General features: G+C 33.6%; 5 protein-coding genes and 1 long non-coding RNA gene across 20 annotated transcripts; 3 read left to right on the top strand and 3 right to left on the bottom strand.

Moving 5' to 3' along the window:
• Positions 1-332: 332 nt before the first annotated feature.
• LOC110637996 (low temperature-induced protein lt101.2) lies at positions 333-808 on the bottom strand. Its single transcript, XM_021788383.2, has 2 exons — positions 631-808; positions 333-518 (listed from the first exon to the last, which is right to left on the bottom strand). Exons 1-2 carry the CDS (start codon positions 715-717, stop codon positions 435-437), a joined length of 171 nt encoding a protein of 56 aa, XP_021644075.2. The 5' UTR covers positions 718-808; the 3' UTR covers positions 333-434.
• Positions 809-4,199: 3,391 nt separating this feature from the next.
• LOC110664922 (uncharacterized) lies at positions 4,200-9,543 on the bottom strand. Of its 7 annotated transcripts, none has more exons than XR_009143042.1 (5): positions 9,354-9,531; positions 8,364-8,632; positions 5,964-6,087; positions 4,520-4,704; positions 4,200-4,386 (listed from the first exon to the last, which is right to left on the bottom strand). XR_009143042.1 is itself a non-coding variant. In XM_021824817.2 (3 exons), exons 2-3 carry the CDS (start codon positions 8,580-8,582, stop codon positions 5,974-5,976), a joined length of 333 nt encoding a protein of 110 aa, XP_021680509.1. In that variant the 5' UTR covers positions 8,583-8,632; positions 9,299-9,543; the 3' UTR covers positions 5,662-5,973. The 7 variants fall into 7 exon arrangements, 4 of the variants coding, with proteins under 4 accessions (XP_021680509.1, XP_021680511.1, XP_021680510.1 ...); XR_009143044.1 differs by having other exon boundaries at positions 4,520-4,685; XR_009143043.1 differs by having other exon boundaries at positions 4,520-4,682.
• A 1,279-nt stretch (positions 9,544-10,822) lies between these two features.
• LOC110664921 (uncharacterized) lies at positions 10,823-12,720 on the bottom strand. The gene is made up of 3 exons (XM_021824815.2): positions 12,486-12,720; positions 12,073-12,403; positions 10,823-10,985 (listed from the first exon to the last, which is right to left on the bottom strand). The coding sequence occupies exons 1-3, from the start codon at positions 12,653-12,655 to the stop codon at positions 10,920-10,922; spliced, it is 567 nt and encodes a 188-aa protein (XP_021680507.1). The 5' UTR covers positions 12,656-12,720; the 3' UTR covers positions 10,823-10,919.
• Positions 12,721-30,537: 17,817 nt separating this feature from the next.
• Positions 30,538-31,381, top strand: LOC131173309 (uncharacterized). The gene is made up of 2 exons (XR_009143558.1): positions 30,538-30,602; positions 31,163-31,381. It is a non-coding gene; the product is annotated as an uncharacterized LOC131173309 (long non-coding RNA).
• Positions 31,382-35,478: 4,097 nt separating this feature from the next.
• Positions 35,479-50,358, top strand: LOC110664920 (uncharacterized). Of its 7 annotated transcripts, XR_002496769.2 has the most exons (6): positions 35,479-35,857; positions 38,599-38,696; positions 42,747-47,315; positions 48,149-48,247; positions 49,658-49,745; positions 49,829-50,358. XR_002496769.2 is itself a non-coding variant. In XM_021824812.2 (5 exons), exons 3-4 carry the CDS (start codon positions 42,759-42,761, stop codon positions 47,286-47,288), a joined length of 4,419 nt encoding a protein of 1,472 aa, XP_021680504.2. In that variant the 5' UTR covers positions 35,479-35,857; positions 38,599-38,696; positions 42,747-42,758; the 3' UTR covers positions 47,289-47,315; positions 48,149-48,641. The 7 variants fall into 7 exon arrangements, 4 of the variants coding, with proteins under 4 accessions (XP_021680504.2, XP_021680505.2, XP_021680503.2 ...); XR_002496770.2 differs by having other exon boundaries at positions 48,159-48,247; positions 49,658-50,358; XR_002496768.2 differs by having other exon boundaries at positions 49,658-50,358.
• A 343-nt stretch (positions 50,359-50,701) lies between these two features.
• Positions 50,702-55,400, top strand: LOC110664919 (pentatricopeptide repeat-containing protein At2g16880). 3 transcript variants are annotated; one of them, XM_021824808.2, is made up of 5 exons: positions 50,702-53,264; positions 53,404-53,501; positions 54,234-54,376; positions 54,877-54,932; positions 55,335-55,400. In XM_021824808.2, exon 1 carries the CDS (start codon positions 50,804-50,806, stop codon positions 53,153-53,155), a length of 2,352 nt encoding a protein of 783 aa, XP_021680500.2. In that variant the 5' UTR covers positions 50,702-50,803; the 3' UTR covers positions 53,156-53,264; positions 53,404-53,501; positions 54,234-54,376; positions 54,877-54,932; positions 55,335-55,400. The 3 variants fall into 3 exon arrangements, with proteins under 3 accessions (XP_021680500.2, XP_021680499.2, XP_021680498.2); XM_021824807.2 differs by lacking the exon at positions 55,335-55,400 and having other exon boundaries at positions 54,877-55,060; XM_021824806.2 differs by lacking the exons at positions 54,877-54,932; positions 55,335-55,400 and having other exon boundaries at positions 54,234-54,527.
• Positions 55,401-72,089: the final 16,689 nt, after the last annotated feature.

Here is a 72,089-nt window from a genome sequence, read left to right as displayed (position 1 = left end):
TAATTCGGCTTACCATGAATTTAAAACACATAAACGTGACTCATAATCAATATATTTAATAGATTAATTTTACTGTACATCTTATATCTTGAATTTATAAATTTATAATAGATTAGATTTAGATAAAAAAAAAATCTCATAAATAAATACAATTGATATATTATTAAAATTATATTTAGAATATAATTTATTTTTAATAAAAAAAATTTAATTGCATAATAATAAATCACCTGATGATGACAATTCACATGAAAACAAGGTTGGAAACAAGAGAATTTTTTTTTTTTATAAGCAATAGAATTTTATTAAAATGATGAAAATGAGAGACAAGGTTGGCAACAAGAGACATTGAAATTAAGAACAAGCAAGTTCTTAAATTACACAACCCAAAGAAGGAATTAAAAATAAAATAAAAAAAATAAAATGTTAACTAACTAACGAACCAATACATAAATGGCATATATAATCCCAGGAATATATCCCAATATGGTCAGCAACAAATCTATCCAGAACTCAGTCTGCATTAATAATCCAAATAAGATAATCAATGAGACTTTAAAAAAGGAAAGGAAAGGAAAGATCGTTAAATATGAATTGAAGTTAGCTTAAAGTTGAGAAATAATTACTTACTCCACACCCATAACGCAGGAAGACCCCAACTGGAGGTAAGAGAATGGCCATCACCACCTCTAGGAAAGTCTTAGTCTCTGAACCCATCTTCTTGTTCTTCTTGATGATGATTGTGCTGCTGCTGCTGGCTATTTGGAAGAAATCAAGAAACTTCTCAACTCATATATATATAAACATTTTTCACAATTAAATAAATTTTTTAAAAGGAAAAAATTTTTAATATATACAAGATAAAAGCATAATTTTATTAACATAAATCATAAAATTACAAATATAAATATAAATACAAATTCCATCCTAAACGATTTTAGTGGTTTTAGCAATTTGTTTGCCAATTCTATTTTTCTATTAAGTTTCCATTTATCATGTTACAAGCATAATTTATAGAGGCTTGCATGTGTGTGTATATATATATATATATTTATTTATTTATTGTAAAAATAATTTTATTGATAAACAGTTTAAAATTTATGAGTGTGTCAAATACTGAGTGTATTAATTGGAATACGCTTTTAACTTTTAGATTAGATAATTATAGAAACTAATTACACTAAATTAAATTTCGCTTTTAATTGTAAAGTAATCGAAAAAATAGAGATTGTTTTACTATGAATGAAATTTAAATTGTATTACTTGATTAAAAATAAAATTAAACACTTTTAATAATACAAATATAGTTAGAATAAGCATAAATGTAAAATCATTTAAAATTCTTTTATCAATTCATTTGTGATTAATTTGTGTTATGATTTTTTAATCATATAATTTTTCATATTATATAATATAAAAACTATAATTATTTTTGTTTTATTAGATAAATTTCATCCTTATTTAATTTAAAAAAATAACTAAAATTCAGTTATATTTAAATAAAGAGAAATAATTTTATAGTTCTAATTTTTAAATATGGGGTGGAAGTAATGACGGCAATATAAGTTAGAACAAAGTACGCTCTCCACTTTAAAATATATCAAATTAAATATAAATCAATAAGTGGTTCCATACATTATATTATTTGAAGTAGGGGTGTGCATTATTTAGTTTGAACCGAATAAATTAAATTAAATTGTTTTAATTTAGTAATTTGATTTGATTTTTAAAATAATTTAGTTTGTTTCATTTCGGTTTTGCATTTTAAGAATTTCGGTTATTTTAGTTCATTCAGTTTTAGAGAGAAAAAATCAGTTAAATCGAATCAAATCGAATTACTTTATTGATTTTTAAATTGATTTATTGTTATAGGAAATTTATGAATTATATATAATTTTATCTATATAAATTATTTAATTTCATTGATTAATAATTATGAGGTTCAAACTAAAGTCAAAATCAGATCAAATAACTTGAAAATTAAGTTTAATTAAAAAACTAATAAAACTCAAAAATCAATTGGTTCAAATTAAACCAAACCAAAATAAAGTGATTCGATTTGATTTAATTTTTTTATTCATTTCGATTCGATTTCTAAAATATAATAATTCGATTAATTTGATTTTGACAATTCGATTCGAAATGCTCAACCCTACCTTTGAAGGGCATGGAAGTGGCAAGGACATAACTTGCCTTATTGGTTCTAAATCGACATTGCATGACGCTATACCTTTGCTATATTTTTTACACTCAAGTTACGAGATAAGTGAACGTGCACCGCTAAACCTTATATGTCATCCAAAAACATTAAATTTTGTATTATTTTAATTTAAATTAAAATAATTTTTTCCCCATTAAATATTTTTCGCATATAGTCTTTACACTACATGTTTTTATAATTTTGTTTGTTATTTTGCAGTATAAAAATTTAGTTTTTATATTTCATGTATTATTTATATATTTATTTATTCAATGAAAATAGAAAAGATTAATTAGAACCTTCAAGCTCTCACATTGGCCATAAATTGTGCGTGTGTGTGGTTTATATAGATTAATATGTCTTGATAAAATTATCATAATTTTACTAAAGGGTGTATCATGTCCCTAAACTATGTGTGTCTACCTTTGAGAAAAAAAATAGATAATATTATTTTGATATTTTAAAATATATTTGTCTTTTTTTTCAAAAATTCATAATTTTTTATTTTTATATTATTATTAGGAAAGTATAAAATTTTTAAATTATAATAGTTTATGTTATTAATATTAGAAACTAAATTCTTATATAGATTTTAAAATTTTATTATTAAAATAAAAACAGATGGAATATCCTCAAAATATCCGAACAAATGAAATGGGAGAGAAATTAAAGAAAAGAAAATAAAGAGAAAAAATAAGGAAGGAAAATAAAAGTGAAAGAAAAAATTATTTTTTTTCTCTTTATTTAAATATGAGGAAGGAAAATGAAAAAGAAAAGTAAATTTTTTAAGAAGTAAAATATTTATTTTTTATTTAAAATTAAAATAAATAATTGTAAAAATAAAAAAATTAATTTTATTTATTTTATATCTCTTATTTCTTTAAATTGGAGAGAAAATAACAATAACTTTTATTTGTCATATTTTATTCATATTTTCTTTGCTTTTTAATTTTTCCTCATTTTAAATAAAAAAAGAGAAAAAAATATTTTTATTTTTTTTATAATTTTTTTATTTTATTTTCTCTTATTCAAACATGATGAACTTGAGTTTTTCTTTTAAAAAAAAAATTAAACCTGAATTTTCTTTAAAAAAAATTCTAATTCTTTTATTAAAAAAATAGTCTTATCGCTGCATCAATATTTAATAATGACAATTCTCTTTTAATAATAATGAAATTAAAAAAAAAAAATGAAAGAGAAAAGTATTAGAAGGGGGCAATGGCATGATAAGTGGACCAGACATAAACAACCTTTAGCCAACATTTTACTTAATTTATGAGCTAGCCGTTGCACATCATTTCACCAAATCACTAAGACCACCAGATAGAAAAATTTTAGCAAAATTATAATACTATATTCTTAATTAAAAAAAATTAAAATTATATATCAATAGCAAAAGCCTCTCTCTCTCTCTTTTTGTTCTTGAAGAAGCTAAGGCAAAGCCAACCTCTGTTCCTCCACTCATGTATATAACATAACACAAACCTCCACAGAGCTTCCATCAAACCCAAGAGGGGGAGAGAGAGGGAGAGGGAGAGTGCACAGAGAAGGAAAGAATCTCTGATGGCTAAGAAGGTTTGGTTCTTGAAGAAGGTGGGGATCAACAAGGATCATCTATGGCCATGGAAAATCTCACTCTCTTCCTTCAAGTGGAAACATGTTGATTTTCAGTTGAAAATTATTGATAATTTGGTGTTCAAGATTCTTTATGTTGTTGAAGCTATTGTTCTTGTTTCTACTCTCTGCTTCTTCTACCTCTGCTGTGGCTGTCACTTTTGATCCCAACCCCCTCCTTTTTTTTTTCTCTTTTCTCTTATTATTATTATTATTATTTGCATTCATTTGTTCTTTCTGATTAAATATTGGGGTTAGATTTTTTTTTTTTTTTTTGAGTTTTCAAATCTTTAATTGGGATCAGTTATAGATTAATAGAGTGAAATTCAAGAGATAAATTACCATTTCCATCACCTAATGATCACAGTTCACATAGAAAACAAGGTTTGAAACAAGAAGAAAGTCTTGAGACATTGAAATTAAGAACAAGCAAGTCCTTCATTAATTACTTAACCAAAACAAGGAATTAAAAAAAAATCAAATCTTAACTATCCAACCAATACATAAATGGCATATATAATCCCTGGAATATATCCCAATATGGTCAGCAGCAAATCTATCCAGAACTCAACCTGCATTGATTAATTTCCAATAATCCAAATAAGATAATTAATGAGACCTCCAAAAAGGAAAGGAAGGATCATTAAATGAGAAATTGAAGTTAAGGAAAAGGGTATAGCTTAAAGTTGAGAAACAATTACTTACTCCACAGCCATAACGCAGGAAAACCCCGACAGGAGGTAAGAGAATAGCCAATATCACCTCTAGGAAAGTCTCTGAACCCATTTTCCTGTCCTTGTTGATGATGATGCTGGCTAAACTTGGAAGAAATCAAGAAACTTTTGCTGCTGCTAAATTTTGCTGCCTGCTGCTACAAAGGAAAAAGTTACCTAAGATGGAACAGGTGGCAGAGATTTAGGATGACACGGAACACGTGTATTGTATAAGCTATAGTGTAGTTCTTCAATTTGACTTTTACTTAAAGGAGTGCAAGATATGGATCAGATACACAAGTCCACAACGGAGAGTTGATATTTTAGAATTACATTTTTTATCTTTTCAGGAAGAAAATTTTCCGTACATTGGGTGAAATGAGTGCACAAATAAGTCTTAGGGTATTGAGAATTTGGTTGGCCTATTGGCCTAACCAACTAAACCCTTCTTTTCTCAAAGATTGGCTCTAGTAGTATATTGTCACTATTCTAAATTCCATACAAGAAGAATATGAAAAATTTTCAAAATAGAAGTCCAAGAAACAGCTGGCAATATAGATATGCATCTGGTTAGCATCCAAGAATACTGTTGAGCTATTAAACATTATGTTCAACTGAGGCAAGTTCTAAAAGGAGGGTTGCTCAAGTTTCTTACTTCAATAGATGTCTGGTCATTGTCATGACAGAAAATGACTAGAAGAAAATGAAAAGCAATCAAGTTTGACAGGTAAAAACAGGAATGGCACTTCAGTGAAATCAAATAAAAATCCAAATTGTAGCAGTGTCTAACAGAGTTGAATGGAGAAAGAATCCATACAGCTGATCCAACAAGTTTGGGATTAGGACTTGTTGTTGATTGATTAAAGGAAAACCAATTGCAATTGGAACAACACAAACCCACGACTCCACGATGGTCCCTAATTAATTCATTGATTTGGTTGTCGCCAAGGGAATCCAAATGGTAAAAGCTTCACAGCTAGGGTAAGCGGTCAATCCTGGTAAGGATGGGGTCATGGAAAGGGAAGGATAGAGCTCCAGCTGGTAGTTCATTAGATTTAAAGAAATAAAAAGGGAAACCTTGACTGATGTGGTTAATCAGCTGTCAAATTGTGGCCCAATGAACACAAAATCAACTGCTAAAAAAATAAGAAACCATTTATGATTGCAAGCATTAGCTATTATAAGGTGACAGATTCATAAAGGAAAAGTTGAGAAGAAGCAGCTATATGATTTTCTTTTCTAGATTTCCAACAACACATCTTTTCCAACCAAAAAGATAAAATATGTCCAATAGCTGGCTCAAGCAAGTAGTGAACTGATTTTGGTCAGAATAAACCAATCGATCCAACCCTAGGATTAGGCATGTCTTCTCCGATCAAGTTCTGAAGTACATTGAAAGCCGCAGCTCTTGAAATGAATAGGATGAAGAGCAAAACCTCTTGATTATCAGGACTGATAAACGTCAGGAAGCTGAAGACCTACACTCGCAGCCGATTTTCCTAGTATTCTTTTCATTTCATCTGATCTATCCACAGCAATATTGTAAGAGAATAACAATTCCTGCAAAATCATTAACACAGCTTCAATACCAGTGGACAAAATACTACATTACACATAAAAAACAATTGCCAGGTATTGGTGTTTCTGGGTCTCTTCATTATTTGAGGACATGGAGATGGAAATTTTAATATCATCAATCTTATGGCAGAATTAAAATACATCACTCTCCTGTCGTCTAAACTAGACCTCATGTGCCAGAAAAAAAACATTAAGATAACAACCAATTTCAATGCCACTCACTGTTGTTAGAATCCTATGATTCTCCATTCAAATCTTACAATTCAATTCAATTTCCCGCCTTAGTGATTCGAATCTATGCAGTGAATATCAAATGTACATGAATCTTAATTGAATCTTACGATTCGATGGTAATAATCAATGTCTACTTCTCCAATTAGAATTGTCAAATTATGACATTTTATATTAATATATTCTAACCTTTTAATTTAACCTACTATCCTTTTTTATTATTTACAGCTGAACTTTGGTGTAATCCAATTGAGATAGAAAAATCTCTTGTGTCCCCTCCCACTATCCTTGGTGTAATCCAACCTACTATCCTTTTTTGTCAATGGAAGTACTCGCCGAATGTAGAAATAAAAAAGGTGCGCCTTTCTAGCCTTGAGCCTGAAACAAGGTACACGCCTAGGCGCATAAGGTGAGGGCCTGGTGAATGTTGCTCGCCTTTCTCCTGTAGAGGCGCTAGGATTGGAGCCTGGTGCACCTGGAGCACGCGCCTTTAATAACTATGGTCATGACACTTCTATCTCTCCCAATCAATTTGACTTAATGCCCGGTCGTTCAACTATGGAAGCGATATTTCTCATTAGAAACTTGATGAAAAAATATAGAGATATGAAGAAAGATCTACATACGATTTTTATCGATTTGGAGAAGGCTTATGATAGTGTTCCAAGAGATGTTTTATAGAGAATGTTAAAATAAAAGAGTATCTATTAGGTACATACAAGTGTTGAAAGATATGTATGAAGGAACAACTACTATTGTGCGTACAGTGGGAGGGGACACGAGATTTTTCTATCTCAGTTGAATTACACCAAGGTTCAGCTGTGAGTCCTTACCTTTTTACATTAGTTCTAGATGAATTGACGAAACATATACAAGAGAGTATTCATTGGTGCATGATGTTTGCGGATGATATAGTTCTGATGGATGAGACGCGAGAAGAAATCAATAGAAAGCTAAAGCTTTGAAGAAGTATTCTAGAGTCAAAGGCCTTTAAGTTAAGTAGAACAAAAACAGAATATATGTACTGCAAATTCAATGAAGGCCGAACTGGTGATAGAAAATAAGTTAGTTTGGATGGAGTGGTATTGCCCCAAAGCAATCACTTTAAATATCTCGGCTTAATCCTTCAAGCAGATGGGAGATATGAGGAGGATGTTAGTCATAGGATTAAAGTCGGATGGTTGAAGTGGAGACGTGCCACAGAAGTTTTATGTGATCATAAGATTTCCAATGAGTTGAAAGGAAAATTTTACCGCGCAGTCATACGACCGGCCATGTTATAAGGTAGTGAATGTTAGGCAATGAAGGAGTTGTATGTGTCTAAGATGAGAGTTGCGGATATGAGAATGTTAAGGTGGATGAGTGGTCATACTAGAATAGATAAAGTTCGTAATGAGAGTATTAGAGAAAAGGTAGGAGTGGTGCCAATTGAGAATAAGTTGCGAGAAGGGAGAATGAGGTGGTTTGGTCATGTGAAGCGTAGATATACAGAGACTCCAGTTAGATAAGTAGAGTACATTGGGTTAGAGGATAGAAAAAAAAAAAGGGGTAGACCTAAACTGACTTGGAGGAGAGTAGTACAACATGACCTAAAAGCATTATACATTTTCGAGTATTTAACCCAAAATCATTTAGAGTGTATAAAGAGAATCCATCTAGCCAACCCCAATAAATTTTTGGGATAAATATTTAGTTGAGTTGAATTGAGTTGAGTATAAAAAATCATTCTCATTATTCTCATTAGCTAAATGATAATCCTATATTAATCAAAATATATCAATGTGATATATTTTTTTACTTATTTTTTAGAATATATATCATTTTTAATTAATTTTGAGAATTTTTATTTGATTCTGAATTTACAAAATGAAGATTTCGATTCTCGATGTGAATCTCAGTTTGACAACTATATTGCCACTTAAAACCATGCAATGTAATAGACATTTGACCACATCAGAATTCTCTTTCACATAAAATCAGACAACAAAACAATATAAGAACTCTAGAGCAACTAAATAGAGCAGTACCTTGTGATGGTGCACACTACTAAGCAGAAAAGTATAATCACGTGCAAGCTTGATTTTCTGCTGAATGGATGATTGGTCAGACAGATTGCTGTTCTTCCGGAATTCTAGCATTGCGAATTCACCAAAATGCTTCTTGTAATCTTCCTTGCCAATGTGTTTCTTAATAGCTTTGAGAAGCTGTCGATAAGCCTTCAAAGCATGTAAAGCTTCAGAACTCATTTTCCAACACCACAGATAACTTGTCAAAACCACTTTCCTTGTTCAATCTTCTGCATCAGAGGCACAAATTTTTGATATGTTTTGCATTGTTATTATAGCTGCTATTAAGAAAAAGCAATCCTAAGGTAGTCTAGAAGAGTAGAACTGCTTTTGCAACCTTATCAAAATGGTAAAAAAAAATTTTTTTAAAAAAAAAGAAAAATTCCACACTCTGTCAAACAAAAACTTGGCAATAAATAGAACAGAAACTACATCTTAAACGAAACCCATACCAGCAAACAACAGAACCAAGAACATCTGTTAAAAATTTACAATTCAATACCAAAAGAAAATAACAGTTGTTGCTCAAGCTACACAAGCTTCAAAAAATAACCGGTCTTGAATCAAATCTCATCCTAGACTCTGTGCCACTGTGTGATTACTGTTATCAAATCATTAGAGCAAGGCATTTAAGATTCCACAACAAAAATCGCAATCAAGAAAGAGCAGTCCAATTTGGTTTTGATAGTCCCTTCAATTTCACATTTTACTTTAATTGTTCTCCTTCTCGAACTCAGCAAGACTCGATCTTTAATGTCCATTACTTAAAAAACTACAGGATCTGAAGTGGGCATATTCATCTCTTTGAATCCCGATATTGGAAACTTGAAACCAATTCAAAACACATACAAAATAAATCAGAGAAAATGATAGAAATAGAGACGATGAAACGAAACCTTTAATCCTATGTTTGTTGCTAGTTGCTATATCTAGAGCTACACGGAAGCCGACCTGGTCATAGGAGGACGAGAGAGCTTTTCCTTTATTGATTCGCGGGTGATTCGGCGAGTCTACTCGGCACACTCGCCTTGAGCGGTCTCGTACTCTTGTTTTTGCGAGAACAGGCCAGCCCTAATCTGATACGCGTAGCCCATGTATAAAGTGCCGAAGAAGACGGCATCGTTTAAGTCTCTTCGGTTCTTCTACCCATTTATTTGTATGAAAATTTGTAATTCATCTAGGAGCTCAATTACATCCCTTTTTTTTGAAGATAACTTTTGTCCAAGAGGGACATGATTTACTAAATTACCTTGCCTAATCTTGGACTTATCTTACTATGATGTCTTTTATCGTTTTAATAGGTGTCAATTATTTTATTAGATATTAATGGTTAGATATTAAGTATAAATGATTTAAAGCGATAAAAACTAAGGCATATGGCCTATATAATGCTTCTTTGCAAGACATGGTGAGAGTATCACATCATTTTCTTAAAAGTGGCGACCCCGAGAAGTTTGCCATACTATAGTCAATTTTATGGGCAAGGCTAGTCTTCTGAATTCAATGATAAAGATGACAAGGCATAAGTCAAAAGAAATTGCTTTTGCACTTGGAGAAATGGGAAATAAGAGATTATACATTTCAATATTTTTAATCTTCATAGTATGTTGTAATCTGTGCTTTTGGCTAGTTACTGTAGGAGATATTTGACCTCCCTTTTCTTTTTTCAACATGCTTCAATTTCTTAGTGAAATCAAAACTATATTCTGTTATTGTCCAACTAATTCCAGAGTCATTCAAGGTTATGGTTGTTATAATTGATGCTATTCTGAGAAACTCTGGAAAATGCTAAATTTAGTAATTGGATCCCAAAGAACTATGCATTATTATCCTGGTGAAGATGATCTGGCTGTTGCACTGGCAATTCTAATGTAGGCCTGCTTGAAAATTGCACATTTGTTTATTACTTCGGTTGTCATTTCTTCAGTTTGTCTTTTACAAAGGTAGACTCTCATTTTTAACACACAGTTTGAACTTTGAAGACCATTGATTGGTACTTGAATGGAAGCGCCTTCAGCAAGATGTGCCCATGTCAACAATAGCAATAGGATGATTGGGCTAAATTGGCATTATTCAATAGACTGAATTAATTTTATGATTATAGAGTGTACTGATCCAATTTTTCTGAGAACAATAAAGAAGTTTCAAGTAAAATTGTTGATATTGCCAGAAGAACATACAGGAGGAAAAAAAAATGGAAATTGAGGAAGAGATAGCAAATTGAAAGATAAAACAATTAGATCCCATTTAATGTTGGATGCTCAAACACTAGGAGTTGATTTTTCTTTAATAACTCATCTGGGATGCTGTTCATTTACAGCATCCACGCCTGCTATTGCTACTTTTCTGCAAAAGTTCACCTTCTCTGCATAATCTATTCATAGATGAGAAGCTAAATAAGGTGTTTGGACACTAAGGAGAACGAGACATTAGGAACATATATTTCTTTAGTTTAATACATAATCCATATAAGAAATACACCATATTTGAACAAAGAACTTGAGAAAACTTGTACAATTACTCCTCTACTGAAAATATCACTCCATTTTGCTTCTTGAAGCTATGTGTTGTGTGGTCCACCACCTACACAGAGGAATAGATAAATGGCACAGAATGTTCTAAATGTAAAGACAAATTTCACAAATAAGTTTAATTGAATGATTTGTACTTTCCATAATCCATACTGAGACACAGTTAGAAATTGTTCGTCTTTAAACAAAGAAAAGCCCTTGTGGAAGGTGTTTCCAGCAGGGATTCTGGAATTAATAGAGCAGTATTACAGGTCTTAAAGAAAGATGAACCCTTTATCAGAAATATAAAATGCACAAAAATGTTTTGCAGAGAAAATAATGGAATGAGTTGAAAAGACAAATTTCAAATCCGTGAACTGAACTGCAAATACTCTAAAATGAATTGGAAGCCAGACCATCTAGACTTATTGCATCATTGTATTGATCTGAATGTTGGACCTTGAAGAACCCCATAATTTGAGAATGGTGGGAGCAAAATGAAAACAAATACTAGAGCTCACCACAAGTAGCCTCAGAGTAGTTCCAGTTATATGATCATAGTACAGGTGATTGTAGCAAGAGTGGACATTATGTGATAGCAGGGATTTATGATATATGACCAACAGAAAGAAGTTCAGCTTTCTGCCTAATCAGACCCTCCTTTGCGCCGCACACCTATATTCACAAATTCTGGAGTATACAATGAGACTCATTCAGGCTAAAGTGAGGTTCCAAGTTTTCTTTCATTTTAAATCCTATTTCCAGAGTCCATCAACCAGTTATGACCTGGCAAAATGGAATCATAGGAGGGTGAATCCTTACAACTCTTCCCTTTAGCAATTTTTGTAGGGAGTTTCTGCTCCTAATACCAGTTCAATTTTGGTTACAACTACTTTTTCACATGTAGCTAGCCTCAAAAACAAAGCTAACATCATTCTTTTAAATTCTTGCAAGTCTAGAAATTTTTATTTTCTTTCATGGGTTCTGCTTCTTCTCAGTGTAAGGTAAGCAAGAAAATATCCCCAGAAGTACCCGAATCTGAAAAATCCTTTGACTACTTTATCAGACGTTCTGTGCTATAAATATTAAGGTTCCTATATGAGGAAGTGAAGCAATGTAATGGAAAATGCATATAAGAGAGAATTATTAAAGAAGCTCACATTGGTGTTGCTTAATTCCAAATTGTAGAAATCCATGGAATCTCCCTCAAACAGAGGCCCTGCGTGCCAAGTTCCAAGATGAAGTTTAATGAATTTAGGCCCAGAGATTCTAAAAACTCGCACTTCATCCACAGCAGGAGGCACATAGAAATGCCCACAATGTGACTGAACAACGTCCCTTTCTGTTTCCTTTGAATCCAAGATCGATGGCTTGGCTACACCCAGATACCAAACGTGACCTCCGATGGATCCAAGGCACTGGGTGACGCTGGCGTGATGGGTAATCGTCGAGAACTTAAGCGGACGGCCTTGGAGTTCCATAATATAGAACCTGTAGAGATTTCCAAAAACTAGTTTGGTTATCGTTATTGATCAAAACCATATCAAGAGGTTTTCATGAAAATAATATATACCTGGGAATTCCTTGGCTAAGGTTCAACTGAGCATCTTGAGGACCGAACTCTAAGCCATCTGGGGATGGCTCTATGACTTGGCCGAATTCTTGGAAGCTCTCCGACGTCGCTTCTATTGGTTTCAGCTTCGTTGTTGTTGGCGGCGAATTTGATTCCCCAGATAGTTCCATCTCTCTCCAAGGGAAGCAGATAAGAAGAAATTGGAATTGTTCGTTTTGTCACCTCTTGTTTTGTTCTCCTAGTTGCGGTTGTAAAACAGATGATGGCTTTGTTACTTCGAACGAACGACACGTCGTTGTCACTCTGGACACAGCAGATAAAAAACTGAGGGTCAGTTTAACTCATTTTTAATTTTTTGATTTAATTTAATTCATAAATTTTAATTTATATTTAAATTAATTCAATTAATTAATATGTACTACTTTTTAACATTTAATTTTTTTTAATATTAAAATATTAATAAAAATATTATTTTTATTATTTAATATTATTAATTAAACTAAAAATATAAAAAAGAATATTTTTATATTTTATATAATTCATTAAAATTAAGAATTATTACAATAATTAATTTTAATTATTTAAATGAAAAAATGTAATTTTTATATTTCATGCTTTTAATTTAAAATTAAAAAATTATAATTAAATAAAACTAAAAATATAAAAATATTATTTTTTTTTCATAAATAAAACTAAACAACGGGAAATTTTTGACTCGCCCGACCAGTAAGCACAATATATAATCATTTGGGGAGCTCAACTCACCTTCCACATATTTATAATATCATAAAATCCAATAGGAGCTCAGCTCCCTCATCCAATCCAGTCATGCATGCATTTAATAGGTTTACAAACCAACGTGGCAATTATAATATAGACCTAAATCAAATAAAGTACTTCTAACACATGCGAAATTCTAGAATTTGGCTAAATTGTACAAAATACATTAGATATTACTAATTGACCTATGAAGAAGAGGAGCAGATTAGTCACAATAAGTAATCCTCCTGTAGCCTGAAAAATTAAGATGAACAGGAGTGAGCGTTCGACTCAGAGAGTAAAATACTAATTTTAACCATAATTTCTATAGCTAACTAGAGCTAATGCATTCTAAGGAGTGGAATGCAACACCATCAAAATTTTTATACACATCACATCATAACGATAAAAAGATAATTTTGAGCACTCACACACCCAATAATGATCAAACAGTACATGTATGGGAGCTGATCTCCTATACAGCTCTCTTAATATAACCTGTGCCAACGAGTGTCTCTCAAACCGGACTTTCGCTTGATAAACCAAATGCGAGGGCTAGCGAAATCATCTCGAGTAGTGCCTACCTCGACTTATTCATAAAAGACTAGGTCCCAGCGAGTGTCTCCTAAGCTGCGTCTACCCGTCTTATCCATATCCAATACCACACACCACATGCACGTTAACGCACGCACACAACTCCAAATTACCATAAACAACATCCAACATCCATAGCACTTCATCAATTAAGAATGTAATATAAATACATGCATAGTGTTTAAGTTTAACTACATAGATACATATTTATAAGTGATGCATGGGTATGTCTGAACATATAACAATATTGAAATTATAATTAAAATCAATATTTTACTCACATACTTGAACCGAGGTCACTGCGGTGGCTGAGCGGAGGAAGAAGGCTGTCTCGGCTCACTTGACAATTTCATTGTAATTATTTAATATATTTGACTCAATACAAGTTTAGAAAGGACCAAAGACACCCTAAGTTATGCCGAAAATCCGGCAGAGTCTCCCCTATACCTAGGACCTACCCAACCTACAAAAGGGCTCAAAATGCACTTCTATATCCACAAGTCACACATCTCAATCACATCACATGGCCCCTCCTGGGTCCATCCAAATAGTCAACAACTACAATTTTGAAAAATTATAATTTAGTTCTTACAACTAACACTTTTTGCAAAAACTACCAAAATGAGCTCTAAAAATTTTAAAATTTTGTCCCGCGGTCTTTAGCAATATTACTAAGCTAATTCAAAAGGAATTATAATTTTCTAACTACCCATGAATATTTTATAAAATTTTATTCTAAACCCAGCACTATAAAATTGAAGAAACTCAGAGTTCGGATTTACCTATGCCAATTCTGACGCTTGGAACGCGTCCGAGGTGTCTGAAAATGGTGGAGTAGCCTATAACTTTGACTCGATTCCAAAGTAATTCTAGCAGCTTATCTGCTCGGTCCGAAATTGTAAATCCGGGCGACGATCGAATTGCCAAGAAACAAAAGTACTTATGCAAAGCCCACAATACCAAGGGTTAGACTAAAATATTTATATTTACATATAAAATAATTATTTGAAAATTATGGGTGTTACAGTTGGCAACTACAAACACCCCTCCTCTTCCCCCCCCCCCCCCCCCTCCCCTCGACAAGATGAACCCATCATGCTCATAAAATAATAAAAAGCCAGGTGTCTCGTGTAACATCTCTTCCAGCGCACTGGATAGTATTGTCCCTTTGGCTCACTAGACCTTACGGCTTTGTCTCTTGAGTCCCTTTTTTGAGGCTCAAAAGTGTGCTATCAAGGTTAAAAGGCTTGTTACTTATATAGATCTTCACTTTCCCCTCCTTTTCCAATGTGGGACTCGGTTTATTCCTGCCCCCCATTTGGACAAAGTCACTAGCAAGCCCCTTGCTCAAGCCGAGGTCCTTCCTCTTTCCGCGCGGGATGTTGTAGGCCCACCAGCTTCCCCCTAATTCATTTCCGAACCACATCATACTGCGAGAGGTTGGCTTTGATACCATTTGTAACATCCTTTTCTGCCCACTGGATAGTATTGTTGGCTTTAGCCCACTGGACCTCACGACTTTGTCCCTTGGGTCCCTTCTTTGAGGCCCAAAAGTGTGTTACCTAGGTTATAAGGTTTATCACTTATATGGACTTTTACTTTCCCTTCATTTTTCGACGTAGGACTCGGTTTATTCTTACCTCCCATTTGGATAAGGTCACCAGCGAGCTCCTTGCTCAAGTTGAGGTCCTTCCCCTTTCTGCATGGGATGTTACATCTCGACACATCAATATGGCATATCCTCCCCAATCTCAATTTCAATTTTGAATAAAGTTTAACTAAATTTTGAAAATTTGACTGATTAATATGAAATTAGATTAAAATGTCAAAATTTGCAAAAATTTATATTTTTAGTGTCATTAGGTCTTAATAATATTGTAAAAAAATAATATTTTTATTCCTAATATTTTTATGAATATCACAAACTTTTTATTTCTAATTTTTATCATAAAGCTAACTTTATAACACTAAGAATATCATAAAATCTATCATAAAATTAAATTTATAACACTAAAACTATCATAAAATTCATATTGTAGATTGATAAAATTATAAAAAGAATAAATATTATTAACCAAATAAATCATAACTATCACAATAAATATTTACATTATAATATAATATAAAATAAAATAAAATAATTAAAAAAAAGGTGATGCAATCTAGTATTCTTGAGTTACCAGATGAATGTGATTGGATTTCAAATGTCTTGAAATCACAAAGTATATGAGGTTGGCAACCTAGTGGCAGCTATTCCGACGCTCAAGTTAAAGAGTGTTTTAGGATGCTTGAAAGGCAATGTAATAATGAAAATATGAGAATGAATGGCTAAATTGTACTAACCATCCCTCAATATAGGTAGTTATTCATTTCAGTTACTTAACTTTAATTTATTAAAATAAAATCTCTCAACTTTAATTTTATTTCAAAAAAAGTTCTATTGACTTGTAATAGCAAGTTTCCAAGTTAAAAATAATAAATTACATTTTAGCCCCTCTCTTAAAAAAATAAAAATACTATTTTTTATAAACATTGGTTATATCTTACAGAATTTATTGATTTCGTCAACCATTTCAATATGGCTAACCAACTTAGACAGTCCAAACTTCACCAGTACAGATCAAACAACCAATAAAAATCAAACACCAATATTGTTATCTCTTTTCTTTAAAAGAAAAGTAAAGAGAAAAGCAATTCCATTCGATTTCCATTGAATTTCGTCAGTGAAAGCGAAGATGAGATCCATCACAATATCATCCAAAATTTGAAACTGTGATACAAACACTGTGATTTGATAATGTAAAACTCGAAATCAAGGCATCAAAAGTCAAAAAAAATAAAACTGTCATATGATAATACTTGAAAATTTAAGCTACTCTCTCTCAGTCTTATCCTTCAATTGCTTTAGTTCTGATTGCAGTGGATTACAAATTTGATTCACCATAAGAGGGAAACAATTTTATATTATGAACTGAAGATTTTATTGTATATGAATAGAAATTACAAATAAGAAGTTTAGAGAAGAAGAAGAATCACAGTAGATAGAGAAAGAGAGTTAAAAAGAAAAGATGGGTCACATTTGTATCTGTTCCAACATCTTTAACTGCTCTCCAAGAATATGTTATGCTTCTAGCTAAGTTTCTTGCCTTTCCATGGTGTTGTTTCTTCCTTCTTCTTTAATATGCACCATTCCATCAAATTGGCAATCAACCTTTATTCTTTCTCCTCACGATTTCATTAACTTTTCCTTCAGCTTCCCACATTCTCTTAAGAGCAAAAAAAAAAAAAATCTCATAGCTTTAGATCTATATCATTTTAGGAGGTAGATATAGGAGGAAAAGGAGGAAGGGGGGCGAAGGCTGTAGAGGAAATAAACTAGGAAGGAGAGGGGCTGGATAGAAAATCAAAAAGAGGGCAAGATAATATTTTTATTCTTTTTAAGAGAGAAGGGCAAAAGGATAACTTTTAATATCTTTACCTTGGAAACCTACATGTGGCTTCTTCTAAAACAAAATTAAAGTTAACTCTAAAATTGTCGCAAACTTTTTATTTCTATTTTTTATCATAAAGTTAACTTTATAACACTAAAAATATCATAAAATCTATCAACAAATTAAATTTATAACACAAACTATCATAAATTTCATAGTGTAGATTGATGAAATTATAAAAAAAAATATTGTTAACCAAATAAATCATAACTATCATAATAAATATTTGCATTATAATTTAATATAAAATTAAATTAAAAAAAGTGAAAAAAGAATTGTCACGACCCAACCTATGGACCGGACCGGCACTAGGACCTGGTCCAGCCTAAAGCCCCCGAGACCCGTAGTAAGCCTAACTATTCATTAACCCAACTCTAAGGCCCATTTGGGCCCAATTTCAAGAAATCAACCGGACAGAGTCCGGCCATAAAATGGACCTTCCAACGGGTAGTTTTTGACTCACCCAACCTGTAAACACAGTAAATACTCAATTGGGGAGCTCAGCTCACCCTCCACATACTCATATTATCATAAAAATATATGGGAGCTCAGTTCCCTCATCCAGTCCATCAAACATGCATATCATTATACGTTTACAGGTCCAACAGGATAATAATATTACAAACCAAAATCAAATAAGTACTTCTAACACATGCGAAAATTCTAGGAGTAAATAAAATTACACAAATATTGATAAACAACCTGCGAAGGAGAAAAGCAGGTTAACCACAATAAAATCCTTCTATAGCTTGAAAAAATATTGAACAGGAGTGAGTGTTCGACTCAGAGAGTAAAATATCAATTTTAACCATAATTTCTATAACTATCTAAAACTAATGCACCCTGTGGAGTGAAATGCAACATCAGCAATAAATTCACATCATAACAGCAAAAAGGTAATTTGGAGCACTCACACACCCAATAATATCAATCATAATATATGGGAGCTGATCCCCTATACAGCTCTCTTAAATCCAACCTGGTGCCAGCGAAGAACTCAAGCCGGACTTTCGCTTAATAAACCAAATCGGGGTCCCAGCGAAGAACTCAAGCCGTGACTACCCCCGAAGGATCGGGTCCCAGCGAAGAACTCAAGCTGTGACTACCCGTCCTATCCATAGTCCACACCACATCACACGCACGCCAACGCACACACACTGCTCCAAATTACCACAACAACATACATGGCACTTTCACAGTTATGAATGCAACATAAATCGTGCCTAGGATTTATCTACATAGATATATGCATATAAGTGATGCATGGGCATGCTTAAACATATAATAATATCGAAATTACAATTAAAATTAATATTTTACTCACAGACTTGACAACGGTCCTTTGTGGCGGTGGCGGAGGAAGAAGGTCATCGGCTCACCTGAAAATTACATTACTATTATTTAATATAATTGACTCAATACAAATCAAGAAAAGACCAACTACGTCCTAAGTCGTGCCGAAAATCCTGCAGAGTCTCTCCTATAACTAGGACCTACCCAACCTGCAAAAGGGCTCAAAACACACTTCTATATTCGCATCTCATATATCCACAATTCAATCACATCACACAGCCCCTCCTGGGCCCATCAAATCAGTCATCCATCATAATATGTAAAATTTCAGTTTAGTCCTTATAATTGATCATTTTTGCAAAAACTACCCAAACAAGCTCTAAAAATTCTAAAACTTTGCCCTGCGGTCCTTAGCAATATTACTAGACTATTGCAAAAAGAATCATAATTTTCTGAGCTACCAAGAATATTTTATGAATTTTTTATCCTATTTAAGCACTAGAAAATTACGAAAAGCAAGGTTCGGGTTTACCTTTGCCAATACCGACTTCGGGAACGCGCTCGGGATGTCTGACAATGGTGGGGTAGCCAAAACCTCGATCCAGTTCGGAGACTTTTCCAGTAGCGGATCTGTCTGGCCGGAAATTTACAGACCCAGACAACTGTCGAATTTTCGCGAATTGAGGATACCTACACGAAGCCCACAACACGGGGGTTAGTACATAAATTTTTTTTTGGAATTTTCTAAGCTCATTTAATGCTCAGAAAAACACTGCGAAGTTCTGTGGGACCCACTGTATAACGGTGTCAGAAAATTTTGAAATTTATATCCCCGCGAAGCTCTCGACAAGTGGAGCGCTCTGGTACTCTCGGTTTTCTCGTGGGGTTCACAGTTTGCGAGAAATCTAGCCCGAAATTCAAAATGGGCTAAAACTTACTGGGCAAAAATTGGACAAACCGCTAGATGAATTTCTGTGTTCTTGGTGTCTATGGAAAGCTCTCGACGAGTAGATGAGTTTAGACACAAGACCCGGTCGATTGGTGGTCGGATCGGCCGGATATTGGCTGGGAAGACGAACGGTCGTGCGCGCAAGGGAGGGGCGTTCGCGCGCGTTTTCCGGCTGTTTGGGGCAGCGGCTGGCCGTGGGGAAGGGGTGGGGCGGCGCGCCGGTGAGCTGGGGTGGCGGGGGAGGTGGCTAGCCGGCGAGCTGCTGCAGGAGAAGAGAGAAAACGAGAGAAAGAGAGAAGGAGGAGGAGACGCGCGCGGGAAAAAAAGAAGAAGGAGAGGGAGCCAGTCCGATCCGGTCTGATTCGATTCGGCCGGTTCGATTCGGAATACAAAATTTTAAATTTTTACTCTGCCTCGGGACCGAAAAGAGGTCCAAAAATTCCAAAAAAATTTCAGAAAACTCAGAAGAATTTGTAGACTCCAAATATATTTTTAGTTTTGCCACGTGGTCTTTAAATAAATTTTTAAAAATCATCAAAGTTTATATTTTCGAAAAATCGAACCCGATTTTTAAAATCCGAAAAATCTCAAATAATTTCTTAAAATTTAATAAAATTAAAATATCAATAATACTCATAAAATAATAAAATTTAAAATTTTGGGGTGTTACATTCTTCCCCCCTTACAGAAAATTCGTCCTCGAATTTTACACAAGGCAAAATAAAGTACAAGATTACACATTAAACAGATAAGGGTACTTGCTATGCATTTCCTGTTCTGACTCCCAGGTGCACTCTTTCACTGACTGACTCCTCCACAAAACCTTAACCATAGGGATTTATTTTGATCTTAGCTGTCTCACTTGATAGTCCACTATGGCTACAGGTTGCTCTTCAAATGTCAAATTCTCTTTTAGCTCTATTACATTTGGCTATAGTACATGAGAAGGATCTGGAATGTATTTCCTGAGCATGGAGATGTGAAATACGGGATGAACGTGAGAAAGGTTGGGTGGTAGCTCCAACCGGTAGGCAACTGCTCCAACTCTATCAGTAACCTCAAAAGGTCCAATATACCGAGGTGCCAACTTGCCCTTCTTTCCAAATCTCATCACTCCCTTCATCGGAGAAACCTTCAGGAATACATAGTCGCCTACTGCAAACTCCACATCCCTCCGTCTAGGGTCTGCATAACTCTTCTGCCTACTGAAAGCTGTTTTCAATCGTTCCCTGATTAAGGGAACTATCTCTGAAGTGTATTGCACTAGGTCTACATCATGCACCTTTGCCTCTCCCATTTCCGTCCAACATAGAGGGGACCTACACTTTCTTCCATATAGTGCCTCATAGGGTGCTACTCCTATGCTAGAATGGTAACTATTATTCTAGGCAAACTCCATCAAAACTAGCTGATCATCCCATTGACCTCCAAAATCCAAAACACTCATGCGAAGCATGTCTTCCAGTGTTTGGATTGTTCTTTCAATTTGTCCGATGCATGCGAGGGTGGAAAGCAGTACTAAAGTTCAACTGTGTGCCCAGTGCCTCCTGCAACTTTCTCCAAAATCGAGAAGTGAACTAGGGCCCTCTATCAGATATTATGGAAGCCAGAATTTCATGCAATCTGACTATTTCTCGAATGTAGAGTCGGGCATACTGTGCCACAGAATATGTAGTCTTCACAAGTAAGAAGTGAGCTGATTTGGTTAGACGGTCTACAATTATCCATATCGAATCATATCCTCGCGTGGTACGAGGCAACCCAGTCACAAAATCCATAGTAATCATTTCCCACTTCCATTTTGGGATAGGGAGCTCTTGCAGCTTCCCTGACGGTCTCTGATGTTCAAACTTCACCTTCTGACAAGTCAAGCACTTGGACACAAAGTCTGCTATGTCTCTCTTCATGCCATTCCACCAATAGCTATCCTTCATATCATGGTATATCTTGGTGGAGCCTGAGTGGACATTGTACAGTGTATAGTGTGCCTCTTGCATGATTTCATTTCTGAGATTGTCCACATCGGGCACACATATCCTAGAACCTTGCATAAGGGCGCCATCATTGGCAAACCCGAACTCACCACCTTCACCTTGCTGTACTCTTTCTATGATTTTTATCAATTGTTGGTCTCTGTGCTGGGAAACTCTAACTCTGTCTCGCAAGTCTGGCCTCACTGAAAAATGAGCCAATAATACCCCCTCATCTGAAAGATCTAGGATTAAACCTTGATCCATCAACTCGTGTATTGCCTGAATCAACGGTCTCTTCTCTACTGAAATGTGCGCCAAACTGCCAGAAGATTTTCTGCTCAAAGCATCTGCTACCACATTGGCCTTCCCAGGGTGGTACTGGATGGTGCAATCATAGTCTTTCAGAAGCTCCATCCATCTCCTCTGTCTCAAGTTTAAGTCCCTCTGTTGGAAGATGTACTTCAAACTCTTGTGGTCGGTGTATATCTCGCACACTTCACCATATAGGTAGTGTCTCCAGATATTTAGTGCAAAGACTACAGCCGCCATTTCCAAATCATGGGTGGGGTAGTTCTGCTCATGCCTCTTCAGCTGCCTTGAAGCATAAGCCACTACTTTTCCATTCTGCATCAAAACACACCCTAGGCCAACTCTGGAGGAGTCACAATACACGGTGTATCCTTCACCACTCATAGGTAGTGTCAACACAGGGGCGGTGGTTAGACACTCCTTAAGCTTCTGGAAGCTCTTCTCACAGTCATCTGTCCAAATGAATGGAACATTCTTCCGAGTTAACTTAGTTAAGGGAGTTGCTATCCTGGAAAAATCTTGCACAAAACGCTTATAGTAGCCAGCTAGGCCCAGAAAACTTCGCACCTCAGTGACTGTTGTAGGCCTAAGCCAATCAGTTACAGCTTCAATTTTCTTGGGATCCACTTGAATACCTTCCCTAGAAACCACGTGTCCTAATAATGAGCTGTTTTCTAGCCAAAATTCACATTTTGAAAATTTGGCATATAGCTGGTGCTCCCTCAAAGTTTGCAACACCATTCTCAAGTGCAACACATGTTCTTCCTCTGTCCGAGAGTATACCAAAATGTCATCTATGAATACGATGACAAAACGGTGCAAAAATGGCTTGAACACCCGGTTCATCAAGTCCACGAAGGCTGCTGGTGCATTAGTGAGTCCAAAAGACATCACCAAGAACTCATAATGACCATATCTTGTCCTGAATGCCGTTTTGGACACGTCCTCATTCCTGATTCTCAACTGATGGTAGCCTGATCGCAGGTCTATCTTGGAAAAGAATCTAGCCCCTTGGAGCTGATCAAACAGATCGTCGATCCGAGAAAGTGGATACTTGTTCTTCATAGTCACCTTGTCCAGCTGTCTATAGTCAATGCACAACCTTAATGACCCATCCTTCTTTCTCACAAACAAAACAGGAGCACCCCAGGGTGAAGTGCTCGAACATATGAAACCTTTGTCCAACAGCTCCTGTAGTTGCTCCTTTAACTCTTTCAATTCTGTTGGGGCCATCCTGTAAGGTGGCATTGATATGGGGTTTGTACCCGGAACAACATCGATCTGAGAACTCTATTCCCCTTTACGGTGGCAACCCCGAAGCTCTTCAGGGAAGACATCCATGAATTCTCTGACAACAGGAACATTTTCCATGTTGACACCTTCTACAGATGTATCTCTCACCAATGCCAAATACCCTTGGCATCCATGCCTCAATATTTTTCTAACACTAATTGCTGACACCAAGTTATATGGAGCCACGCTCCTATCACCATCAAAGCTAAACTCTTCCACACCGGGTATGTGGAAATACACCTTTTTGTTCCTGCAGTCTAAAGTGGCATAATGAGTTGCCAACCAATCCATCCCCAAGATTACATCGAAATCCATTACTGGTAGAGGAACTAAGTCTGCTAGGAGAATCTTTCCATCCACTAGTACTGGGCTACCCAGAAAAACCATATCTATATCTATGTTGTCACTAAGTGGGGTAGCTACCGACAAAGGGCATTCTAAAGTTATAGGGTTTCTACCCAATCTCATGGCAAACACAGGGGAGACAAATGAGTGCGTAGCACCCGGATCTATCAAAATACGAGCCTCATAGGAACATACTAGTAGAATACCTGCCACAACTGCATTGGAAGCCTGAGCATCCTGGTGGGTCAGGGTGAAAACCAGAGCTTGACCCCTACCCTGAGTGGCAGAACCCTGATATTGACTTCTAGCTCCTGATCTGCCTCCAAATCCACGTCCCCCTTGTCCTCGGCCACATGTTGAATGGCCCACTGCCATCTTTGGAAGTACCCGGATACAACTGACGAGGAATATTTGCAACAGAACCCTGTGACCCCATCTGTGGCTCGCTGAACACGGGGCATTCCCTAGCAAAGTGACCTGGTTGGCCACACCTGAAGCATACTCCTGAACCCATCATACAAGGTCCTGAATGTCCTCTTCCACACTGTGCACAAGGTGCCAAAGAGGATCCTGAACCAGACCCCGAACTGCTGTACCCTGAACTGTGACCACTGCTGGATCCGTACCCTGGTCTGAACCCTCGAGGTTTGTGTCTAAAACCACTCTTCTTATTCCTACTTCTTCCTCTGTAATTACTCTGGCCACCACTATCTGGAGCACCCATATGGGGAGCACCTGAAGAACCTCTGCTCTGTTTTTCTTTGCTCTTCCGCTGTCATCCACAGTATAGTTAATCTCTATCTGTCTGGCTCGATCAACTACCACATCAAACGACTGATCATACATCATGGCCAGGTTTGCATACCTCCTGTCAAGCCCCTTTAGGAACCTCTTCACCTTCATAGTTTCTGTAGCAACTGCTGTAGGGGCATACCTGCTCAACTCAAGAAATTCTGTAGCAACTGCTGTAGGGGCATACCTGCTCAACTCAAGAAATTCTGTAGCATATTCATCTACAGACCTGTCATTCTGTCTTAAGGCCTCAAAGGCCCATTGCTTTTGGTCTCTGAAACTTTCTGGCACAAACCAATTAATGAACAGTTCCACAAACTGAGTCCACAACAAACCCTCCATCGGAGGTGATATGTAGTCATTCATCCATTGTCTAGGCATAGGCCCAATGACATGCTGCATACACTCTATAAGTCTTCTATCAGTCAACTGCAATTACATTCTGCACATGCAGGAATCCAAAAACCGATATGCATCATCTGACACATCATAAGTACCAGGCACCAACTTCTTGAAATTGATGATCTGTTTGTAAGGTTCCCCTCTTGGTGCGGTAGACTGCTGCTACTGTGGAGGGTGGACCATATATTGCGCTATCATATCGATGGTTCTCTATAACCCAGCTAGAGTAGCTGCCATGGGGTCTATGGGACCCTGTGCCATGAAAGACTGATCCTGAACTGTTGGCAGCTGCTCTTCTACTTGAGCAGCTCTAGGCCTCCTACCTCGCCTCCTCGGGGTAGGCGCCTCATCCTGTGCTGACACCTCGTCAGCACATCCAGTTGATGCGATGGCGGCTCTCACCTTCTACGCATTTTCCTGAAATTCAGCAGCATTAGCCCACAAAATTCAAAATTACTCATTACACAGCTCTATAGACTCATATTTACACACAATATATGAAGCAGAAACTAGAAGTAAAGATGACAATGCAAGACGAATGTGGACCCTATTTTTTCGCATGTGACTCCTAGTAGACTCTTTCCAATACTTTAGACAAACATTCCCTAAGAATCTGGAGCCTAGGCTCTGATACCACATTTGTCACGACCGAACCTATGGGCCGGACCGGCACTAGGACCTGGGCTAGCCTAAAGCCCCCGAGGCCCGTAGTAAGCCTAACTATTCATTAACCCAACTCTAAGGCCCATTTGGGCCCAATTTCAAGAAATCAACCGGACAGAGTTTGGCCATAAAATGGATCTTCCAACGGGGAGTTTTTTACTCACCCGACCTGTAAACACAGTAAATACTCAATTAGGGAGCTCAGCTCACCCTCCACATACTCATATCATCATAAAAATATATGGGAGCTCAGCTCTCTCATCCAGTCCATCAAACATGCATATCATTATACGTTTATAGGTCCAACATGATAATAATATTACAAACCAAAATCAAATAAGTACTTCTAACACATGCAGAAATTCTAGGAGTAAATAAAATTACACAAATATTGATAAACAACCTGCGAAGGAGAAAAGCAGGTTAACCACAATAAAATCCTCCTGTAGCCTAAAAAAATATTGAACAGGAGTGAGCGTTCGACTCAGAGAGTAAAATATCAATTTTAACCATAATCTCTATAACTATCTAAAACTAATGCAGCCTGTGGAGTGAAATGCAGCATCAGCAATAAATTCACATCATAACAGCAAAAAGGTAATTTGGAGCACTCACACACCCAATAATATCAATCATAATATATGGGAGCTGATCCCCTATACAGCTCTCTTAAATCCAACCTGGTGCCAGCGAAGAACTCAAGCCGGACTTTCGCTTAATAAACCAAATCGGGGTCCCAGCGAAGAACTCAAGCCGTGACTACCCGTCCTATCCATAGTCCACACCACATCACACGCCAACGCACGCACACTGCTCCAAATTACCACAACAACATACATGGCACTTTCACAGTTATGAATGCAACATAAATCGTGCCTAGGATTTATCTACATAGATATATGCATATAAGTGATGTATGGGCATACTTAAACATATAATAATATCGAAATTACAATTAAAATTAATATTTTACTCACAGACTTGACAACGGTCACTGTGGCGGCTGGACGGAGGAAGAAGGCTGTCCCGGCTCACCTGACAATTACATTATAATTATTTAATATAATTGACTCAATACAAATCAAGAAAAGACCAAATACGTCCTAAGTCGTGCCGAAAATCTGGCAGAGTCTCCCCTATACCTAGAACCTACCCAACCTGCAAAAGGGCTCAAAACACACTTCTATATTCGCAACTCATATATCCATAATTCAATCACATCACACAGCCCCTCCTGGGCCCATCAAATCAGTCATCCATCACAATATGTAAAATTTCAAGTCCTTATAATTGATCATTTTTGCAAAAACTACCCAAACAAGCTCTAAAAATTCTAAAACTTTGCCCCGCGGTTCTTAGCAATATTACTAGACTATTGCAAAAAGAATCATAATTTTCTGAGCTATCAAGAATATTTTATGAATTTTTTATCCTATTTAAGCACTAGAAAATTACGAAAAGCAAGGTTCGGGTTTACCTTTGCCAATTCCGACTTCGGGAACGCGCTCGGAATGTCTGACAATGGTGGGGTAGCCAAAACCTCGATCCAGTTTTTGAGACTTTTCTGGTAGCGGGTCTGTCTGGCCGGAAATTCACAGACCCGGACAACTGTCGAATTTTCTCGAATTGAGGATACCTACACGAAGCCCACAACACGGGGGTTAGTACATAAATTTTTTTCAGAATTTTCTAAGCTCATTTAATGCTCGGAAAAACACTGCGAAGTTCTGTGAGACCCACCGTAAAACGGTGTCGAAAAATTTTGAAATTTATATCCCCGCGAAGCTCTCGACGAGTGGAGCGCTCTGGTACTCTCGATTTTCTCGTGGGGTTCACGGTTTGCGAGAAATCTAGCCCGAAAGTCAAAATGGGCTAAAACTTCCCGGGCAAAAATTGGACAAACCGCTCAATGAATTTCGGTGTTCTTAGTGTCTATGGAAAGCTCTCGATGAGTAGATGAGTTTAGATACAAGACCCGGTCCGATTGGTGGCCGGATCGACCGGATTTTGGCCGAAAAGATGAACGGTCGCGCGCGCAAGGGAGGGGCGTTCGCGCGCGTTTTTCGGCTGTTTGGGGCGGCGGCCGGCCGTGGGGAAGGGGTGGGGCGGCGCGCCGGTGAGCTGGGGTGGCGGGGGAGGTGGCTGGCCGGCGGGCTGGGGCGGGAGGAGAGAGAAAACGGGAGAAAGAGAGAAGGAGAAGGAGACGCGCGCGGGAGAAAAAGAAGAAGGAGAGGGAGCCGGTCCGATTTGACCGGTCCGATCCGATCTGGTTCGATTCGGCCGGTTCGATTCATAATATAAAATTTTGAATTTTTACTCTGCCTCAGGACCGAAAACGAGGTCCAAAAATTTCGAAAAAATTCCAGAAAACTCAGAAAAATTCATAGATTCCAAATATATTTTTAGTTTTGCCACATGGTCCTTAAATAAATTTTTAAAAATCATCAAAGTTTATATTTTTTGAAAATCAAACCCGATTTTTAAAATCCGAAAAATCTCAAATAATTTCTTAAAATTTAATAAAATTAAAATATCAACAATACTCATAAAATAATAAAATTTAAAATTTTGGGGTGTTACAAGAATGGTGATGCAATCTAGTATTCTTGAGTCACCAGATGAAAGTAATTGGATCTCAAATATCTTGAAATCACAAAGCCAATGAGATTGGCCATTTAGTGACAGCTACTCCGACGTTCAAATGAGAGAGTGTTTTAAGATGCTTTAAAGGCAATGTAATAAAGACAATATGAGAATGAATGTTAAAACGTACCTGAATAGGTGCTATAAGCCTATTTATATGGTAATAGGAGACATCCCAGCATGATTCTCAAGATTCCGTTGATTAATGCTGAGCTGTATGTTGTTGTACATTACAAAACTGTACCCTGTTAGTGTCATTCCCGATATTGATCTGCTTTACCATTTTCAATGACTTTTGCCCTGTCCACGTTATATCGAGCTCATTCTTATTAATCCGAGCTCTATCTTGACAATTTGGGCAAATGATCTCACTGATCTCTTCGTGATTGGCCTTAATGACCCTGCATTGATACTAGATCACCATTGTAAGGTTCATTTTCTTTTTGGATCCAATCTCTATTTGGTCGGATCGAACCAAGTGAGTTCAGCCCAATAGAGACTGAGTCAGATCTTAGAGTGACTATATCAAATGAATTACAATTTCTTCTTCTCCTTTGAATGAAGTTTCAACAATTGTTACTTTTTAATTTTTGCTTACAATATATATTTAAAAAAAAAAATCCAAACTAACATGAAGAATCAAAGAACAAAATGCATATAGAGAGAAAGGGAGAACATGAGCAAGAAAGGAAAAGAGTTCCAATTTTGTATCTGCCTCCCCCTCTATTTAAATTTGCTTCCTCTCAATGTTCACAGGAAAGAAAGACATGCTAGAGAATAAATTATCTGCCCTTCTTTCATTCCCAATGTCTAGCCATGACATGACAACACTTTGAACATACTCTTAAAAATGCCATCCAGGATGGCATTTTCAAGAGTGTTTGTAGCCTTTGTTGTATGATGTGACAACACTATGAAAACACTAATTTGACTGTCATTTCAAGAGAAAGTAGCCATATACAAATGACTTTCTCTTTAAACAAAAATCCCTTTTTGAAATGGCATTTTCTAGTCTAAGTTTTCTCTGAAAACTTCTTTTTTAATTGGCATTTTTTTTTTGTAACACCCCAAATTTTATTATTTATGAGTATTTTTGGTATTTTAATTTTATTTGAATTTTAGGAATTATTTTGAGATTTTTCGGATTTTAAAAATCGGGTTCGATTTTCCGAAAATATAAACTTTGATGATTTTTAAAAATTAATTTAAAGACCACGTGGCAAAACTAAAAATATATTTGGAGTCTACGTATTTTTCTGAGTTTTCGGGAATTTTTTCGAAATTTTTGGACCTCGTTTTCGGTCCCGAGGCAGAGTAAAAAATTCAAAATTTTGTATTTCAAATCGAACCAGCCGAATCGAACCGGACCGGATCGGACCGGTCGAATCGGACCGGTCTCTTCTCTTTTTCTTCCTCTTCCTCCCGCGCGCGACGCTCTCCCCTTCTCTCTCTCTTTTCTCTCTCCTCCCCTGGCCACGGCGCCTCCCTGCGTCCTCCTCGCGGCGCCACCTCCCACCATCCCGGTAGTGGCAGAGCGGCCACGGAAGCGGCGCGATTCCCCCTGCGCCGCTGCTCGACTTCCTCGGCCAATCCGCCGATCCGTCCACCGATTGGACCGGGTCTTGTGTCCAAAACCATCTACTCGGCGAGAGCTTTCCATAGACACCAAGAACGCCGAAATCCATCGAGCGGATTGTCCGATTTTTGCTCGGGAAGATTTTAGCCCATTTCGACTTTTGGGCTAAATTTCTCGAAAACCGTGAATCCCACGAGGAAACCGAGGCCACCAGCACGCTCCATTCGTCGAGAGCTTATAGCGACATTAATTTCGAATTTTTCCGACACCGTTTTTTGGTGGGTCCCACGGAACTTCGCAGTGTATTTTCGAGCATTAAATGAGCTTAGAAAATTCTGAAAATTTTATGTACTAACCCCCGTGTTATGGGCTTCGTGTAGGTATCCTCGATTCTCGGAAATTCGATAGTTGATCAGTGCCGCAAAATTAGGCGAGACGGACGATTCTGGAAAAAGTCTCGAATTGGGTGAGGTTTTGGCTAGCCCCCATTGTCGACGTCCCGAGCGTTCGAAGTCGGAATCGGCAAAGGTAAACCCGAACCTTGTTTTTACGTAATTTTCTAGTGCTTAAATAGGATTAAAAATCCATAAAATATTCGTGGTAGCTTAGAAAATTACGATTCTTTTTGCAATAGCTTAGTAATATTGCTAAGGACCGCGGGGCAAAGTTTTATAATTTTTAGAGCTTGTTTGGGCAGTTTTTCCAAAAATGATCAATAATAAGGACTAAATTGAAATTTTGCGTATTGTGATTGATGACTGATTTGATGGGCCCAGGAGGGGCTGTGTGATATGATTGAACTGTTGATATGTGGATTGTGAATATAGAAGTGCGTTTTTAGCCCTTTTGCAGGTCGGGTAGGTCCTAGGTATAGGGGAGACTCTGCCGAATTTTCGGCACGACTTAGGACGTAATTGGTCTTTTTCCTTGTTGTATTGAGTCAGATTGTATTAAATAAATGTAATATGATTGTCAGGTGAGCCGGGACAGCCTTCTTCCTCCGCCCAGCCGCCACAGTAATTTGTCGTCAAGTCTGTGAGTAAAATATTAATTTTAACTGTAATTTCGATATTATTATATGTTCAGCATGCCCATGCATCACTTATATGCATATATTTATGTAGTTAAACTCTAGGCACGAATTATGTTGCATTGATAACTGTTAATGTGCCATGAATGTTGTTGTAGTAATTTGGAGCAGTGTGCGTGCGTTGGCGTGCGTGTGATGTGGTGTGGACTATGGATAGGACGGGTAGACACGGCTTGAGTTCTTCGCTGGGACCCGGTCCTTCGGGGTAGACACGGCTTGAGTTCTTATGGGACCCCGATTTGGTATTTAAGTGGAAGTCCGATGAGTTCTTCGGCACAGTTGGATTTAAGAGAGTTGTATAGGATCGGCTCCATATACTATGAATGATGTTACAGGTGTGTGAGTGCTCCAAATTACCTTTTGATGCTATGATGTGAATATGGTGTTGATGTTGCATTTCACTCTACTGAGTTGCATTATTTTCAGATAGTTAAAGAGATTATAGTTAACAATGATATTTTACTCTCTGAGTCGAACGCTCACTCCTGTTCAAAAATTTTTACAGGCCACAGGAGGATATTTTGTTCTGGGTTAACCTGCTTTTCTACCTCGCAGGTTGTTTATCAATATTGTGTAATTTTAATTACTCCTAGAATTTTCGCATGTGTTAGCAGTATTTATTTGAATTTGGTCTGTAATATTTTTATCATGTTGGACCTGTAAACTTAAATATGTTATGCATGTTGATGGATTGGATGAGGGAGCTGAGCTCCCATTTATTTTATGTTGATGAGTATGTGGAGGGTGAGCTGAGCTCCCCAATTGAGTATTTATTGTGTTTACAGGTCGGGTGAGTCAAAAACTCCCCGTTGGAAAGTCCATTTTATGGCCGGACTCTGTCCGTTTGTTTTCTTGAAATTGGGCCCAAATGGGCCTTAGAGTTGGGTTAATGAATAGTTAAGGCTTACTACGGGCCTCGGGGGCTTTAGGCTGGCCCAGGTCCTAGTGCCGGTCCGGCCCATAGGTTGGGTCGTGACATTTTTAGTCCCATTACTTTTGTAAATAGTTTTAAATTCACATTACTTTGGTAAATAATTTTTATTTTAGTATTATTTTATAATTAAAATGGTTTTTAAAAAATAAAATTGAATTTGGCTTAAAGAAAGAATCATATTAAGGATAATATTAATAAAATATTTATATTTGACTCGAAATAGCTTTTCCTGATCACAGGCATGAGAGGCTTAGATTGGAATCCAAGTTATTTTTTACCATTACAATTTATGATTGAGAGTAGAGATTTAAATATAATAATTTTTATAATAAATTTTAGCATTAGGATTTAATTTATGAAGTTGCTTAAAGATTTGGGTTAATTATATAATTATTCCCTAAAAGTATGTGTGAAGCACTAAAATAGAAGTGTCAAAATTAAAGTTAAAGAAGTAATGGATTCAACACTTAGAATATAATTTAAAAGGTAATTTATTATATGTTATTAGGAAAATTTTTGTCTAAACTCGATTTATTATGGACTTAAGATACAAATATGATTTTTTAGAATCCCACATCGATTGTGGAGTATGCATGAGTGTGGGTTATAAAAGAACAAAAACTTCATTAAAATTGCGATGATTTTAACGACGGTCCATTTTCGTAACTAACTTGTTTGTGCTTGTGTTTTACCTCTAACGAAAAAAAAAGGCAAAAAACCAAGGGGAGAGTCGGTGTGCATGAGTTTGGAGTGGAAAAATCGGGACAGACCCATCTTCCAATGGACTGATCCTTTGGGATCCCACATCAATTATGGAGTGTGCGTGAGTGTGAGTTACATAGGGACAAAGACTCCGTTAAAATTGTCATAATTTTAACAATAGTCCATTCCCGTTACTAATCCATGTGTGTGTGAGTTTTATTTATGAAAAAAAAAATATAAATATGTAAAATTCATGTATGTAATAAGTAGGTCCACTATACATCTTATGTCTTAGGTCCATAGTGAATTAGGTATAGACATGAAAAATCATAAATTCCTAATTATATCTCAGTGTGTGTGTATATATATATATAAAGGCATTTCTAATATTTTATGTAGCATAAAAATAAATTTATTTTTATTTTTACATAATTTTAGAAAAATATAACTAATATAATTAAATAACAAATTTTATTAAGTTCTTTTAATATATCCTCAACTCATATTATTTTAATAAAAATTAAATAATTTATGTTATTGAATTATTTTTAAAATTAATAAATTTTATTTTTTTAATATATAATTAAATAAGGTGTATCAATAAGTAAATAAATAAATTATTATTTTAAAATAGAAAGTAATTTAGGGAAGAACTAACTCCTTAGGAGAATACACTCCATTTATTTGCGAAAAATATTTTTCACAATTTTTAATGTTTGTGGCATTTAAGAAATGAGTAAATAAAAAATATTTTTCAATTAAAGAAATAGTTTAATAAAAAATATTTTTTAATTAAAAAAAATAAATCATTTAAAAAAAATGATATAATCTTTTCAAAGGAAAGAATCATTTTTGAGAAATTTTGATAATTTTATTAAAATATAAAAATATTTATATAAATATATATTATTAATTTAATATTACAGTCAAACAATAAAAAATACTTTCTTAAAAATTATTAATTTTCATGAAAATTATTGTTTGAAATCATGAAAAATATTTTTTATATATAATTTTTTTTTTAGCAGAACCTAAAATAAAAATAATTAATTATCATGGTGCCATGTTAATGTAGTAGAGTTAACACGTTTTTCAATATAATTCATATGTAGGGAGCACTATTCAATTCAAATCAAATAAATCAATTAAATTAAATTAATTTTATAATTAGATTAGATTTATATGATAATTCAATTTAATCAATTTTAGTTCATGAGATTTTCAGTTACTTCAATTTAATTTGATTTTAAAAAAATTTAATAAAATTAAATTAAATTGAATCAATCGAATAAAGTGAAAATCAGTAATAAAATAAGATAAAAATGAGGTCAAAGTAAAAAGCTAATTAGGAAAAAAAATTGGAAAGGAAACAGAGGCTGTTAGTTGCTGGCTCTTCACCGAAAAGTGTAAAAAGGACAGTAGCCCATCATATTCGGCCTTTGTTTATTTTCTTTGCAGCGCTTTAAAATGCCTTGATTGGATTGATAGAAAAGGGAGGGAAAGGAAAATAAGAGGAGAAATTAAAGTGGAAATTCACTTTGCTTTGTTTGGAAAAGCAAGGGAAAAGACTTCCTTCACTACAAAATTACCTACGTGCCCTCAATTATATGTTTCAATTTAGGCCAATTAACAAAAAAAAAAAAAAAACATTTAGGTCAAATCTTATTCAAAATTTGTAATTTTGTATGAAATATCCCAACTTATAAGATTTGTCACTAGAAGTAAAATTTAAAAAATTAATGATAAATTATAATACAATACTTGAAATTTTATTTAATAAATAAATATTTTGTATATAACCTATACATTTCACGTTTTTAGTCATTGAATAAATTTTATATTTAATAATAAAATATATTTTATATTTATTTTTAAATAAAATTTTATACTAAAAATATTTTTATTAAAAAATATTTTTATTAATTAAAATTAATATAATTATCTTTTGAATCAAACTAAATAAATATATGTTTATGGATATAAAATATAAAAATAAATTTATGTCTTTTTACAAAGTAATTTCAGAAAAAATATAAAATTAAAAAAATATATCTCACATAAATTATAGTATCAATTAAATAAAATATATATTTTATATATAATTTACTCTAATTAAAGTATATGTTTTATTTAATGAATATTATAATTTATAATAAATTGAGTTTAAACATAAAATTTTTTTACTTATTTTTTCTTTTATCCTTGTGAAAAGAAGAATAGGATTGTCGAATCATGCTTGTTATTGCATTAAGTTTTCTTGCCCTTAAATTAATAGTCAAACTCATTGATTAGTTTTTCAAATAATTAGTGAGTAATAATTGAAAAAAAAGATATGTAGAGTCGATTTATCATAATATATAATATTTAATAATTTTATATAATTATATGAGTTATTCACATTATAAATCTTATAAAAAATAAAAAAAATTTATTTTATAAATATAATTTATATATATATATATATAAGTTTTTCACACTATAAATTTTATGAAAAATGAAAATAAAATATACGAGTTCTTTACAAATTTTCATAGAATTATTATTTATTTTTCTTTCTTTTTTTAAAGAAAATAATAAAATTGTAAAATTATGTATATTATTGCATTACGTTATTTTTTTATTTCTTTTCTATTAAAATTTAAATTTATTAATGGATTTTTCAAAAATTTAATAAAAAATTAATGAAAAAATTAATGTTTGAATTTAATTTATTATAAGTAGTAGCATTTATTAAATAAAATATATATATTAATTAAAATATATTATATATAAAATATATATTTTATTCAATAGATACTATAATTCACGTGGGATATATTTTTTAAATTATATATATATATATTTTAAAATTATTTTATAAAATGTATAAATTTATTTTTTACATTTTATATTTTAATACATATATTTATTAGATTTAATTTAAAATATAGTTATGTTAATTTTAACTAATAAAACTATTTTTAATATAAATTTTCATTTTAAAAATAAATATAAAATATATTTTTTAAATATAAAATTTAATCAATAGAGTAAAAAACTATACAATTTACATATTAATAAAATAAAATTTTAGATATTATATTATAATTTATTATTAATTTTTTTAAATTTAATTTTACCTATAATAAATTTTAAAAGTTTAAATATTTAACACAAAATGATAAATGTAATCATAGTTTAGTATTTTTGAAATGCCCTTCAATTTATTTTTCTCTTCAGTCTTTATGAGCTTCAGCTTCAGCTAATACAGAGCGAGTTTTTATGGGTGATAAACACTGAGGGTTTTGGAGAGAAACCAAGAAATCCAACCATTTTCGACAGAATTGCTTCAATCTACCACCAGGAAGACTATTAATCATCCTCCCTCTACCATCAGTTTGTCTTCATTGGGTTGTTCCTTACTAGAAAAGGGAAGATTCGAAAGGACAAAGCTTCCCACCTCCATTACCAGTGATTCGTGCAAAACCCAGGCTTTCCGTCAGCGTTGGTTGCTGAATAAGCCTTTACTTTAGTTGATTTCGCTGGGAATTTGAAGGACAGTTCTGCTTGATGATCTGCATGAAGGTTAGCAGTAAAGTTTTTTGTGGTTTTTATATGATAATTATTATTTGTTTTTATTCTACAATGGAGGATTTCAGTGTTCCTTTGGCTACTTTGCATTTCATATGTCCCCCTTTTTATTTGTTAAATGACAAATTTTATTTTGTAACTAAAACCCTAAAATGGAAGGAGCACAGAGGCAAATACAACTATTTATCTCCTTTTTAGGCTTCATTTTGATTGTATTGTTTTATTGATTGCATAGGAAATGGTACAGTTTTGAATAGTATCATTGTGTTTTCTTTTTCAAATATCCAAAAATTAAGGAATAATTGATCAAATAAATAAGGAGAAGAGATGAATAAGCTTGACTTACTTTTCTTTATCCTTGAGGATTTGAAATAGTTTATTAATATCCACCACCGAATAAGAAAAGCACCAAGTATTTTGGAAACATTTCAGTTGTCCTTCCAGTTCAGTTCTCGCCAGCAAGCATGAGAAACTGTGACAGCATGAAGGATAATTTTGTGTTGCTAATTGGTGCAGTAGTTAGATTAGATACAAAATTAGTGATTTATGATTAGGATTCCATTTGGTCATCATTGTTGAAACCCAAGCAATATAATTTTTCATAATCTGCTGATTGCTTTCATAAAAATTAGTGTTAAAATAGGGTGAAGGGTATTTTGGTGGTTGTCATCATTGACATATAAGTTATCAAATCAGTCTTCCTTAAATAGCCATTGGATGTTTCATGCCTTTATCATCTGCTTGCTGTGATATATGCAGCATGAAAATGGAAAAGCGGACTCAGGAAAACGCGGAAACAGACACAGTGAAACGCGTAAATATAAAAAATATAAGTGTATATATATATTAAAATCATGAAAAATATTCAACAATAAATATAGTTCAAATCAACATTAAAATTCAACCATATCGAAAAGAAAAAAAAAACATGTTTTCAAGTTTCATACTCATAAAAAAACATAAAATACAACGCATTCAAATGTGAAAAAGGAAAAGATAATGAAATTTCTGACATACTCATTGAAGCATATGACAATAGAAATGAATATATAACTATAGAATTATTACAAATATTAAATATATAACTATAGATAAAACAAATTGAATTAAACAAATTATTACAAAAAAAATTAAATATATAACTATAGATAATAACAATCAGTTTTATCAAAGGTGCGCCTGAGGTGCACGGGATGGAGCCTCGGGCAATGAAGGCACTCGGTCCCACTGAGGTGCACCCAGCCGTGGCAAGGCCCAGGTGATGCCAGGCAACGTAGGAATTTTTTTTTTTTTTTTTTTTTGGTCTTAAACCCAGCCTCCATCCATAAAAGGAAAGGAAAGGAAAGGAAGGAAAAGAAAAGAAGAAGAAGAAAAAGAAGAAGAAGAAGAAGCATCTAACCTTTGATCTCCAGCTTCAGTTATGTTTTAAACCCTACTGATTTTTTTTTTCTCACTTCTTCTCTTCTACTCAACTCTAGTTATCTTTTCTTTCTGTTTCATCCGGTTGCTCTTTTTTATTTTTTCTTCCCCTTCCTACTATGTTTTTCGTCCATCTTTTCCTCTGCTCTTCTACTCATATTCTGTTTTTCTTTTCCCTAAATTTCTTAATTTCTTTACTATTTACTGTGAAAGTATGATGACATGTTGTTACTCTAAATTTCTTTTATTGGCTTTATGGGTTAAATTTCTTATTAGCTTTTAGTTTTATGTTTGATTAAATTGGGTTGTATCTTGTACGTTGCTATCATAAATTATTAGTTTATGTTACTATAATTGGGATTATGTTATTGTTACTATAAATTGGGTTTATTTTATTATAAATTATTAGTTCTTTTTTAAAATAAATAAATTATTAGTTTGTGTTATTATAATTGGATTATGTTATTAATATTACAAATTGGGTTGTATTTTGCTATGAGGTAAATTAAGTTTATGTTATTAAAAATTATTTACGTGAACATATATTATGTGCATATTTACAATTTTTTAATTTTTAATATATATATTTTTTTTATTTTTGCACCTTGCCTGGCTTAGGCGCACACCTGCTCCTTGCGCCTAGGCTCTAGGACACATTGGCGCCTTGGTGCGCCTTGAGTTCTTTAATAACTATGAAAACAATAGAACTGAAGATTATGTGTTGCTTTTTCCAAAAATTAAAAAAAAAAGATTACATATTGTTTTCCTAAATCACAACCAATGGTAGCATGCATGCTAAATCACAGTAAAATAACAGCCAAATTTGATTCAACCAAACAAAACCCACAAAAGCCAACTATTGATTAAGAATTCAACCCTCAAAACCAATATATCAAAACCAATCAGAGGCAGAGCATGGGAAAGGAAAGCTAAGTATGTCGCTGCTGATGCTACTAGGTGAGTCCTCCTCCTCCTCCTCCTCTGGTGCAGCTCGATTTCCAGGCCAGGCGAGACTCTGTTGTGTTTTTAACCTAATTACTTTTGAAAATTGCAGAAATAGCCCCAAAACGTTTCCCAGCCGTGTCTGGCCATTACGTTTTTGACATGGGGAAACGCCATCCTTTGCCATTTCCGTGTATCACAGTCTGTGATCTTTGAAAAACATGTGCTAAAACTTGTGTATCTTCATAGATTTTTGCTGAACTAAATTATCTATGTTTCATACTCTATTTTTTGGTTGTACAGCAATAGTCTTTTACAGCATAACATTCTTTTTATTTATAACTTATAACTTGATTGCTGTTTGTATTTTGCAGAAGATAAAAATATTAAAATCTATTGAAATCTGATACTCTTGCCTGCCATTTCAAAACCTGTTTACACTTGCTGAAGATTTGTTGAATCACGTCTCCAGGTACACAATTGTTGCTTCTTTTTTACTCTAAAATTAATGTTATTCAATAGCTGTGGTTTAAATTTCATTGTTTTGTCTTAATTTTCATCATTGAGGTAGTGTTAGGAAAGCATTATGAGTACATTTTCCCTTCTTTAATTGTCTACTGCCCGCCTGATGATTAAGTTAACTGAATGTTGATTTATTCACTTTTTTTTTTTTTTAAATAAAAGTTAGGAAACTCTTTAGAAATTTCAGTCATCCATATTTTTTATTCAAATTGTTTACTTTCTATTATTATGCCATATTTTGAATGCATTTCTGTTTGTCTGATTATTTAGCAATAGTATATTAATATTTTAATTTGTAGATGGATAGGGAACATAGTGGAGAAAATTACTTAGACGATAACATTGATGATGCATGTGATGAAATGTCAATCCAAACTTATGCCCATACACCCTTTTTATTTTCCTTTCTCTAAACACCACCGCCCCTACACACACACCCCCCCCCCCCCCGCCCCCCCAACTACTCAACTCAACTCAACTCAACTAAGCCTTTATCCCAAAAATTTGGGGTCGGCTATATGGATTCGCTTTTTCTACTCTGAACGATTTTGGGTTAAATCCTCAGAAATATGTAATGCTTCTAAGTCATGTTGTACTACTCTCCTCCAACTTAATTTAGGTCTACCCATTTTTTTCTTTCTATCCTCTAACCTAATGCGCTCTACTTGTCTAATTGGAGCTTCCGTATGTCTACGCTTCACATGACCAAACCACCTCAATCTCCCTTCTCTCAACTTATCTTCAATTGGCACCACTCCTACCTTTTCTCTGATACTCTCATTACGGACTTTATCTAGTCTAGTATAGCCACTCATCCACCTTAACATTCTCATCTCTGCAACTCTTATCTTAGATGCATACGACTCTTTCAGTGCTCAACACTCACTACCATATAACATAGCCGGTCGTATGGCTGTACGGTAAAATTTTCCTTTTAATTTATTGGGAATCTTACGATCACATAAAACTCCCGTGACACGTCTCCACTTCAACCATCCAGCTTTAATCCTATGACTAACATCCTCCTCACATCCACCATCTACTTGAAGGACTGAGCCTAGATATTTAAAGTGATTACTTTGGGACAGTACCACCCCATTCAAACTAACTCCTTCCATATCACCAGTTTGGCCTTCACTGAACTTGCAATGCATGTATTCTGTCTTCGTTCTACTTAACTTAAAACCCTTTGACTCTAGAGTACTTCTCCAAAGTTCTAGCTTCCTATTGACTCCTTCTCGTGTCTCATCTATCAGAACAATATCATCCGCAAGCATCATGCACCAAGAAATACTCTCTTGTATATGTTTCGTCAGTTCATCTAAAACTAATGTAAACAGGTAAGGGCTTATGGCTGATCCTTGGTGTAATCCAATTGAGATCGGAAAATCACTTGTGTCCCCTCCCACTGTGTGCACAATAGTAGTTGCTCCTTCATACATATCTTTCAATACTTGTATGTACCTAATAGATACCCTCTTTTGTTCTAACACATTCCATAAGATCTCTCTTGGAACACTATCATAAGCCTTCTCCAAATCAATAAAAACCATGTGTAGATCTTTCTTCACATCTCTATATTTCTCCATCAAGCTTCTAATGAGAAAGATCGCTTCCATAGTTGAACGACCGGGCATGAAACCAAATTGATTGAGAGAGATAGAAGTATCATGACGTAGTCGATGCTCCACAACTCTCTCCCACAACTTCATAGTATGGCTCATGAGTTTAATTCCCCTATAGTTTGAGCAACTCTGTATGTCTCCCTTATTTTTAAAAATAGGTACTAAAATACTCTTCCTCCATTCATCAGGCATTTTCTTTGAGTTTAGAATCTTATTAAATAATTTAGTTAACCATGCCACTCCCATATCTCCCAAATACTTTCACACTTCAATTGGTATTTCATCGGGTCCACAGGCTTTACCCACTTTCATTCTCTTAAGTGCTTCCTTTACTTCTAAAGATCGAATCCTTCTAGTATAATTTACATTCTTTTCTATTGTTCTATAATCTATATTCACGCTATTACCATTTTGACTATTATTAAAGAGATCATTAAAATAATTTCCCCATCTTTCTTTAATGTCTTCATCTTTCACCAACACTTTTCCTTCCTTATCCTTAATGCACCTAACTTGATTGAAATCTTGACATTTCCTTTCTCTACTCCTTGCTAATCTATAAATATCTTTCTCCCCTTCTTTAGTTCCAAGTTTCTCATATAACTTTTCAAAGGCCTGTGCTCTTGCTTGACTAACTGCCTTTTTTGCCTCTTTCTTTGCTATCTTGTACTGTTCATATGCCTCATTATTATCACATTTAGGTAATTTCTTATACCATTCCCTTTTTCTCTTCACTGCCTTTTGTACTTCCTCATTCCACCACCATCTCTCTTTTGAGGGTGGTCCATGTCCTTTAGACTCTCCAAGTACTTTTCTAGCTACTTCTCTAATCTTTGATGCCATCTGTATCCACATATCATTGGCCTCCACATCTAGCTTCCATACTTCGGACTCGAGAAGCTCATTTTTGAACTTCACTTGCTTTACTCCTTTGAACTCCCACCACTTTGTTCGAGCTACACTATTTCTTCTAACCTTACTTGAATTGTTCTTAAACTTGACATCCAAGACCACCAACCTATGTTGACTTGTTAAAGCTTCTCCTGGAATGACCTTGCAATCCTTGCATAGAGCTCTATTTGTCTTCCTGGTTAAGAGAAAGTCGATTTGGCTTCTATGTTGTCCACTTTTGAAAGTCACTAAATGTGACTCTCTTTTTATAAAGTAGGTATTTGCCAGTATTAGGTCGTATGCCATAGCAAAATCCAGGATGCTTTTTCCCTCCTCATTTCGCCTGCTAAAACCAAAACCTCCATGAACATTCTCATAACCTTGCCTATCACTTCCTACGTGTCCATTCAAATCTCCACCAATGAAAACATTCTCTTCATTCGGTATGCTTTGCATTAAATCATCCATATCTTCCCAAAACCTTTGTTTACTCTCACTGTCTAGTCCTATTTGTGGGGCATAAACACTAACTATATTTATTGTTTCTCCTTCTAGTACTAGCTTTACTAGTATAATTCTATCTCCTGCTCTTTTCACAGCTACTACTGCATCTTTCAATGTTCTGTCTATGATTATACCCACTCCGTTCTTATTTCTCTCCTTTCCGGTAAACCACAGTTTGTACCCTGAATTACCCACTTCCTTACTTTTCTCTCCTACCCATTTAGTCTCCTGAATGCAAGCAATATTCACCCTTCTCCTTTCCAAGGTATCCACAAGCTCCATTAATTTTCCTGTAAGTGATCCAACATTCCAAGTACCAACCCTGATCCTCCTCCTATCCTGCTCCTTTCTAATTGGTCTCCTTCTATGATATCTTCTATTGTTTTCTATATCTATCTTGTGTTCTATTCCACTATTTGTTCTACTATCTGTCCTATGGACTAACTTCTTTACCCACACCCGTCCATGATGTGGGAACCCTTGCTCACTTAACACCACACCCGGGCGCCGGCATGGCGCGTCGCTTTCGGTGAACGCCCTACACCCTTGCATATTTCTCACTACACCCGGGCTTCGATGTAGCGCGTCGTTAGTAGAGGACGCCCCAACGTTTATATCATTTGAATCCATATCATAGGGTGTGACGAAATTTTTACGCTGGTTGTCACCTACTGCAACCCTCCTCCTTTACCCGGGCTTGGGACCGGCTAAGCGCAAACTACTTAGGCGGAGTTACCCTCCCAAAAAAAAAAAAAAAAACTCCTTGGTTTTCATTTTCATCCATCTCTCTTTTTCTTTAAATTAGTGATATAAAGTTTTCTTCTTGTCTATCCTTTTGAACATTCAATGCTTGATGTACATAGATTTTATTTTTCACTGTTTTTGTTTTTAGGGTTTATCACACTCTTCTTGATGTTTCTCTTTTCTTGGTTTTGTGGTTATAAAGATATCATCTTTTTTGGACTTTGAAATTGACCCAGATATTATTTTCCATGGGCAAACATGAAGATAAGGATGTTTCTAGTTGTACTGTTTTGGAATCGTCTAAAGAGACTATAAGTGATCGCAAAGCCAGTGGAGATAGTGAGGAAACCCAAGTTTTTGAGCCAGATGCTTGTGACGTTCAGGTTCAAGGTCAGTGTGTGACTAAGGGATCCTCAACTGAAGGGGTGGTGACAGAGGATGGTGGGTCTTGTATTGGGGTGAATATAATGGTTGGGGTTAGGGGTTCTGATATTAACGTTGATGGTGTTTTCATACGTGATTTTGGTGGTGGTGGTGGGCAAAATTTGAGTGAGGAAGCAACTAAAAGTCGTGGTGGGTCAAGAGAGTTGGGCTCAGAGGGAGATGTCAAAACTTTAGGTGGTGGTGGTGGTGGTGATTTTGGTTCCAAGGCCATTATGGATCCATGTGTTGAGGCATCAAATTTGGGAACTGAGAGTGAGGTAGGAAAGTCTTCTGGGGTTGCTGAATCTAAAGAAGGAGAATTGGTGGAGGATGTGGCAAGAGTTAGGGAGGTAAACTTGGGATTGGTGACTGAGGTTGGAAATTCTTCTGGGGTTGCTGAATCCAAGGAAGAAGGAGAATTGGTGGAGAATATACCAAGAGTTAGGGACGTAAACTTGGGAGTGGAGACCGATGTTGGAAAATCTTCTGGGATTGCAGAATCAAAAGAAGAAGGAGAATTTTTGGAGGGTGGTACAAGAGTTATGGAGGTAAATTTGGGAACTGACAGTGAGATTGGAAAGTGTTCTGGCGCTGCAGAATCTAAAGAAGAAGGTGTATTGGTGGAGGGAGTTAGAGAGGTCATTGATGTTGATGGGTCTTATGTTGCTGATGATAATACTTTGCAGGAAGCTGGGGCTGGGAATGCTCAGAATGTGGGAATCAAGAGTGCAGTTGAAGTTTCTTCTCTTGTTGAAGGATCCACTGGTGGGGAAACCCAAGTTGTAGTTGAGAAAGTGGCAGTAGTTACAGGGAAGGAACGTTTGGAGGGAGGATTGGACAAGGAGTGTATTGAGAAAGTTGGGATGGATGTCGTTAAGGATGTGAATTCTCAGGAAGTTGGGGTTTCAGATAATGAAGTAGGTAATCAAGGAGTTGAAAATGTTGGAGGTTCCCCAGCAGTTTTTGGTTCTTCTGTAGTTGATACCCAAGCTATTGCAGTCGAGAAATCTGAAGTGGTTGAGGAGGCTATGGATCAGGCTAACGAAACAAATGAGAACGAGGGGGCTTCGCTTCAGGATTCAGAAACACAAAAGGTCTGTGTTTTGCATGATGAGGTGTCGAATCCTGGAACTAAAACTGCAGGAGCACCTTCTTCAATCATCAAGGAAGGTTCAAATGTAGAGAACCAAGGTATTGAGGAGGAAGCTGTGGTGATGGTTGATGATGGAAATTTAAATCCCAAAATTGAAACAGTTTTTGATGGGGCACATGGTAGTGATTCTGTGGAGGGGGTTGTATCCAGTTCTGAGAAAGATTCAGTTGCAATAGAAAAAGATGCCATTACCAATGCAACCTCCAAATGCTTTGATGGACAAATTGATGAGGAAGTTGCATCAATGGACAATGAGGAGATTACATATCCTAACATTGAAGGTATGGACACTGACGCTTTTAATGAAAATTTTTGTTTTTCAGTGGAAGAACTGCAGGCTACAGTTGAGACTGCCAATGGAAGCACTGAAAATCACTATGATGCATTTGCAGATTTGCAATCTTCACAACAGCCAACTCAAGTAGTTGTTGGAGGTGAAGTTGGAGCATCTGAGAACATGGTGCTTCTGAATTCTGAAGATGAAAAAAAATTAGTAATTGAAGAGTGGTCAGACCAGAGTATGCCTCATGATTCTGCTCATGTTGGTTCAACCGTAGATGCAGAGATGGGAGATGATGAAAAAGTTGCTGGTGCTGAACAAGCTAGTATGCTGAAAGAACAAGGCAAGGTTGAGACCGCAAATAAGAACGTTGAAACTCACTGCACCAAAGATTTAGACTTCATAACATGTCGTCAGTCAGCACCTGCAGTTGGTGATGAAATTGCAGAAATGGCTGACAAGGTTCGTTCAGACGCAAATTTTGGGGGTCCTGTTGATATGCATTTGGATGGGATGTTATCATCATCGGGAAACGAACAGCATATAAAGACTGAGACAGACTCTATGGAAATAGATACTCACACTACTTCAACTGACAAGGATAAGGTTAATTCAACTGTCAATGTTTCGGATCCTACTGAAAAAGACCATGAGTTGAAGGTGAAAGAATGCATAGACAAGAATGCAGCTTGTGATCCTGATCAGGATGATCCAAACATGGGGCAACTGATGGATGTTCAAGAACAGGTTGCTTGTGTTGAACAGCTTGGAAGAGAAGAGATGAAGGTAGTAGAACAGAACTCAGAGGCTGAAACAGTTTGTGCAAGCAGAGAACAAGATACCTTATTAATTGATGGAGAGCAAACTGCTATAGCAGACTATGATTTGACTTTGAATCCCAGTACCGGACTTGAGGGGCCACCTGAAGGGGATCGGAATCTGACGGTTGAAGAAGACTTGGATGAGAGTGCAGATAGTGATGTTTCTGAGATTGAATCAAGTGCAGCAACAGAAACAGTGGTTGAAGAGCATGATGCTTTTCTCGAAGGTGAGTTCACTGTATCTGATTTGGTCTGGGGCAAAGTGAGGAGCCATCCATGGTGGCCTGGGCAGATATTTGACCCTTCAGCTGCCTCTGAGAAAGCAGTGAAGTATCATAAAAAGGACTGTTTTTTGGTAGCATATTTTGGGGATCGGACATTTGCGTGGAACGAGGCATCTCTGCTAAGGCCTTTCAGGTCTCATTTCTCCCAGGTTGAGAAGCAGAGCAATTCTGAAGCATTCCAGAATGCTGTTGATTGTGCTTTAGAAGAATTTTCAAGACGTGTAGAGTTTGGGCTGGCATGCTCATGCATACCAAAGGATACTTACAATAAACTTAAATTTCAGATAGTAGAAAACACTGGAATCCGACAAGAAGCAAGTGTAAGAGATGGTGTGGACAAATCCGTGGTTGCTGATTTATTTGAACCTGGTAAATTAGTGGGGTATATGAAAGCATTAGCACAATTTCCAGCTGGTGGAGCTGATCGACTTGAACTTGTCATTGCCAGTTCCCAATTGCTGGCCTTCTATCGCTTAAAGGGTTATTCTCAGTTGCCTGAATTCCAGTTTTGTGGAGGGTTGCTGGAGAATGTAGGCACTTTAGAATTTACAGATGAAGTGATTGAGCATACACATCCTTTTTATAAGGATGATGGACAAATTTTATCCGGTCAGGAGTTGTTGCATGCTCAAAGAAGTTCTTACCACAAGCGCAAACATAATTTGAAGGATACTGTATATCCTAGGAAGAAAGAAAAAAGCTTGTCTGAATTAATGGGTGATTCATGGGATTGTCTAGATGATGAAATTGGTCCTGATGGGAAAGCTAACAATAAATTAGTTTCACCATCTTCTGGGAAGAAGTGGAAGGTGTTTGATTCCTTTCCTGATGACTTGGCCATGGCAGAAGGGAGGAAAACTATCTCTCTTGCAAAAGTCTCTACTACTGCACCTTCATTTCCTAAGCCTTCGTTCAAGATTGGTGAATGTATCCGTAGAGTTGCTAGCCAGATGACTGGGTCTACCTCCATATTGAAGTCTAATAACATGAAGCAAGATGGAAGCAGTGATGGACTTGTTGGTGATGGATCTGATGTTTTGTTCCAACATTCTGAGGATGCTGAGACAAGGAGAACAATTGTTCCCACAGAATACTCATCATTGGATGAATTACTATCACAACTTCACTTGGCAGCACAAGATCCCTTTAAAGGATATAGTTTCTTGACCATCATTATTAATTTTTTCTCTGATTTTAGGAACTCAGTGATCATGGAGCAGCGTGAGAAAGTAGGTGGTAAAAGGAGACAAGCATTTCATTCCATTGGTGGTTCTCCTGAGACATTTGAATTTGAGGATATGAATGACACTTATTGGACCGACCGGGTTATTCAAAATGGTTCTGAAGAGCAACCATCACGGAAAAGTAGAAAACGGGATAATCAACTTGTGTCTATGGACCAGGATAAGGCCCTTAATAAGTCGAACTCTAGAAAACGGTATTCTGATGGCAATTATGGTCTATTAGCAGAGAACCCAGCGGGTTATGTAGATGAGAATGCACCTGCAGAACTTGTTATGCATTTTCCTGTGGTGGATTGTGTTCCTTCAGAAATAAGCCTGAATAAGATGTTTAGGCGGTTTGGGCCTTTGAAGGAGTCAGAGACAGAAGTAGACAAGGATACCAATCGTGCCAGAGTTGTTTTCAAGAAGTGTTCTGATGCAGAAGCTGCATATGGTAGTGCTCCAAAGTTCAATATTTTTGGTTCAATACTTGTAAATTACCAGCTCAACTATACTATATCTGTACCATTTAAAAGTCAACCAATGATCACACTCCAAGGTGAGGAAGATGCAACACTTTTTTTGCAGTATTGAAGAAGCGGATCTGACATAAAAATTTTGGTGAGTTACTTCACTTGGAAGAAAATTTCAAACTCACTGTCACTGGTTTTCTTGATTTGTTTGTTTGTTATATAGATGGCATGCTTGTAGCTCACTGGATCACTGAGCAATAGCATAAACATTATCCCAGTACATGAGGTCTCCCACATTCTGGGCTGAGGGCCAAATGCTGGGCAAAAGTGTGACTTAGTTAAGTTTTCATGGCTTTTGAAGTTTATAGTTGAATATGTGAAAGAGTGGAGGGAAATCTGGAGAAGGTAGTGATAGATTAGAAAAAAATGGAATGGGATGTATTCTGGCTATTTGGAATAGCAAGTCTCTTGACCAGTTATGTAGGACGCAATGTGTGTATATGGGGTTTTCTTTTGTCAACATTTACACTTAGTAATGTTTGAAAAACTTGTCATTTGCCCAAGGCCACAAACTCCTCATCTGGAAGTTATAATGCAGAATTGTCACTGAAACTTGTGTATTTCATTAAATTGATCTAATCCAGCTGTCTGTTTGAGCTGTTTCTAATTGGGGTTCAAGGTCAATACCAAGCTACAGCCCTATGAAGTGGTCTCAGATAGGAGAATTTGGAGAAGTTCGCTGCCTTCTAGCATTTTTTGTAAATTGGCTGCCCTCAAAACTTGATATACCCCCTCTGTCGGTGCACAATCAGATATTGAAAATTATCATCAGATACCGAAAATTATCTTTATTATTGGGCTTGTAAATTTTGGCACATGAACTATGAAACTATTATCTTTTTGTGGGTGACATAATCCAATTTATTTTACTTCATTATCTATTTGGTATATTATTTATTTTCTAATTCAATTTCTTGATAGGAGAGAGCAGATGTTGAAAAACTGAGGCAGATGCAGTGCAGCTCCTATTCTACTGCTGATGCTCTTACACATGCATATGTTAATGGGATGCTGAAAAAGGTAACAAGATTGCTAATTCTTCTGGTTGTCTGCTGCATCTTTGCTCGGATAATTTTTGGAGTGTTTTGGGCCCAGATGTAGAGGGTTGAGGCTATTCTAAAATCTCAGTAGGTTCGCTTAGTACATTGTATATCAGTTTAAGCTGACCCTTGTAGAGTTGTAGTTGCTACAGTTGACAAATATGAGCTTCAGTTACAGAATCTCAGTTGCTTGTTTATTATTATTGACGGTTCATCCCTCTGCATGACATGTATGAATTTCTCTGTAAACCACAGCGGAGGTAGAATACTTTTGTCCATATGCTGAAAGTCACGCATTATTGAAGCATACTCATTCAAGCATTGGCTTTTGCTTCAAGGTTTTTAATGTGATATGCTTGTTTCTTTTACCATTAGATGAGCCATTACTAGTTTATCCAGTGGTAATTATTTACAAAGTAGGATTTACTTTGTTAAACAACCGCCGCCATGCACAGCCCCCGCCTCTGCCCTTTCTTCTTCTTTTTTTTTTTTTTCTTTGGTGCTTGTATCCCTATCGCTTCTATTGCTTTGCTTTTCTGATATTCTCTGTTGTATCAGTATCACCCCAGTTATTTAGAAGCTCTATTTCCGATATTCTATGATAATGCTTGTCTGAGCATTACCTCGTGCTACTAAAACAAATGGAGAACCTCAAATGGTGGGAGCTCCTGTTTAATGCTGCATTTATCTGGTTGCGTGCTCAGGTTCCATCAAAATTTTTTTTTTTTTCCCCTCTTTATTACATCATCATCATCATTATTATGTGTTGCCAGGAAAGTGTTGAAGATGGGTGGAATTTCAGAACTTTTTGTTTAGCATTCTTGAGATTCTTACTCTGAAATGGCACTGATTCATTGTATGTTACTGTCTGATTATGACGTGAATTTTCTGTGAAAAAATGTACCCTTGAATGGGGTGCTTCTCTGGATATCTTCGCTTGAAGTTGGCGCTTATTGGTCCTTGTAAATTAGAATGAAAGGGAAATTATAAAGAAGAATTATATTGTTTGCTCATTTTCACTTCAGGATTTCACTTAAAGGTTTAAGATTCACTTTGTGATCAAGTGGTACTTAACGCAGTTTGATTATGTTGATGTGGCTCAATATAAAATGATTTTTAAGTCAAATTAAAAATAAAGAGGAAAAAAAATATATAAGAAGATTTGTTGCTGCATATGCAAGAAAACCCCAAAACTTGGTTGGATGCACAGCAGCGTAAAATGAATGAAGTTGTGTGCTTGCATATATTTAGACATATTGTTGATCTAGTATTGCACTCTCAAGGAGTTGCCTTGCATGACCCATGGCCTTCAAGCTTCAAGCTGTTCCAATCAAATCAAGTAAAATATGTTGGTTTAGACTTCAGACAACCAAACGTGGCTCTCTTGCAGGTAATGCTATTTTGAGGTTGAAAGCTGCTGCTGCTACTCGTATATGCTATTTTGAGGTTGAAAGCTGCTGCTGCTACTCGTATGCCATGTAGATCGTCGTTGTTCTTGATGTATGTATCTTTGGGCAATAGGAAACCTCCTCATTATGATTGACATAGGATAAATCTGCAGGCCTCATGCAAAGAAGCATCGTAGGGCTCGTATTCCATAACATAGCTGTGGGGAAGCTTCAAGTGCCCGAAGCTTTGGTGGTCAAAATACATGAATGGCATCACTCATCATCTTCATTTCATGGTGTGTCCTCTGATAATCAATAAAAGCCTGTTTTGATCTACTAATACGTATATGATTGTTGTTTGAGTATACTATTAAGAACAACTGAATTCTACAAAAAGACTCTTATTCTATGAAGGCCGGGTATGATGTTGCGAGGGAGTTGTTGTCTCCAAGTAAAGGATATGGTGCTCTAGGAGGCTGGCTTAATTTTTGGTGGAGCGCCTGTAGAGATGTTGAGATTGATTGATGGAGAGAGGTGTAAGCATTGATGGGCACTGTGGAGTTTATATTGGTGTATTGAAAGACAGTATTCATTGGTGTTGGAGTGCTCTTTTGCTGCGAATTGTTGGGATGCTGCAATACCATTGCATTAATATTTGGATTATGTCTGTTTTATGGTTTATAAAAGACTTATTTCTTTGATATTTATGGTTTTTTCTTTTAACAATAACTTCTTCAAAAATTGATCTTTCTGTGAGTGCGATTAACCTTATAATTGTACAAAACACTTGTTAATTTTGTGATGATATTTTTCTTTTTGTTTGTATGCAATTTTCTAATTTCAACAAAAAAAGAATATATTAGAAAATTTTAAATTATATAATAAGAATAAATTTTATTCAATTTAGTATTATAAAAGATATTTAAAAAATAATAATAAATAAGCTATATATAATTATAAAATAATATAAATGACATAACTTTGTTTTAATTTAAATTATATCGAATTTATTTTTAAAAAAAATTATAATTAAAATTCATTCTAATTGAAATTTACATTTTTTTTTTCTGTCGTTTGACCGCTTCTTCAAAATCTCCATCTTCCCAAAACCCTAATTCCTGAGAGACAGAGAGAAGGGGACGACAACAATGGAAGGAAGACCAGAAAATATCCCAAATCCACAATCCCTAACAGAATCGCAGGTACTAGAAAACCTAACAAACATCCTAACTTCAGAGAAAGTCCCACTCCAAAATCTCAGTCCTTACATTCCCCACCTTTCCTCAAGCCCTAATCTCATCGTCTCTCTTCTCTCTTCCAAAGCCCTATCTCACAGACCCACCACTCTTCTCTCCTTCTTCAAATGGGCTCAAACCCACCTTCCTCCCTCCATTTCCCAATCACCACTTCCTCTCCTTTCTCTCCTCCCTCCTCTACTTTCCCACCACAAATTCTCCGACGCCAAGTCCCTTCTCACCTCCTTCATCGCCGCTGACAAGACCAACGTGCTCCACCGTCACATCCTTCATCCTCCTGCTGGGGTTGAGCATACTCGCACCTTGAGGGCCCTTCTCGATACTTCCATTGGTGCCTACGTAGGCTCTGGTAGGCCCCACCATGCTGCCCAGATTTTTAGCAAGATGAAGAGGTTGCGTCTCAAGCCTAATCTGCTTACTTCTAATACTCTTCTCAATGCTTTGGTCAGGTACCCTTCTTCCCATTCTGTTTATTTGTCTAAAGCCATTTTTAGCGACGTGATTAAGCTCGGTGCTCAGGTTAATACCAATACTTTTAACATTTTGATTTATGGGTGTTGCTTGGAGAACAAATTAGGGGAGGCAATTGGGCTTATTGGTAAAATGGCAGAGTTTGGTTGTTCGCCAGATAATGTCACTTACAATACGATTTTGGATGTTTTGTGTAAGAAAGGCAAGTTGAATGAGGCTAGGGATTTGTTGTTGGATATGAAAAATAACGGGTTGTTTCCGAATAGAAATACTTATAATATTTTAATTTCTGGGTATTGCAAGTTGGGGTGGTTGAAGGAGGCGGCACAAGTAATTGAATTAATGACGCAGAATAATGTGTTTCCAGATGTTTGGACTTACAATATGTTGATTGGTGGGTTATGTAAAGTAGGTAGGATTGATGAGGCATTAAGACTAAGAGATGAGATGGAGAATTTAAAGTTGTTTCCTGATGTTGTTACATATAATACATTGATTAATGGATGCTTTGAGTGCAATAATAGCCCAAAGGCATTTGGATTAATTGAAGAGATGGAGCAGAAGGGAGTGAAGCTGGAAGCAGCTACATACAACATATTGGTTAAGTGGTATGCGAATGAAGGGAGTATGGATGATGCAGGGAAAATCATTAGGGCAATGGAAGAATCTGGATTTTCACCAAATAGTGTTACATATAATACTTTGATAAGTGTGCATTGTAAAGTGGGGAAGCTGGGTGAAGCAATCAGGATGATGAATGAAATGGGAAGGAAAGGTTTGAAGATGAATAGTGTGACTCTTAATACAATTCTTCATGCTCTTTGTGGGGAGAAGAAACTTGATGAGGCATATAAGTTGCTCAACACTGCTAGTAAGCGAGGCTATTTTGTTGATGAGGTCAGCTATGGCACTTTGATCATGGGATATTTTAAAGATGAAAAGCCAGATAAAGCATTAAAACTTTGGGATGAGATGAAGGAGAAAGAGATTATTCCAGGTATTATTACCTATAACTCTATGATTGGAGGGTTATGCCAATCAGAAAAAACTGATCAAGCAATAGACAAGTTGAATGAGCTTCTGGAGAGTGGCCTGGTCCCGGATGAGACAACATATAATACAATTATTCACGGATACTGCCGGGAGGGACAAGTTGAGAAAGCATTTCAGTTTCACAACAAGATGATTGATAATTCTTTTAAGCCTGATGTATTTACATGTAACATTCTTCTTCATGGGCTTTGTAGAGAAGGCATGCTCGAAAAGGCTCTTAAGCTCTTCAACACATGGATTTCAAAAGGAAAAGCTCTTGATGCAGTTACATACAACACAATAATAACAAGCCTTTGCAAAAATGGCAGATTTGAGGAAGCATTTGATCTTCTTGCTGAAATGGAGGAGAAGAAGCTAGGGCCAGATTGCTACACATATAATGCAATTATTGGTGGACTTGCTAATGCAGGTAGGATTAAAGAGGCTGAGGAGTTCGCGTCAAAAATTGTGGAAATGGGAAAATTGCAAGATCAAACATTACCATTGAAAAAAGGGCAACAAATGAGGGCCAGTGAGACTCCTGAAGAATCTGATCCTAATTCCATTACCTTTTCAGAAAAGATTAATGAGTTGTGTACTCAAGGGAAATACAAGGATGCAATGCAAACTTTTCAAGAATCGACACAGAAGGGCATTACTTTACATAAATCTACCTATATTAAGTTGATGGAGGGACTTATTAAGAGGAGAAAAAGCATATCAAAGACTACCGTATTGTAGTGAAAATTTCTTTGGCTGTCCTTGCCAGTGCCTTGGTTGAGATGGCTCATCAGTCATCATTACCTTTTAACATCTATTTATCAGGATTTGAACCTAAAAAGAAGTTGAGGTATGACTTTTTATCACCATCTGTATGATATTTTGTACAAATTGCCTTTTCTATTAAGAAATTTGAAGTTTTCTGGTTGATAATTTTATGCATATATGGATATCCAAATAAGCAATAACTATCTTCCTGTGGTTTACAGGCAACTATGCATAGGTTAAATGTGCTGATTTCAATGGAATGGGAGTTGATTTCAAACTTTCTTTACATGAGAGCAATCTTCTACAATTCAAAAACAAGGTTGATCCTTATGACACCAATCATTCCATTTTGCATTGCATTTATTTATTTTTAGTATGCCTAAGGTTAACACTTGATAAGTGCATAATGTGGGAGAAGAATAAAGCATTACTCATTGTGCATGAAGAAATATGTTACAAGATTATCAATTGTTCTCTTGTTTCTGGAACATATTTTGATTTTTTGAAGTGTAGCAAATTGTGGTCAGAGCTTGCTGTGTTGTATGGGGAGACACTAGTTAAATGTTAATGATTTCTACCACTCCTTTGTCAATTATGAAGATGTAATTGATGTCACCATCACCACAAACAAATGGAACATAAAAAGGAAAAAAATGATACTCAAATTTTATTTTATTCTCGATCTTAAAAAATATCAAAACTAACGTTAATAGCCCTTCATAATACTTATATACAGTATTAAACGAACCCCAACCCTAATAATTAAATCAAATATAAAAAATACCTTAAATAATTAAAATATTCATATGTAAATTATTTCTTAAATTTCTTTGTAAAAATATGTAGGCTTAAAGTCTTTAACAAACGGTCCACTCCAGCATCATTTAAATTTGATCGACTTTTTTTTTTTTTTTTTTAATAATAATTCAGGGGAAGTATGAAATTTGCTTTTCTTTGCTTGTTATTTCACAAGTTCTTATGTTGATGGCTACTGCCTATATAACTTTTTAGATGATTTTTGTTTGTGATTGTGACAAAATATCTATCTTAGATGGCGTTAGGAAAATCTACAAGATGTTTCCTCAAATTCCTCTGCCACAACACTTGGGGGACTTGGTGGATGATGATGATGTGCAACAAGAAGTACAACTCACTGAAGCCATTAGGGCAGCAAAAACATGTGTAGGAACTGGCGTAAGATTTTTTCATTTTTTAATCACCATATGTATTATATTTTGTACAAATTGTTATATTGGTTGGCCAACAGGCGTTCTACCATTGCTCTGTGTATTCTTTTGCAGTCTCTGAATTGATTAATTGACTGTAAGATGCATATGCAGATGCAGACCGTGTATCTATTAATGTGTGATATATGCTTATGCTACATTATATATATATATATATATATATATATATATGTAAAATTTACAATGGCAAGCAGAGCAGCAAATCAGCAAATAAGGACTGTTATTCATGATAGTGTCTAAATGTCATAGCAAGGGGTGGAAACAGAAACTAATAAAAAGTTTTGATTAATTCCTCATTGATGTTTTTTTGCACAGTTTAACCGCCTTCCTTCGCTATTTTCAACAAATTTGATTAGATTTGTTCTATTATGTGCAAAAGTAACAGTAGATGGATTTGTTCTGAAAATTGGCGATGCTTTTTAATTCTGTTGGCATTCCACTTAACAGATGGAAGAGGGGCAATGGATTTAAGAAGCTGGGGAGCAGGCATTCCACACAAGAAGGTGAGAGTTTATGTAAGGATAAATTACATGATGATGACTTTTGATGTTTGGTTAAAATTATAAGTTGGTCTGGCTATGTGAAAATGTAACAATTTGGTCCTTGAATTTTAATTTCATTAAAAATAGAATTCTTCTGTCCAAAATTAAATAAAATTCGCCATTAGTCTGAGGGTTCTCTCTCTTCACCCTTCACTTTGGCCATGCGCAAGGCATGTGGATGAGTGGCATTGAGGTGTGACGTTGGGTTATGGACTAAATTATTACATTTTCAATTAGCAAGGATCATCCCATAATTTTGACCCAACTTCTGGGGTCACCCTGTAATTCACTCTTCATATAAAATGGCTGAGACTGGACAAAAAAGTTTGCCGCTAATACTGAGTAATGTGCTTTAACTTGAAGGTGAACCAGAGACAAGAAAAAGTTTCAACAATGTTGGTTTTAAGTTGTGAGAACGTATGTGAATTGTGCCTCTGATTTAATGCTGAATATGACCCTATAGGGGGTCATTGGTGGGAGGTCATTGGTGGGATTGGATTTGTACACAAGTCGGTGGATATAAAGGCTTCATTGAGTTGGATTGAGAACAATCGTTTGGACCTTGAGAAAAAAATTGGGTTGCAATATACAAGAAGATAAGAGGTCAATTGAAGAATAGCTGCAAGCTTTTTGTTCAATTTAAGCAAAATTACTCGGAAAAGTAAAGCCTAGCGTAGATCTGCTCAAGTATTGCTTCCAAATTCATGGTCATAAAATTATGTAAGCTTGAATTTAAGATTGTTAAATTTGGATCCTGTATTGGATTGTAGATTACAACTTACAAGGTAGGCTAGGTGTCCCAGGTGTAGGGTTCTGCACACTGAACTAAAGAAGCTTAAACAAATAAAATATATGAAAATATCATGATTAAACAGCTAATGCACATTTTACGCCAAAGCCGTTAAATCCACTGGATTTAATAAATAGAATATAAAGAAGGGTATAATAATAAAGGTCCAAATCTTGTTTATGAAAATGAAATCATACCTCTGCTTCTATTCCCACATTAGCATGGCCATTGATGTCTTGTCTTCTGAGGACAACAGATTCCATCAAAAAATATGATCTTATTGAAGTGAAGCAGCCCAAATGATTGGATGCTGGTTCAGTTCAGTAGAAATTATCTTTAATGTTTTGCTTTTGATGAGCGGCTATCAAAAATTCAATTATCTTGGTATTGGCAATATAAAGTTCTTATGATGGCTGAAGAAGAGGTGATGTTATTCTATGAAATCACTGAAAGTCCACAAAACTACTTGAATTTTGGAAATTTTCCTTTGTCATTCCTTGTATATTGTTTTCTATTTCTGTTCATTTGATTAAATTGTTAAAAGAATTAATTAGATAACTTGCAGTTTAAGTTAGAATTGAGGGGAAAAGAATGAACGGTAGTCTGTAATTGTTATAGCCTGAATTATGCCAATGGAAATTTCATTCTCAAAGACTTGATTTACATATTTCTTACCCAGTTGGACCTTGTTATGCAAATTCTAATTTGCTGATAGAATAAAACTTATTTATGATGTCATCTAATCATAACACTAAAAGCATTACATGTCAAAATTAGGGTTTATTATTATTATTATTATTATTATTATTATTATTATTATTTTCATAAAGGATGACTTTGTATTGTAGTTTGTGTCCCTACTTGGAAGAGTTGTACTCACAAGTATTTGTGATTTGTACATGGTTAAGCAGAATGAACATCAGCATCTAAACTAATAAGCTAGACTTTGTCAAACACCAGGCACCAACTTTCTTGTTTGGTTGCTATAAAGTCACCACTTTAAAACCCTTCCCTAGAAAGATTATATATTTTAGTTAATTATTTCAATTTAAGAAAATAATGTCTCCAATGTGCCTACCAGTTTTACCTTCCTTTTTCTCCATGTCCCCATTTTAGAATCTATCAATTAGATGGTGACTTTATTTTCTTTTCAATTAACAATTCTTTGTAGGTACCCAATTATCAACTAGCAATTGTAGGACCAACTTTGTTCTAAACTTGTTTATTTGTTAAATTAAATTTAGGTATCCACACTTCTCTATTTGACTTCAAGCAGCATGAAGTTCCAATAATCCCTTTTTGATTCACACAGCATTTTGGTGTTATTTTTATCAACAAATCCAAATGGGATTAGATTAAGAGAATGTTTGATTTGGTTACTTACTTTTAACTTTTGATTTAAATTAAAATTTTTAATTTATAAATCAAATTAAAAATAAGTAATTAACTGCTTGGTAAACTACTTAAAAATTTGGTAAACTACTTAAAAATAAATTTTAATTGTTTAGATTAAAAAAAAAGTGTTTAAAAATAATTTAATTTATTAAAATGACTAAAAGAAATATTTAATTGAGTATTATTTAAAAATTATTAAGTTAATATAATATTTTATTTAATTAAAGAGTAATTTTAAAATAAATAGATAAGTTATAAATAAAAGTATCTTATTTATAATTTTTTATTTATTTTAAATAATTTTATTAATTTATAAGTCAAATTAAATATTAATTTATTATTTTTTTTTTTTTCGTTTTACTGACTTACGACTCAAACCAAACACCTTAGGCCAAACGCCGTTTTTAATCATACATTCATACCATAGTTACCACTTTCCAATTCCAATTACTATTAAAAGTATGAAAACCTTTAGCATGAAATTAGAGGAAATGGTTTAAAAATAGTATGACAATCCCCACAAGTTGGGTCTTGAGTCTTGACCCTTGTGTGTAGGGGTAGGAGAAGTGGCATCCAGCTTTGTACTTGATTGATTGACATGCTCCACACCACAATCCGAAAACGCACACAGTTTTCTGGCCAAGACTTGGAATAATAAAAGGGCATTATCACAAATTTCTTCTTATTGATTAAGATTTAAGAGATAGAAATCAACATATTTTCTAATGTATGAATTGAATTAAGTAATATTTTAAAGTTTTCAACATGGTAAGACTGAGTTTTTCTTCCTCAAAACTGGTTTGGGAATTTCTAATACAATTCTCTCCCTTTCCACACTCCATCATTCCATGGTTGAATGTTAAATTTTCTAGAAAAAGGAATAAAAAAAAAGAATTTGCTGAATTTTTCCAAAACCCATTAAAATATATAAATTTCTTTTTCATGAAAATATAATTTTTTATTAAATTATAATTTAATCTCTCAATTTTAAAGAAGAATTACTGATAAGAAAAATAAATAAACTCTACAAAATCCAATACAACTAAGCAATGACGCGTGGACCTTAATTTGATTTAACCTATAATAGAAACCAATCTGCCAATATTATTGACTTATTTTAATATAATCTAATAAAGTTGCTTTGCTTTTCAATGAAAATTGAAAAATTATTTTCCTCTTGTTGCTTAGGGTTTAATTAGCCATTGATTAATACTGCAGAGTGGTCCTAATCTTGTTAGCTTTACTGATTAGGACGTTACAAAGGGATTTTTTTTTCCTTAAATTTTTTAAATTTATTTAATTTTAATTAAAATTTAAACTCAAAACTTTAAAACTCTAAAAACTATTCGACGTTAATAGGCTAAAATTCTTTAATTAAAAGAGGTAATAGCATTATCCATAGAACTAGAGAGTGGAATTGGGATATTCTTTGAAAATAGAAAGATGCCATTATTCGACGTTAATAGGCTTAAATATTTTGGCCTTTGTCTTCTGAAATAGGGGTGAAGTCACTTTGAGTTTCAGAAATTTTGGGATCCACTTCTAGCCTCCTATGTAGATACTCATGTAAAATTCGATGCACCACAATTAAAGAAAAAACATATATTAATTTAATTTTAATTATATAAAATTAGAATAATAAAGTGAAAAATAATCATTTGTTAGCTAATTAAGTTTGCTATTGATTAGAGAGAGAGATTTTTTTTTCGTCTGAATTAAAGAGAGATATTGATGGAATGTCTTGTGAGTAATGGTACTTAAAATTCAATATTAAGCGCTCATGATGTGAAATGCGTACGTAATTAATGGGTTTGTAAAAGAAATCATCGTTTGCTTGAAAACTTATTGATTTAACATAATTTTCAGTAGAATATATATATATGATGTGAAATGCGTACGTAATTAATGGGTTTGAAAAAGAAATCACCGTTTGCTTGAAAACTCATTGATTTAACATAATTTTCAGTAGAATATATATATATATATATATATATATATATATATATATATATATATATAATGATTTCTTTTTGAGAGCCAAGCTAATGCAATAAATTCACCAAAGTACTCATCTAGATTTAGAAGATGCTAATGTTAAATCCTAATTCTCCGAACAAGACACAACAGATGGAGAAACCATCTTTGCTCTCGAAATTGTATCAATAGACGGCGAGGATTCCTCAGAAGCAACAAGTTCTGATGATGATTCTGATTATGTAGCCATCAGTACTTTACAACCTTGCTATTTTGCTAAACCTTCAATCCCTATCCTTTTGGTGCACATTGCTCTTCAAGAATGACAGGCATATCCTTGTTATTGGGTTTATTAATAGAAGAGCCCATAAAAGTATGATGAACTCGGCTGTCTTTCCTGACGCAGCATTCTCATTTAGAATATTTTTATGCTGCAAATGGTACGATATTCTAGACAAAGCTAATTACTAAAAAACCCATAGGAATATCATTTTTTCCTGACTGTAGTATATGGACAAAAGTCATTGGCACTGACCTTCCAGACAAAGACTTGCTAATAGGGTTTGATGTTTATCAAAAAGCACAGAAATTGTAAATCCTTCTCACAGGATTAAAATTCAAACGAAACTTTAAGCCTTTCACTATAGTTCCAAAAATGTTCTCCTTATCAAAAGCCCCTCCTGATTTTGAACATCATCAAGACCTTCTCCTCCGATCTTGTGCAGATTCTCATGCAGAGTTCACTCATCCACAGCCTTTGTGGAAAAACAAGGATTTCTTGTTAAGGCTCCCTTTTAAGCTAAATGAAGATGTCAACCCTATAAAGGCATCTCATCCAGGTATGACTCCATCAGACCTTGCATTGGCTCAGTCAGAATGTCAACAATTACTCCAATAAGGTCTTATTGAACTCATTAGTTCAGCATGGGCATGTCAAGCTTTTTATGTGGAAAAATGATCAGAAATGCTTGAAGGGAAAAAATGGCTTGTGATAGATTGCAAGCCCTTGAATCATTTTCTTCAAGATGATAAATTTTCACTACCCAAAATGAGCTCTTTATTCATTCTCCTTCATGAAGCCCACATTTTTTCAAAGTTTGATTTAAAAGTAGGATTTTGGCAGCTTGGAATTGATCCTGCAGATAGGCTTAAAACGACATTTTGTATTCCCAATGCTTAATGCCAATGGATTGTCATGCCCTTTGGGCTTAAAGTAGCACCCTTACTGTTCCAAAAGGCCATGGCTTGAATATTTGCGCCCATCTTACACAGTGCACTTATCTATATTGATGACATCCTACTTTTCTCAAAGGATGTTCAAGCCCATAAGGAATTTCTGGCCCAATTCCAGTCCTTGGTCCATCATTATCGTATAATGCTTTCAGAGAAAAAGAGCTACATGGCCCCATCTGATATTGAGTTTTTGGGAATGAAATTTGAAAATGGCAAATACCAACTTGATTCGCTTATTGTTCAAGAATTGCTCAAGTTTCTTGATAAAAATCTAACAATAAAGCAAATTCAACAGTTTCTTAGCATCATCAATTATTTGAGAGACTTTATTCCTCATGTCTCAAAGCATATCAGTCAGCTTTCAAAAATGCTAAAGAAACAGGCCCCTCCTTAGGGAGATGAGAAAATCATGGCTGTTCAAGTACTTATGCAGATAGCTCAGCATCCACCTCCTTTAAAGATTTTCAGTATAGGCAAAAGAATACTCCAAATTGATGCCAATGATGAATACTAGAGTGCTATCTTGATTGAAGACATTAATGGACAGAAACACATATATGGATATGCTAGTGGACAATTTAAAGAATCTGAAAAACACTACCATTGAGTTTACAAGAAGATCTTAGCCATTAAAAATGGCATCAAAAAATTTGAAGCTCTTCTTATCTTGGTTGATACTGAAACAACTCCAACAATTGTTCAGATTCCTCGACAGATACCATGGAAAGAACTAAAACAGCTTATTCCTCAAGTATGGCTAACAAATTATGAAAGACTTTATGTTAACTTTATATACCTATCTAGTCTACAGAGTCCTCCTTTCATCGACAGCTAGATGGCACTATTCAAACTACATTTCAGCCTCCTTGGAGTTCTACAAGCACTTCTCCTATCTTTCGGTCACTTATGATTACTCATGTTAATGAGGAATAAGAAGACATCCCTTTTCATTCGATAACTACTTAAGGGCATTACGTCTATCCTAAAAAGATAGCTAGCCATTTTCTTTGGGAAATTTCTGGATAGGGTATGTGTGACATTGACCGTAACTGTGAAAAGGAAGATCGGGAAGGAGACAATAATCATTCTTTGGCTCTAATTTTTTAGTATTTAAAAAAATTAAAAGGAATAAGATCATAAAAATTAATTCATAAGCTTCTCTACTACAAAATAATTATTTGTTGATTGAATTATTTGATACTTAATTCCCAAACTCATTGGAGCTTGAGTGGCTTATGTGAAAAATTAGTCATTTTGATTAATTTTTTTCTTAAGAGATAATTAGTGTCTAGATTACACTATTCTGATTTGTAGAAAATATTTTTTATATTTTCTGATAATTAGTAATGAAAATATTTTTTTAATTAAAGGAAAAGTTAAGGCCGGTTTGGTTTGCATATTGGAATAAGAATCGAGTAGAATCGAAAATTAAATAGTAAATTTTCATTTATATTTAGTTCATTGCAAAATCAGAGTCAGATTCCTTTTCAAGATATTTGATTTGCATATATAAATTGCAGAATTTGAATAAAGCTTATTTTGAACTTAATGAAAATCGACTTAAATTTTTTTATATATTTTTATTCTTTAATTTTATTTATTATAAGAGTATAAAAATATTTTTTATATATTTTTAATTTAAATTAATTATAATTATATTTTTTTATTTTATTTAATTATAAATAAAAATAAAAATAAAAATAATATATTTTATCCTTTTAATTTAAATAACTAAAGTCAATTATATTCAAAATTTTTATTTTAATTGATTATATGAAAATATAAAAATTATATTTTTATTGCATTTTATGTTAGTTAGGTAAAATTAATTATAATTATAATATTTAATTTTAATTATTTATATGAAAATATAAAAATAATATAATACTTTTATATTTTAATTATTATTATAATTATTTTATTTTTTATTTTAATTAATTATTTTAATGATCAAGATTATTTTAATTATTGTAATTATTACTATTTTAGTTATTATAATGATTTTAATTATTATAATTTTTACAATTATAATTATAATTATAATATTATGTTAATTATTTGAAATATAAAAAAATTATTTTTATATTTTTATTTTAATTAATAATATGAGAATATAAAAATTAAAACATTTCAATAAATACATGAGTAGGATTGAGCATTTAGCTTTTAACAAAATTATCATTTCCATTCTTGTGTTTTGATTTTTAGGTTAAAAAGGAAAATGGTGATTTCTGTGTTATGAGAATTGAATTTCCTAATTTATGGGAATGAGAATTAAAAAAATAATTTTTCAAACGCTCAAAAAAATTTATTCCCATTTCTGAGTTAATTTTTGTGGAATTGAACAGGTCTAAATTATTATTTTTTTTTAAACTTTACAAAGATTTTGATAAATTTATTAAATAACAAAAAATATTTTATAAAAAATATTTTAAAAATAAATTATAAAATACTTTTCACGTATAAATTAATTTTTCGAAATAAATAGAGGCTAAGAATACAAAATTTGAGAAAATTTATGACATATAAATGTTTTCAATTGTCACAAGATCTTGACCCATGTCAATCATGGGCAATTATCAAAAGTAAGGAAAGAATCTTCATAATATTGGTAATCAACTTTTTTTCTTTTGCTACAATTATTATATACAAGTAAAAGAATTGAGGTCCACACAAAAGACTCTAGATTTTTTTTAAAGAAAACTCTAGATTAGATTCTAAAGAAAATTACTCTTTTTGTAACCTGGAAAAAATTATTGAATAGGAGTGAGCGTTCGACTCAGTGAGTTTAGATATTGATTACAGATATAATTTCTACAACTACCTAAAATTAATGCAATTCTATCATGAAATGCACATTCAACACATATAACAAACCATTCACCTAATATCCATGCGACAAGATAATTTGGGGCTACTTACACACTCAGTACATAATATCAATGCATAAATATGGGAGTTGATCCCCTATGCAGCTCTCTCAATCCCAATCCTACTAGTTCAAGTTACGTCTATCCTTCCACTCCATATCCATCACATGCCATATATAAGACGCACACACACAAAGTTTCAAATTATCCTCCAATCGGTAAACATAAGTAATTATCAACAAATAAATATGCAACAATAAGAATGCTTCTAATTCATTTAACTAAGTATATTAATATATTTACAAAATGCATGAGCATGCTAAAAATATAAATAATATTGAAATTACAAAAGTAATCAATATCCAACTCACAGATTGGTCTACTCGACTATAGCTGGTCCGACTGAAAGGATTAGACGACTGACCCGATCATTTATATAGACCCACTGACCTCTATCAATTGACTGAAAGAGTTAACTAATTAATTTAAACTACAGAAACAATAATTAATCCTAGAGTTTCTCCAAAATTTCGACAGAATCTCCCATATAACTAGACCTAACCCCCTGTAAGAAAACTCAACCAAACATACTACCCAGGGCCTCAGGCCCACAACAACAATCACTATACCCTTTCCGGGCCTACTGGAAACCTAATCTAGGTCAAATCTTCCAAACTCCAGCTTAAGTATCTAACTCCTCTATAGTCTAAATAATTATTTTTAACACTTTAAAAATTATAAAAAATATTTCTGGCGATCCTCCACATCGTTTTTGTATTAATTAAATTCATTTTACTTAATTTCACTAAGCTAGGAATATTTTACAGGTCAGCTAGCTTAATCAAGATAAAAACTACACAACTTGAGTTTTGGACTATCTTTACAAATTCTGCTACTTGGAACGCATCTGGAATGTCTGAAAATACTGAAAATGACTGAAAGCATAACCACCTTCCAATATGGCCCGCCAGGCATCCAGACAGGGCTGAAAATTTGGTCCCGAGTGCTAGTGAGCTATTATCGATCCGATTGTACCTAAAAGAAGCTCATAAATTATTAATAATTATAATATAATTATATATAATTTATGGGCATTGAGATAGTTCAAAAATCTCACCGAGCAATCTAGACCGTCCGATGATCACCTTTTATAAATGGTGTCCGATCGGAGTGAGGTTGGTCCCATCTTGAAGGTTTTGTCGCTTTGAATTCAGCGGTGGTCCTGGATCGTTGATTTGACAATCGGATCGTCTGGGATTTAACTAGAAAGCTTCGAATCTACCCATTTTCTCTCTCATCGTTTTTGCAATTTCGGCCATCAAACTCACTGCCACTGATCGGAAAATGAAGCTAGGTTTGTGGGAGACAGGCGCTGCTTGGATCATGGCGTTGGCCACCAGAATAAGCCAAAAAATGGCCTAGAAGCTCACGCGCCGTTGTTCTCTCTCTCTCTTTGTTTCCCACCACTGCCACCTTCATCTGTTGCCATTTCTTGCGCATTAGTGGTCACTCGATCACCCTAAAGCCGACTAGAGCTTCACTAGTTGTTAGCGCCCGAGCAAAGAGGAAAGAGGGGGAAGGGGTTTCGGGTGGAAGGATCTGTGAGAGGGAGAGAGAGGGAAAGAGAGAGAAAAGGGGGAGAGGGTTGGCTGCACATGATTGGGCAGTTTTTTTTTTCATTTAATTTTAACTTTTAATTACAACTAAGTCCTCCAACTTTTCAAAGTTATTCACTTAGGTCCAAACATTTCTCAATTAAATCCATTCCTACTTCAACTTATTTAAATCTAGTTTTAAATAAAATAATAACACTAATAATAATAATTTTAGAATTAAAAATATTAAAACACTAAAATTAAATCAATAAGAAAATATATTTTATTAAAATAATATTTTGAGTTTAAGAAAAATAGAATTTCAAAAATCCAGGGTATTATACTTTGAATGATATAAAATATTATTTTAATATGTGTGTGTATAATTAGTTTTTCATTGGAATTGTGATGTAAATGAAGTAAAAATATCAACATAGAAATAAAATTAAATTTATATAACTTATCATGATAAATTAGAAGTTATAGAATCAAAGTGAAACGAAGTGATAAATTCACCATTAAATATAATATTCATTTGCTGAAACAATTTCACTTTTTAAATAATTTTTTTATTCGAACTCAAGACCTAATAGAGATAACACTAATAGCATGGTCTGAAGATAATATTTAAAAGTAATGCTAAATGAATGTTCTTTAAAACACCCAATGGAAGAGAGAAAAAAATGATAAGCACATAAAATACAAGTACATTAAGTTGAAATCATAAGTTAAGAGAGTTTAGATAACTACAAGAATTTTTAGGATTGGTGATTGAAATTATCAATGGATTCAGTTAGTTTGTTATTATCATTGGATTTTGAAATTCGTTAATAATTTTAAAAAATAAAAAAAATTAATTAAAATAATAAATTTTTTATTATTTTTGAGATTGATTTTTTTTCTTTAATGATTATTTTATTATTATAAATATGTTTATTTTTTTATAATTAATAATTATTATAAATACATTATAATGAAAGGAAAAAGTGGTATTTGAAAAAGAAAAAAAATAGAGATGAGGAAAGAAATGAGGGAAAGCTATATTAATGAAAATAAAAAAAGTAAAAATTTAAAGGGATAAGGAAAAAAATAAAAATTAAAAAAAATGACAAAAGAAAAAAAATAATGAGAGAAGAAAATAAAATAAAAGGAAATGAGAGGAAAGAAAAGAAATGATTAGAGAAGAGAAACGATAACGAGAGAAAGGGAAAGAAAATGAGAGGATAGAGAAGAAAATAATGAAAAAACAAAAAATTGAGAGAAAAAAATAAAATAATAATATAAGATAAAAAAAATGAGAGAAAAAAATTACAAAAACAAATAAAGAAATAAAGGAAAAATAAAGAAAAATTAAAATGCAAGATAAGAAAAAAATGATTGAATGAAAGAAATGAAGAAAGAAAATATGGTGTATTATTTAACAACAGATTTTATATATAAAAGAAAATTTTCCCTGCAAAATTGCAATGGATTTCAAAATCCTTTCTTAATCTATTAGTAAATTATCAATGAATTTTAAAATCTGATGATAATTAAAAAAAGGCTAGCTTTTTCCCATTTGAAATCTAGCTACATATTTTTAAATTAATTGGTAAAATAAATATCAATTATTATTTTTCCAAAAATTGCAAATATATTTTATAATCCGTCAATAATTTACCAAAAAAATTTATAATCTATTAGTAAATTACGAATGAATTTCAAATTGGATGATAATTAAACACATAATTTTTTTCGTCTAAAAAATTATCAATGAAATTTATAATCCATGAATAAATTATCAAGAAATTTCAAATTAGTTAGTAATTTAAACACAAATTTTTCTCAACAATTATCAATGAATTCCAAATTGATTGGTAATTTAAAATTTTAATTTTTTTTTATCACAAATTACTAATAAATTTAAAAATTTATTAGTAATTTATTGATAATTACTAACCGATTTATATTGATTGGTAAAATCCATTGTTATATTAGTACATTTAGGGATGTTTGGTTCCAGTTCAATTCGGGATTTGCTTAGGAACCGGAACTGAACCGGAATTTTAAAATTTTGGTACGGTTTTGGTTCGGTTCTTCATTGTTTCGGTTTCAGTTCGGTATAGTTTTTCGGTTTTGGTTCGGTTTGGTACGATTTCAATTCGATTCTTGGTTCTTAAAATAATTTTATGTAATTATTTTCTTAAAAAATTATACTTGAATTAGTATTTAAGTTTTGTATTGAGTTATTAATAAATAATATATCATATAATATATCTTTTAGCTATACCTAAATTATATAATTTTTAATTATAAAGTGCATATATAATTTAATATTAAATATATTATATAATATAATAGTATAAGTATATAATATAATATACATTTTAACTATTTATTAATCATATAATATTTAAATATAAGATACAAATATAATTAAGAATTAATATATATATATATATATATATATATATATATATATATAAATAATAGTATATTTATAATTAAGAATGATAAGGTAATTTAATGTATTTATAATTAGAATTATTAAAAAAATATAGAAAAATAAAATATAATACTAGCTTGTATTTAGTCTATAATTTTATATACATATATAAGTGTATATAATTATATTGAAAATATATAATCCATTTTAAAAAAACATAGAAAAGTACGGTTTCGATTCAGTTTCGATATGGTTCCGCTTCAGTTCTTAGTGAAAACTAGAACCGAATCAAAGTATCAAAATAAATTCGATTCGGTACGATTTTTTGGTTCGGTTCGGCTCCCCTAAGAACTGTGCACAGTCCTAAATATATTGTTGAATTGTTGTCATTTGGATTGGGATAATTTAAATTGTAAAGTATTAAAATTTTTTTGATAAATTTAAAAAATGACATTTTAAATTGTTAATTAATTCAAATTATTTGTTGAATTATTATGTAAAAAAATTTAAATTAAATTTGAATGAATTTATTAATTACATATCATTTTGGATTAAATTATTAACTTTTAATTAAAAAATAATTTTATTATTTTTTAGTTTAAAATATAAATTAATTGCATTAATTCAAATTAATAAATATTTAAAGTCATGACATAAGATTACAGATTTATTTTTAATTTAACTTTCAATTTTATTAATCATTTAAATTCATAAATTTTAATTTAAATACCAAACTTGAATTACATATCACCTCAAAACAAATGAACTTGAAAAAGGTCCTGCGGCTAACTCTTCTCTCTCTGTACTTCTTTAACCCATCCTTTTGCCAGTCGCAGACAGGGTTTTTTTGGCCGGCAACCATTAACTTTTTTTTTTTTTAGAGAGTGTTTGATAAAAGTTTAAAAAATAGAGAGTTAAATATTATTTTTATAAGTTTTAATTTTTAAAGAGATAATTATTAATCTAAATCGCTCAAAATTAATATTTAACTCTCAAGAAAATATAAATATTAATGAAATAAAAAAGTTAACATAACCTCTTCAAGTATATAAACAATATTAATGGAGAGTTAAAAGTTATAAGAGCAATAATTACCCCTTATTAATATCGTACCAAATACCCCTTAGCGTTTTTCTCGGTCTTTTCTTTGATTCTTTGTTTCTTTTGTTTTTTTTTATGTTTTTTTTTCTTGTAGTAATCTCTAGATTTTGTGTTTTTTATATGTATTTTTATGTGTTCTTATCAGATCTGATTGATATATTTATGTATGTATTTTGTCTTATTTTAGAGGTTTATATCCTCTTCATTTAGGAGAAGTGTTAGTTTTATTTTGTTAGATCGATATACAATATGCGGTTTAACCCAAAATCGTTTAGAGTGGAGAAAAATAATCCATATAACCGACGTCAATTTGTTAGGATAAAGGCTTAATTGAGTTGAGTTAAGATGTGCAGTGTGCAGAGCTTATTTCATTGAGATTGATTTTCTTTCACTAAAATTTAGTAGTATGGTCTGTTTAATGGCTTATGCCCTTTATATTCATCATAAGCTAGTTCCTAGATTTTTAGATCATATACAGAAGATCTAAAGAGGTCATTTTAAAAATCTACTTATTCTATTTCACCCATAATTCAGTTATTTTAGATAGGGTTTCATGTTAAGATAAAAGAACTCTATTACATTATGATAATTTTTTTCTAGTCTAGTTTTTAAAAGAGTAATCTTGTCATCCCTGAATTATTTGCATTATTTGAATTTATTAAATGAAATTCTTATATATTTATTAAAAAAAAAACAAAGAATTTGATTAAATTTTGAAATGTAGGTCAAAATCCATCCAAGAAAGGAAAAAATTCCAAGTGCTTTCCACTATAACACATGTTGAGGACACAAAATTGTCCAAGTTGAGGAAAAGAATGGCATTTGAGGGTAGAAAATATATGTTTTAAAATCAGAAATTGAGCCAAAAAAGTCATGATTGATTTTCATTTGCTCCCTCACAAGCCCTATCGGTTCTTCACCCAACCGCTGACCTTAGCAGCCATAGTCTTTTTCAATTAGTCGTCACTTTACCCAATAAATAGTTGTCTTATAAAGAGAATTTGTTGATCAATTGTGATAATTATTTTTAAAATTAATTTTAATTAAAATTTAAATCAAAATTTTATAATTTTAAAAATGAATTTTCAATTTTATTAAACTAAAATTGATTGAATTGTGCCAACTTTGATCTATGTCTTAATTCCCCGGCAAAAAGTCGGCACCTTATTACTTGGTTTTTTGCTTGCTAATTTTTTAATAATAAAATATTAATTTTTCATAATTTTAAATATTACAAATTATTTCTTTATTTTGTTAGCACTGAACAAGGATGGTTCAACGAGCAGATCATTTCGGTTTATGACACTTAAACTACTACACTATTAGATGTTGAAGTGGCATTTCTGCTAACTTAAACTTTTAGCATAGTAGTAAACACTCGATCTTATAAGTTTCAATTAAAATAAAATTAAAAAACATGGTGAACAAAATTTATTTAATATTAAAATTATTATTTTTAATATTTTATTATTAAAAAAGAAAAGATTATATTTTTATTATTAGAAAAATAATATTTTATTAAATATGAACTTATTTAGTCTTAATTAGAAAATATAAAAACTTATTTAATCTTTAACTAAAAATATATGAATTTATTTATTTATTTATTTTTAAATTTGTCAATATACCAACAATTTTACAGAAGGATTTAAATCCATTGACATTGCACAAACATATGTCACCGTATAGCAACGAATTCGTTGGTGTTTTAATTATCAATGAGATTGGCCACAACAGATTCAGTTTGTTCATATTCTGTTAGTAAATTGGATTAGCGACAGATTTTTTGGATTTACGAACAGAATAATTCATTAACAATCAGCTTATAATTCCAGTGAATATTTATTAATTTTTGTATCAAAATTTAATTTCATGTAATTGCTTGTTCTCTTGCCAAATTTCAATTACATATACCGTCTAGCACATGTCAAGGAGTCCAATTGTATTCAAATAGTGTTAAAAATAAGTATCTAAAGTTAAAAAATTAATAGAATAAAAATAAAATGTAATTGTTTCCTCAAATCTTGTTGTAGAGACACTTACAAATATACATTACAAGAAATATTAGATTTATACGTAATGATTTTTATTATTAAATGTATAAAATTTGTTATCCAAAATTTATGACAACAATTTATAACTTGTTGTATATTACTATTATAAAAATTTAATCGTAAGTATTTTATAACAAAATTATAGTTACTGTAAAAAAAAAAAAAGTTATTAGCGATAACAATTATTACTGTAAAAATTTTTTAATGATAATATAATTATTTTCATATATTTTTTATGTACCATTTATTGCTATACGTTAGCTTTATAAGCAACAAAATTAATGTTACTGTAAAATTTTTATTGTTAATTATAACACTTGTTGTAGTGATGGTGCTATAGTTATGATCACTCTAAATTTACAAAATTTACCCTCCCTCTCTTACTCTTCTCTCTATTTCTCTTTCTGCTTATCTCCCTCTCTTTTCTTTTTTCCCTCCCCCTCTTCTTCTCTCTCTCCTAAACTATCTCTGCTCCCTCTATCTGTATTCTCTCTTTCTCTCCTCTCTATCTCTCTCAAAATCACAAAGCTCCAAAAAGTGCAAAACCATAATCAAAAGCAGTAAAAATGAGAAACAAATAAAAAAAAAATCAATAAAAACAATTAACAATTCCATAAGTTCAACAAACATCCCAAATCAACAATGAATAACTCAATATAATAGATTTCAAGCCTAGAATCCAAAATCCAATAATAATAAAAAGTATAATAGTTTCAAAATTAATTAAGAAACCAAAAATTAAAACCTAAAATCAACCATTATGATATTAAAAATTCTGCATATAATTTGTAATAACCTGGTTTTTTTTTTATATATAAAATATTCTTAATTAGACTATTAATTTATTACTATTATATTCATGGTGATAAATTAGTATTTTCATAATAATAATAATATTTTTATTATGAATATTATTTTACATATATTATTATTACTATTATTACCAAAGTTTTAATTAATTAAAATATAATAAAAGAATTCTAGACCTATTTGAATATATCAAAAAAGTTCAATGTAACACTCTTATATGTATAGCCTGATATATTTCACTATTCCGGTGATCGGTGTCGGTTCGGACAATTAAAGGAATTAGAACCACATCTAAGACACCTACATAAGCCCTGAATGCAAATAATTAGTGATTGCTAGATAGTTAAGTATAAATAAGAAAAACAGAATATAAAAAGTTAAATGAGCCAGGAGTCACAGCGATCGGCGACCTTCTCGGAAAGTGACTGCGAGGTCAGTCTAAACCATAATTTCGAACAGGAAAATATAACGCCGCCGTCCTAAGGACTACTGCGAACATAGTGGAAAAGAGAAAATCATATAAAAGAATTATTAAGTAGGTCAAATAATTAGGTCAGGGATCCAGAAGAAATATTGAATTACTTGTAAACCGGATCGAACTGACGAGGGGCAATTTGGTCAATTCACCCATAGAACTTACTTCTAACCTAACTGTCCAATAAAATTGAAGAAACAAAAATTTCGGAGTCAAGAAGTAAATTCAAGAAACAAGGAAAAATAAATGAAAAATAAAAAGAAAAGAAAAGTGAGGAAAATTACTTATTACATCATGTTTACCTCATATTTATGACATCATAATTCAAATTTAATTTACCCAATTTATTTGACCAAGTCAAATACATAAAATTAAAACAAAATACATAAAAATTAA

The sequence above is a fragment of the Hevea brasiliensis genome, chromosome 14 (assembly GCF_030052815.1).
Source record: "Hevea brasiliensis isolate MT/VB/25A 57/8 chromosome 14, ASM3005281v1, whole genome shotgun sequence".
In the NCBI taxonomy this organism is placed as follows: Eukaryota; Viridiplantae; Streptophyta; class Magnoliopsida; order Malpighiales; family Euphorbiaceae; genus Hevea; species Hevea brasiliensis.
The sequence above is the reverse complement of the archived record's forward strand: the minus strand, read 5'-3'. Positions and strand labels throughout refer to the sequence as shown.

Bases quoted from the DNA above. Each gene is read 5' to 3' on its own strand.
- LOC110637996 (XM_021788383.2), bottom strand. From the start codon at position 717: ATGGGTTCAGAGACTAAGACTTTCCTAGAGGTGGTGATGGCCATTCTC. The intron at 519-630 runs GTAAGTAATTAT...TTATTAATGCAG, and splicing joins TCCTGCGTTATGGGTGTGGA to ACTGAGTTCTGGATAGATTT.
- LOC110664922 (XM_021824817.2), bottom strand. From the start codon at position 8,582: ATGAGTTCTGAAGCTTTACATGCTTTGAAGGCTTATCGACAGCTTCTC. The intron at 6,088-8,363 runs GTACTGCTCTAT...ATGATTTTGCAG, and splicing joins GTAGTGTGCACCATCACAAG to GAATTGTTATTCTCTTACAA.
- LOC110664921 (XM_021824815.2), bottom strand. From the start codon at position 12,655: ATGGAACTATCTGGGGAATCAAATTCGCCGCCAACAACAACGAAGCTG. The intron at 12,404-12,485 runs GTATATATTATT...AAATCTCTACAG, and splicing joins CTTAGCCAAGGAATTCCCAG to GTTCTATATTATGGAACTCC. The intron at 10,986-12,072 runs GTGAGCTTCTTT...TCCTCTGTGTAG, and splicing joins TGGAATTAAGCAACACCAAT to GTGGTGGACCACACAACACA.
- LOC110664920 (XM_021824811.2), top strand. From the start codon at position 42,759: ATGGGCAAACATGAAGATAAGGATGTTTCTAGTTGTACTGTTTTGGAA.
- LOC110664919 (XM_021824808.2), top strand. From the start codon at position 50,804: ATGGAAGGAAGACCAGAAAATATCCCAAATCCACAATCCCTAACAGAA.